General features: G+C 45.0%; 1 protein-coding gene, 1 long non-coding RNA gene, 1 other non-coding gene and 1 pseudogene across 4 annotated transcripts; 2 read left to right on the top strand and 2 right to left on the bottom strand.

Annotated features, from left to right (window-relative positions):
* Positions 1-38,677: 38,677 nt before the first annotated feature.
* Positions 38,678-41,750, bottom strand: LOC123101329 (uncharacterized; annotated as a pseudogene).
* Positions 41,751-46,595: 4,845 nt separating this feature from the next.
* Positions 46,596-51,724, top strand: LOC123103602 (FAD synthetase, chloroplastic). Of its 2 annotated transcripts, none has more exons than XM_044525242.1 (5): positions 46,596-47,023; positions 48,080-48,243; positions 50,200-50,335; positions 50,443-50,618; positions 50,699-51,724. In XM_044525242.1, exons 1-5 carry the CDS (start codon positions 46,866-46,868, stop codon positions 51,193-51,195), a joined length of 1,131 nt encoding a protein of 376 aa, XP_044381177.1. In that variant the 5' UTR covers positions 46,596-46,865; the 3' UTR covers positions 51,196-51,724. The 2 variants fall into 2 exon arrangements, with proteins under 2 accessions (XP_044381177.1, XP_044381178.1); XM_044525243.1 differs by having other exon boundaries at positions 46,597-47,023; positions 48,089-48,243.
* A 15,727-nt stretch (positions 51,725-67,451) lies between these two features.
* LOC123103601 (uncharacterized) lies at positions 67,452-70,185 on the bottom strand. Its single transcript, XR_006449869.1, has 2 exons — positions 69,620-70,185; positions 67,452-69,547 (listed from the first exon to the last, which is right to left on the bottom strand). It is a non-coding gene; the product is annotated as an uncharacterized lncRNA (long non-coding RNA).
* A 763-nt stretch (positions 70,186-70,948) lies between these two features.
* TRNAY-GUA (transfer RNA tyrosine (anticodon GUA)) lies at positions 70,949-71,033 on the top strand. The gene is given in 2 exon segments: positions 70,949-70,985; positions 70,998-71,033. It is a non-coding gene; the product is annotated as a tRNA-Tyr (tRNA).
* The last annotated feature ends 1,056 nt before the right edge of the window (positions 71,034-72,089 follow it).

Genomic DNA, 72,089 nt, shown 5'->3' with positions numbered 1-72,089 from the left:
AGGGCTTCGCCTAAGCACCACTACAATATTATCGAGGACTATGGTGGAAGGGGGCACCGCACATGGCTAAGAATATGATCACGTGGATCAACTTGTGTGTCTAGGGGTGCCCTCTGCCTCCGTATATAAAGGATCAAAGGGGGGGTGCGGCCGGCCAGGAGAGGGCGCGCCAGGAGGAGTCCTACTCCCTCCGGGAGTAGGATTCCCCCCCTTTCCTAGTTGGAATAGGATTCGGGAGGGGAGAAAGAGGAGAGAGAGAAGGAAGGGGGGCGCCGCCCCCCTCTCCTTGTCCTATTCGGACTAGGGGGGAGGGGCGCATGACCCAGCCCTGGCCACCTCTCCTCTCTTCCACTAAGGCCCACTAAGGCCCATATACCTCCCGGGGGGTTCCGGTAACCTCCCGGTACTCCGGTAAAATCCCGATTTCACCCGGAACACTTCCGATATCCAAATATAGGCTTCCAATATATCAATCTTTATTTCTCGACCATTTCGAGACTCCTCGTCATGTCCTCGATCCCATCCGGGACTCCGAACTCCTTCAGTACATCAAAACTCATAAACTCATAATATAACTATCATCGAAACCTTAAGCGTGCGGACCCTACGGGTTCGAGAACAATGTAGACATGACCGAGACACGTCTCCAGTCAATAACCAATAGCGGAACCTGGATGCTCATATTGGCTCCTACATATTCTATGAAGATTTTTATCGGTCAGACCGCATAACAACATACGTTGTTCCCTTTGTCATCGGTATGTTACTTTCCCGAGATTCGATCGTCGGTATCTTAATACCTAGTTCAATCTCGTTACTGGCAAGTCTCTTTACTCATTCCATAATACATCATCTCATAACTAACTCATTAGTTGCAATGCTTGCAAGGCTTATGTGATGTGTATTACTGAGAGGGCCCAGAGATACCTCTCCGACAATCAGAGTGACAAATCCTAATCTCGAAATACGCCAACCCAACATGTACCTTTGGAGACACCTGTAGAGCACCTTTATAATCACCCAGTTACGTTGTGACATTTGGTAGCACACAAAGTGTTCCTCCGGTAAATGGGAGTTGCATAATCTCATAGTCATAGGAACATGTATAAGTCATGAAGAAAGCAATAGCAACATACTAAACGATCGGGTGCTAAGCTAATGGAATGGGTCATGTCAATCAGATCATTCACCTAATGATGTGATCCCGTTAATCAAATAACAACTCTTTGTCCATGGTTAGGAAACATAACCATCTTTGATTAACGAGCTAGTCTAGTAGAGGCATACTAGTGACACTCTGTTTGTCTATGTATTCACACATGTATTATGTTTCCGGTTAATACAATTCTAGCATGAATAATAAACATTTATCATGATATAAGGAAATAAATAATAACTTTATTATTGCCTCTAGGGCATATTTCCTTCAAATATCCCTACTAGAAGAATAAGATGCGCATGCATCTTGAAGCCATTGATGTCGACCTATGGTATGTCATCAAGAATGGCGTTCCCAAGGCTGGTGAAGGTGTCACTGCTGCTGACGTCAAGAAGTTCGTTCAACTAGACTCCACTGCCAAGAACATCATCTATGGTCATCTGACCAAAGGACAGTATGGCCGTGTGAGTGCTTTGGAAACATCCAAGCTAGTCTGGGACTGACTCTCCAAGGTCAACGAAGGCGTCTCAACCCAGAGAGATCAGAGAATCAGTGTCCTTCGCAACCTCTTCAACCGCTTCAAGACAAATGACAATGAGAATGTCCAGCTCATGTTTGATCGACTCACTGACATCACAAATGAGCTTCAAGCCCTCGGCGCTACTAAGATCACCAAGCATGAAGTCGTCAAGACACTCCTGAGATCACTTGACAGCTCGTTTGACACCCTAGCCCTGATGATTCAAGAATGTCCTGACTTCAAGACACTCGATCCGTCTGACATACTTGAGAGGCTCAACACACATGAGTTTCAGCTTTCTGAGAAAAGAGACATCTACGGTCCCAACTATGGGCAAACTCGTGCCTTGAAGGTAAAAGCTATCTCCTCATCTGAAGAAGAATCTGACAGCAGTTCTAATGATCCTGAAGACATTGGAAAGGAGCTTGCTATGCTTGTGAAGAAGTTCCAAAAATTCACCAAGAAGAAACGCTTCAGAAAGTCTTCACGATCAAGCTCAAGGAATGATGAAGCTTCTGCTCATGACTACAAGAAGAGAACATGACACAAGTGCAAGAAACCTGGCCACTACATCTCTGAGTGTCCGCAGTGGGACAATGAGAACAAGAAGAAGAAGAAGAAGAAGAAGAAGAGCAAGGAGTATGATTCTGACGACAAGAAGAAGAAGAAATACTCAAAGTCTTCTTCCAAGTCTTCCTCAAAGTCTTCATCACACAAGAATAGCTCATCTACCAAGGCTCGTGCGTTTGTTGGCAAGGAAATGGATTCAGAGGAGGAGTCCACTTCTGAGGAGGCGGAGGTGGAGTCTGAGGAGGAGTCCGATTCTGGCGTTGCAAGTCTGGCTACAGCATACGTTGCCAAGTCCATCTTCAACACTAAAGACAATGACTTCATCACCAACACCGATGCAAATGACAAGGACTACTCCGCTCCCACCTACTGCTTCATGGCACGCGGTGCCAAGGTAAACACACGCACTACTCACTATCAAACATCCAGTGAAGATGACTCTGATTGTGGTTCCAAACCCAGCTACAAAACACTTGCTAAAATTGCAACTGGACAACAGAAAGCTATGGAACATATTAAAAAACTATTAGACAAAAGCGATGACCTGTTAGACGCTGAAATGACTCGATCTCAGTCCTTAATTGAAGACATAAAAAATCTTCATGTTAAGTATGAGGAACTTGAAAGTCGTCATGAAACGCTCTCAACAACTCATGAAAAGCTTTCCTCTGATTATCTTCAAAGGAAGCAAGATCTTGAGAAATTGAGAGCGGCTCATGAAGATCTTCAAAAGGAAAACGAGTCACTTCGCGCCAAACAGATCAGTTTTGCTCAGGAAGGATTTGAACCACCATGTCTTAAATGCATTGAGCGTGACAACGCTACTTCTATTGCTGGGTGTTCTACTGCTGCTACTATTGCAATATCTTCAACTGTCGATGTGGTAACTAACCCCTCTGCTGAGGATACCACTGCTATTGCTGATGAAAATGTAAGGTTGAAGACATTGCTTGAAACAGGGATGTACAAAAGTCTCAAAGGGCATCAGACACTATGTGATGTTCTCAAAAGGCAGATCCTGAACCGAAACCCTAGGAAAGAGGGTCTTGGGTTCGACAAGAAAATGAATGTTGATGGCTCTTACTGGAAACCTAAGCAGTACCCCAAAACCACATGGGTTGCTGCAAAGGAACCCTTAGTGGATCCATCCACCCTGTCAGGCTTCAATTGTGCTAATCCCATTGTTATTGATGAATCCTTTGATGCAAACTATAAACTGTTTAAGAATCAGAATGGTGAAGTGTTTGCCAGGTATATTGGTACTAACTGCAGGAATGGACCACCTATGAAGAAAGTCTGGGTGCCGAAAAGGTTGCTGGAGAATCTTCCTGTGAATGTCGTTATGACACCACAAGTGAAGAAGACAAACCCCAGACCACAGGCTTCATATGGTCCAAAGGCTTCATACAAACAAAGGACTCACCTGAGTCACACTAATGCAAATGTTTTGCAGGGAAGCCATACTCAGGCCTATGAATATGAGCGTGTTTCATCAAACTGCCATGTTCATAAGACCAAGAACTACTCTGCTTATTCTTATGAGTACTATTGTCCACTAGCAAGACTTTTTGCCAGGGCTCCAAAGCCAAAGTTCTCAGATGCTGCACTTAGACTCATTGCTTCGAAGCCACCCTTGAAGATGTGGGTGGCTAAGAAAGCTTAACTCTCTTTTGCAGGGAAAGGTCTCCAGCTGAGAATCAAATTCGTCTGAAGCTATTGCTGGGGACCTTAAAAATCTTGTAGGGCGCAAGATCAAATGCCCAAATGGTCTTATTATGTATTTTGTTCCTGAGTCGCTTGCTACTTGCCCTATTGTAAGTGCATCTAGTGCCACCCCTAGTTGATTTTGGAGTATTGACGATAAACCTAGTTGAGGGACTAATGTGTTTGTGAGAATTGCAGGATAACACAGGTAGAAGTCCCTCATTGATTCGGTTTTCCTACCAGAGACGACCCCTAAAAATGTATGAAGACATTGAAGTCAAAGGTGGTAAGTGAAGACATTCACCTTGAAGACTATGACAAGAGAAGACATCGCATGAAGACTATGGAGCGCGAAAACTTAGATCTTTCGTAGTTCCTTTTTCTTCTTTGTTGAGTCATAGGAACCACCGTGCTATTAAGTGGGGTCCAAGAAAACCAGTCAGAATGACTGAAGTGATGCTTAATCAAAATCCTATGTCTTCGAGTGAAGACTATGAGAGCTAATCTTGTTCAAAGTTGGACAAGTCAGCTTTTCTTGTAGCCCAAGTAAAGTTGCCGTGTGTGTTTGAAATCTGACCGTTGGAACACGTGTTAGTTCCTTAGTGACCCAGGGTCATTTCGGACAAATCAGGTCGGGTTGCCTAGTGGCTATAAATAGCCCAACCCCTACAACCAAAAACGGTTGGCTGCTCAGAGTTAAAGTACGGCTTTTGTCGTTTGAGAGCAACCCACCTCGAAGCCTTTGAGAGAGAATTCCTTGAGAGGATAAAGCCCTAACCACCCAGAGCCAAAGAGTGTTAGGCATCACTTACGTCTTCTTGTCTATGTGATCTGAAGACTTATTACACTTGAGGACTGTGAATCCTCCAGTCGGTTAGGTGTCGCATTCTGAGCATCCAAGAGTCATTGTGGATCACCGGTGAATGAAGTCTGTGAAGGTTTGGAAGTCTACCTTGAAGACTTACCAGAGTAATTGGGAGGGGACTGGGTGTCCTTAGCTCAAGGGGAATAAGGTGAAGACGAGGTCTTCTGAGTTGAATCTCAGCCTTCCTAACCAGACGTACAGTTGTCACAGCAACTGGAACTGGTCCAACAAATCATTGTCTTCAACGAGTCACTGGTTTCATCCTTCCCTTCCCTTTACTTACTGTTGGTTCTTGTGAAGTCATTGTACGATAGCATCACCATTCGACTTCACTAAGTGATTACGAGTATTGATTGGCTTCTCAACATCTTCCTACCTGATCCTTACTGCCTAGTTGCTATTTGTCATTGTGCTTTCACTTTATTGAATACATGACTATGGTTTGCCTAGTGTAGTCTACCTTCCGATGCATGATAATAGGTTTATTTCTATCATTTGTCTTCGAATTTACATGCTTTGAAGACTTTCATAAAAATCGCCTATTCACCCCCCCCCCCCCCCGCCCTCTAGTCGATCACTAGCACTTTCACCTATCAGTCCTAACCTCGATCTAAGCTTTCATAATCCACTTGCTCGTCAAATGTTTATGCTTCACAATTCTCTTCATGAAGCCTATCCCCCTGACTACACTGTAGGGTACGACACCAGCTGCTTCAGAATGGATTATTGATAGTGGGTGTACTAATCACATGACTGGCAAGCGAAATCTTCTCATGGACTCAACTTTACGTCCATCTGACAAAAGTCACATCACATTTGCTGACACTGGTAAAAGCAAGGTATTGGGTCTAGGTAGAGTTGCAATCTCAAGGGATCAACACACGGATAAAGTGATGCTTGTTGAATCCCTTGGTTTCAACTTAATGTCTATCTCAATGCTTTGCGATTTAAACATGATTGTGATATTTGGAAAATATCGTTGCCTTGTTCTAATGGAATCTGACAAGTCTCTAGTCTTTGAAGGGTATCGGAAAGATGATTTGCACGTGGTAGATTTCTCAGCAGGACCACAACTTGCCGTATGTCTTCTAGCAAAAGCTTCTGAATGCTGACTCTGCCATTAGAGGCTAGGGCATGCTGGCATGAGGAACCTGCACACTCTTGCAAGGAAGAAGCATGTCATAGGCATCGAGGGCGTCAAGTTCAAGCAAGATCACTTATGCGGTGCCTGTGAAGCAGGAAAGATGACGAGGGCCAAGCATCCCTCGAAGACAATCATGACAACGACTCAACCCTTCGAACTGTTCCACATGGACCTTTTCGGTCCCACTCATTACTCAACTCTTACTACTACTGCTTGTCTCTATGGCTTTGTCATTGTTGATGATTATTCAAGATATACTTGGGTGCATATAATCCTCTACATGACTGAAGTGCAGGATGTCTTCAGACGCTTCGCCAATCGAGCCATGAACAACTATGATGTCAAGATCAAGCACATCAGAAGTGACAATGGCACTGAATTCAAGAACACTGGCCTAGACACTTATCTTGATACTTTGGGCATCACACATGAATTCTCAGCTCCGTACATGCCGCAGTAGAATGGCATTGTGGAACGCAAGAACAAAACACTTATTGAGATGGCCCGGACGATGCTCGATGAATACAAGACTCCAAGAAAGTTCTGGCCTGAAGCCATTGATACTGCATTGTCATATCATCAACCGTGTTTATCTTCACAAGCTTCTGAACAAGACATCCTATGAGCTCCTTACTGGCAAGAAGCCAAATGTCAGTTACTTCAGAGTATTTGGTGCCAGGTGCTGGATCAAGGATCCACATCACACTTCAAAATTTGCACATAAAGCACATTAAAGTTTTATGCTTGGTATGGAAAGGATTCGCACTCCTACAGAGTCTTCAACCTCTTTCACTATAAAGTGGTTGAAACTATGGATGTGCGGTTCCATGAGACTAACGGCTCGCAAAGAGAGCACCTGCCAAATGTGCTAGATGAAGTTCCATCCAGTGAATCAATCAAACTTATGGGAACTGGAGAAATCATACCATCTGAAGCTCAGCCTGAAGAGGAACTTATCATCTCTGCACCTGATCATCCTAAAGACAATGCTCAGCCTGAAGACAATCCTTCTAACAATGACAATGATCAGCAAGAGCAAAATCTTCGTCTTGTTCATCCTCGTGTTGCAAATGAAGTAAAGATTGAGAGAATAATTGATAGCATCAATGCACCAGGTCCACTCACTTGTTCAAGGGCAACACAGCTAGCAAATTTCTATGGGCACTTCACATTCGTCTCAATATCTGAACCCAAGAAAGTTGATGAAGCCTTCATGGAACCTGAATGGATTCCAGCTATGTAAGAAGAGCTTCAACAGTTTGAGCTAAATAATATATGGGAACTGGTTAAGCGTCCTGATCCTCGTAAGCACAATATAATAGGCACTAAATGGATATATCGCAACAAGCAAGATGAGCATGGTCAAGTTGTCAAAAACAAAGCTCGTCTCGTTGCTCAAGGATATACTCAAGTTGAAGGGATTGACTTCGATGAAACATTTGCTCCTGTGGCTAGGCTTGAAGCTATACGCATACTACTGGCCTATGCAAATCATCATAACATTCTTCTGTATCAAATGGATGTGAAGAGCGCTTTTCTCAATGGCAAGATTGAAGAAGAAGTGTATGTTGCACAACCGCCTGGCTTTGAAGATCCAAAACATCCTGACATGGTGTACAAGCTCAACAAGGCATTGTATGGCCTCAAACAAGCCCCTCGGGCTTGGTATGACAGACTCAAAGACTTCCTGAAGAGCAAAGGCTTCAAACCTGGTTCCCTGGATCCTACTCTCTTCACGAAGACATATGATGGTGAACTGTTTGTGTGCCAAATATATGTGGATGACATTATCTTCGGTTGCACTAACCAGAAATACAGTGAAGAGTTTGGATATATGATGCAAGAGAAATATCAGATGTCCATGATGGGTGAGCTGAAGTTCTTCCTTGGTCTTCAAATACGTCAGCAATGCAACGGCATCTTCATATCTCAAGAGAAATACCTCAAAGATTTCCTGAAGAAATTTGGAATGCAAGACTGCAAAGGCTACATGACGCCAATGCTAGTCAAACACCATCTGGGTCCCGACGACAATGGTAAAGAGTTCGATCAAAAGGTATACCGCTCCATAATTGGTTCTTTGCTTTATTTATGTGCATCTAGGCCAGATATCATGCTTAGTGTTTGCATGTGTGCCCGGTTCCAAGCGGCACCAAAGGAATCGCATCACTTAGCTGTGAAGCGAATTCTTAGATATTTGGCTCATACCCCAACACTAGGATTATGGTATCCAAAGGGCTCAGAATTTGATCTAGTTGGATTCTCGGATGCTGATTATGTTGGTGACAAGGTGGATCGCAAGTCTACATCAGGCACATGTCATTTTCTGGGACGATCACTTGTATGTTGGTCTTCAAAGAAGCAGAACTTTGTATCTCTCTCCACTGCTGAATCTGAATACATTGCTGCTGGATCTTGCTGCGCTCAGCTTCTATGGATGAAACAAACACTCAAAGATTATGGCATCCATCTGAAGCAAGTGCCACTCTACTGCGACAACGAGAGCGCCATCAAGATTGCCAACAACCCAGTTCAGCACTCAAAGACAAAGCACATTGAAAATCGTCATCACTTTCTCAGAAATCATGTAATGAAGGAAGATATTGATATCATACATGTCAACACTAAAGAGCAATTGGCAGATATCTTCACCAAGCCCTTGGATGAGAAGAGGTTTTGCAAGTTACGGTGTGAGCTAAATATCTTGGAATCCTCAAATGTCCTGTGATCAGGCACACATCCTAACACTTAAGCATGTTGATGACTTAGATGTGCAACACACGAAGTATAGTATATCTTCAATCAATGAAGACTTACATTCTGAGTGTGAATATATTAACATGGAATTTGACTTCGGAGCGCCACGATAATTGTGCGCCGTGTCTGGGTCTAATATTTCCTATACGGTGGGTAACGCCACCACCAAAATTCTTCCCTTTGAAGTGTTTTTCTCATGGCATTACATTTGCAAAGTCTTCGCATTTTGTTTGTATTCAATGTTAACATGGCATCATGTTTATCTTCAATTTGGTTTCTGTCCTCTACAACATTCACTTATAGCTATGTCTTCACGTTGAATCTTTTGACCTAAGTGAATGTGATCGGACCCTAACCCCTCTATGCTTTTATCTTAAGTCTACCTATCCAAATCATATGCATTCAATTGACACTATCAAACTGTCTTCTCTGCGTCCTTGTCAGCAGAAGACACAGAGACAAACATTAATCTATTTTTCAATGCTAAATCCTTCAACCTGAAACCCGGAGAAGTGGGAATGACGACCCGACAATCCAGGCGTGCGTGGGAACATGGAACAACCTCCGATGTGTTGCATGATAGCCACGTGTCCTTCAGATGTGAATCGTCAGGGGCACCTGTGTAATATCACTGTGTCGTCCCTATCCCTATAAATACACGCCTCACCATAGTCATTATCCTTTCTTCCACTCTCGCACAAACCCTAGCGCCACTGCTAGCCCTCGACGACGCCGGCAACGAAGCGCTTAGCTGTCGCGACCTCACCGGCGCCGTCTTCACACCGGCCGCGGACATCATCTTCTGCACCGTCGCCGTAGGTGTCCTCCGTCGCCAAGTTAGGGCACGGAAGATTGAACTGCTCGGCCTCCTCTCCCACTCCGTCTAGCAGTTCTTCGTGTGGTAAATAAAACCTCCTTTTTACGGCCCCTTTGATCCTATAGATTCATCATTTTCTACCACAAGCAGTTTCTATTCACACAAGTTGAATCTATTTCATACTTCATCTCATAATATGCTTAGTATGTTCACTTATGCTTCACAAAGTAGTTAGATTCCTCACTTGTACTTATTCGTGGATTCGTACAAATCTAGAACCAACTCTCTATCTATGAGTGAATGTCTTCGCACTATGAGGTCAATGTCTTCTAAACTGATTTATCTTCAAAATCTTCTGAGAATGCATATGACCTCTTCTTGAAAGTGCTAGTGATCGACTAGAGGGGGGGTGAATAGGCGATTTTTATGAAAGTCTTCAAAACATATAAGTTTCGAAGACAAATGATAGAAATAAACCTCTTACCATGCAGCGGAGGGGAAACTACACTAGGCAAACCATAGTCAAGTATTCAATGAAGTGAAAGCACAATGACTAATAGCAGCTAGGCAGTAAGGATCAGGTAGGAAGATATTGTGAAGCCAATCAGAACAAGTAATCACTCAGTGAAGCCAAATGGTGATGCAATCGCACAATGACTTCACAAGGACCAACAGTAAGTAAAGGGAAGGGAAGGATGAAACCAGTGAATCGTTGAAGACAATGATTTGTTGGACCAGTTCCAGTTGCTGTGACAACTGTACGTCTGGTTAGGGAGGCTGAGATTCAACTCAGAAGACCCCGTCTTCACCTTATTCCCCTTGAGCTAAGGACACCCAGTCCTTGCCCAATCACTCTGGTAAGTCTTCAAGGTAGACTTCCAAACCTTCACAGACTTCGTTCACCGGTGATCCACAATGACTCTTGGATGCTTAGAACGCGACGCCTGACCGGCTGGAGGATTCATAGTCCTCAAGTGTAATAAGTCTTCAGATCACACAGACATGAAGACTTAAGTGATGCCTAACACTCTTTGGCTCTGGGTGTTTAGGGCTTTATCCTCGCAAGGAATTCTCTCTCAAAGGCTTCGAGGTGGGTTGCTCTCAAACGACAAAAGCCATACTCAAACTCTGAGCAGCCAACCGTTTATGGTTGTAGGGGGTGGGCTATTTATAGCCACTAGGCAACCCAACCTGATTTGTCTGAAATGACCCTGGGTCACTAAGGAACTGACACGTGTTCCAACGGTCAGATTTCAAACACACACGGCAACTTTACTTGGGCTACAAGCAAAGCTGACTTATCCACTCTGGACAAGATTTGCTCTCATAGTCTTCACTCGAAGACATAGGATTTTGGTTAAGCATCACTTCAGTCATTCTGACTGGTTCTCTTGGACCCCACTTAACAGTACGGTGGTTCCTATGACTCAACAAAGAAAAACACAGAACAACGAAACTGCTAAGTCTTCGTGCTCCATAGTCTTCACGCGATGTCTTCTCTTGTCATAGTCTTCAATGTGAATGTCTTCACATACCACCTTTGACTTCAATGTCTTCATACATTTTTAGGGGTCATTTCTGGTAGGAAAACCGAATCAATGAGGGACTTCTACCTGTGTTATCCTGCAATTCTCACAAACACATTAGTCCCTCAACTAGGTTTGTCGTCAATACTCCAAAACCAACTAGGGGTGGCACTAGATGCACTTACAATCTTCCCCTTTTTGGTGATTGATGACAAACTAGTTGAAGTTTTCAACGGGGAATAAAATATGTGAAATTGTAAAGGATAGGTCATTGTCTTCATAAGTGGCAAAGGCTCCCCCTGAAGATGTGCATATAAGTAATTTGCTTTTGGTATGCAAATGCACATGGCAGGTTGTACTTGTGGAGATCCTCTTCAACTTACGATGACAATTCATCATGCATGAAAAAGTATGTGAAGATAATGACATGCATAATGAAAAATGGACGTCTGCAAAATGATCTAAGTGCGGAATTTATCGTTGCACATGCGGAATTTATCATCGCATCACAGAATAGCAAATAAGTAGCAGACGACCATCGAGTTTTAAGTGTTACAACTCAAAGAACCAAATGTATCAAAACGAGAGTTGTAAACACTAGGCAAAATATAAAGCAACCGCTCATATGGACCCGCTTGAAGACTATCAAACTCATATGCTTCTCCCCCTTTTGTCAGTAAGGACCAAAAAGGTTTGAAGACATAGAGCGTCTACTCGTTCCCATGAGGAGTAGGTGAAGCAGCAAGGTCGTCGGTGTTGTTAGGCGGTGCAGACGAACTCGGGGTAGTGTCGATGCATGCAGAAGTGGGAGGCGGTGAAGTAGCATCGTCTTCGTCATCGATCACTCTGGCATTCGCTGTTGCCGCGGAGGAAGAGAACTCAGAGTCTTCAAGAGACGGAGTTCATCGCAGCACAGTCCTTCTTGGAGGTGTGGAGTCAAACTTGAAGCGTTCAGAGAAGCCATCCTCTTGAAGATCATCCTCAGAGCACATAAGCGTCAGTCCTTTCCATGTACGCCGACAGGTTTCATGGGCAACAAAGGCATTCTTGGTGGCAAGATTGCGAATCCTGTTTACGTCCACCAAGAGGCTTTGCATTTGGCGCTTCAGCCAGTCATGATGCCTATCCTGTTTCTGATGAAGGGCAACCAGAAGCTCTCGGTCGTTGAGAACACGAGATCGCTTCTTGGGCCATTGGGGAATGGTGCTTTCAGTGGCTTCAGTGAGGGCACGATGAGGTGCACGTGTAGTACCAGCCAGAGGATAAACACGAGTGACTGCTTCAACTCCTTCAATGTTTTGAGAGAAGCTTTGATGCTCAGCATTCTGAAGACTAAGAGGCTCCTTGGCATGCTCTGGATAGATGGCTTCAACGGACATATCAACGTCAGGCAGAAAGATCCGATGATTGCGAGCAGAGGGCTGATATGAGACAGCTGAGTGTAGTTTGATCAGCCGCATTATCCATAGAGCGTAAAACTTCAAGCCAAAAAGATCAGATCCTGATGCAGCAAGTTGGCGGATGAAGAAGTCTTGTGCATTGAAGCATTTGCCGTGAAGAATATAAAAGACCAAAGTCTTCATTGCACCTTCCAGCTTTGCATGTGGAGAATGTCCTTTGATGGGCCAGAGAGTTCGCCTTATAATGTGATAGATAGTGCGTGGCAGATACTCAAGGTCTTCAACAAGGAACTCCTTAGGATATGCAGCATCTGGAGGCAAAGGCTTCATCATGCTAAGCATTTGACTCATGTTTGGTTCAGGCTTCTAAAAGATGCTCTCCATAGCTACACTATGAAGCTGATAACCAGGTTCATAAAGATCTCCAGGAGTGGGCAGACCAGTGAGCTCAATGATATCAAAGGCTTTGGCTTCATGATGAACATTGCCAGTCATCCACTCAAGGACCCAAGTCTTCGGATCTCTGTTGTAGCCATGAATGTGAAGAGTGGCATAGAATTGGAGCAGCAATTCTTCGTTCCAGTGCTCTTTGTCGGTGACGAACGGCAACAATCCAGACTCTTTGAAGCAATCCAGAGCTTCTTCCAAGCAAGGCAGACCAGTTATGGCTTCAGTGTCAAGACGCATATGAGGGAAAATGCGACCTTGATTGTACAAAATGCATGAGTAATAACTTCGTTGCGGATAGCTCCAGAACTGATCAGAAGATATTCTTTCCCTTGAGTAGGGGTTCTTGGCGCTATTGAAGAAGGTGTTGTCTGCTTTGAAGCCGTTGACATTAAAAGATCCGGGTGCCGATGCAGGACCTGGAAACCTGGGCAACCTTGGCATTGGCTTCTGTACCTGAGGCCTGTGCTCAACGTGATAGTCAAACTGAGGACCAGCAGTAGGCGCAGGAACAGGAGCAGTTGCATCATTGGCTTCATTGACTTCTGGCACATTGGTTGGTGCAGGCTCCACATTTGCTTCAGCCATGACTATGTCATTGGCTTCATTTGTGTTGGTGGTGGCAGCCTCAAGATTCTCAACCTCCACTTGATGAGCTGGAGGGTCGGGCATAGACACGTTCTCCTCGAGAACAACTTCTTCAGTAATGGGGGAGTAGGGACACGTTCTTCTTCTTGTGTGTCGTCGGCTGATGCAGCCGGAATGTCTTCGGCAGCTTTAGCCTCAGACTCGGAGACATTCACAGTAGGAGTGGCATCTTGAAACACTTGACGTGCAACAGATTGGTGAGGCACTTCTCCTTCTGGAACGATCGAAAGAGAGACTTGAGGCCTTGGTCCTTTGCAAAGCCTGCGTAACGCTGGCGACGCCTTTGAAGATGGAGTTGGCTGGGCCTCAAGGTCATCTTCTTCTTCTTCTTGCCGGGGTGGTGTGACTTGTTGTTGTGGGTGATCAGCCCATGATGCATCCTGAGCAATTGGCGTCAGAGGACGACCAATGTTGATGAGTTCGCTGTGCGTAAGCACAGGCGATGATACCAGTTGGTGCTCGATCTGAGGAAGAACTACATCATCTTCAACATTGTCATGGTGACCAATGTCTTCAGTAGCGGTGGGATCAACTGCTGGAATGTCTTCAGCTTCATGAGCCTCTGTGGAAGCAGGCTCATGGACAATCAGTTGGCGCTCTTGATGTTCAGCTGCAGGGCGAACCATTGAGATAGGTTCAACAACTAAGGGCTCTGTGGGAGCAGCCCGATCCTTCTTGGTCTTGCGCTTCTTCTTGGAGGGCGCAGCATCAGAGGCTTCAGGATGTTTCCTCTTTCTCGCTTCAGCCTCAGCATTCCTCGTCTTCTTCAGTTCTGAAGCGGTTGACCTGACCTTTGGCTTCGAGCCAGTCATGCTGGCTGGGAAGACAATGGGATGTGCTTCCTGCCTTGGTGCTTCGGGTTCGGCCACAGCTGGCTTCTTCTTCTTCTTTGCAGCCATCCTGGGATCGATGCCAGGACGACCAAGAGCCTTGCGCTTCTCAGCCTCATTGTAGGCTTGCACACACTTGTCAGCCAGGCTCTTCATGCGCTCACGAGAACCTTGAGCTTCTTCACGCTTCTTGAGAAAGGCTTCTTTGAGCTCGTGCAGCATGATCTTGAAGTTTTTCACCTCTTGCACGCTGAGCTTGGCCATGTGCTTCTTGAACTGAGCTTTCTCATAGTCAATTTTGTGCTTCAGCTCAACTATGTACTGAACTAGAGCCAGCTCAGAAGCAATGGCACCAGAGAAGGCAACGCTGAGGCCAATGGGAAGTTGCAGATCCTCAAAGCTGAGATTGGGGGTTTCAAACCACTCATCAATGAAGTTGTGGATAATTGCCACATCAAAGAGAGGCAAATCATTGAAGATTTCTGCTTCTTCTTTGCTCTTGATAAGTTGCTCAAGAGCATCATCTGCAAGATCTTCATCGCTGGACAGATCAATGGCATCGTTGCGTAGAATAGCAGCAGCAGTCAGTTCTTGGCTGGTGTGTTCCAAGGGCATCTTTACTCTCGAGGGCTTGGAGATGCATGACAAATCTTCAGACTGCACACTGTCTTCAGGAGGTGCAGTAGCCAGTGGCTTCGCCCGTGCGATTCTTGGTGCTGAGGCAGGCTTTGAAGCTTTAGGCTTCTTTAGTTTCTTTGGCTTCGGCGGTGCAGGCGCTTCATCAGATTCAGCGTCATCCGCAGGCTCATCCACGGCTGTCCCTTGAACCATGATATGAGTGATGAGACCTTCCAGGTTGTAGAAGGGCCCAACAAGATTGGGTTCAACTTCGCGGGTGCCATCGGCACGGGGAGCAGAAGGACCAGGGTTGAAGTCTAGTCCCAATGACTTCTTGTTTTGCTTAGACGAATTCTTGGCAAACTGGAAGTTGCGTTTGAACAGATTGTTCTCACGACACCATAGCAATGACGATGGGTGTGCATCCGCAGGCTGTGGTCCACGGACCATGCAGGGATAGAAGCCTTGTTCAATGGCTTCATCTCTGGACCTGGGTTGAAGATTTCTGTATAGGATATCTCCCCATGGTCGCTTGATGGCATTTTTCTCAGCATATTCCTGGGTCACAAACCTGTACTTGAACCATTGTTCTGCCCAATATCTTCGAACCCATTGGATTCGGGTCTTGCGCTGATTGCAATCCTCTTCAGGATTTGTCTTGTAAAGCTCTGAGAGGTCATCAGACAAATCTCTTGACGTTCCCCCATGACGCTGTCTACCACCCTTCCTTACTGATTTCTCTATAGCCATGAACTTCAAACTGAATGGCTTCAACACGTTCAAAGGCTTCAAAGGCTTTCGCTTGCTGAACAAACAGGAACTGGCTTCGGGAGAATTTATATTATGCTGTAAGAATTCTGCAAATGAATGCAGACTATGAGAACCAAGGGATTCTCACACGGACATGTACCTGTGACAGCATTAAGGTGCGAGGGAAGGGGAAGAGGTCATATGCATTCTCAGAAGATTTTGAAGATAAATCAGTTTAGAGGACATTGACCTCATAGTGCGAAGACATTCACTCATAGATAGAGAGTTGGTTCCAGATTTGTACGAATCCACGAATAAGTACAAGTGAGGAATCTAACTACTTTGTGAAGCATAAGTGAACATACTAGGCATATTATGAGATGCAGTATGAAATAGATCCAACTTGTGTGAACAGAAACTGCTTGTGGTAGAAAGTGATGAATCTATAGGATCAAAGGGGCCGTAAAAAGGAAGTTTTATTTACCACACGAAGAACTGCTAGACGGAGAGGGAGATGAGGCCGAGCAGTTCGATCGTCCGTGCCCTAACTTGGCGACGGAGGACACCTACGGCGACGGCGGAGAGGACGATGTCCACGGCCGGCGTGAAGACGGCGTCGGAGAGGTCAAGGCAGCTAAGCGCTTCGTCGCTGGCGTCGTCGAGGGCTAGCGGTGGCGCTAGGGTTTGTGCGAGAGTGGAAGAAAGGATAATGACTGTGGTGAGGCATGTATTTATAGGGACAGGGACGGCACAGTATTATTACACAGGTGCCCCTGGCGATTCACATCTGAAGGACACGTGGCCATCATGCAACATATTGGAGGTTGTTCCACGTTCCCACGCACGCCTGGATTGTCGGGTGGTCGTTCCCACTTCTCCGAGTTTCAGGTGAAGGAATTAGCATTGAAAGCGGACTTAATGTTTGTCTCTGTATCTTCTGCTGACAAGGACGCAGAGAAGACATTTGACAGTTTCAAGAGAATGCATATGATTTGGAGAGATAGAGTTTGAGATAGAAAGCATAGAGAGGTTAGGGTCCGATCACATTCACTTAGTTCAAAAGATTCAACAAGAAGACATAGCTATAAGTGAGTGCTGTAGAGGACAGAACACTAGTATATATATATGTGAGAAAGACAATCAAACCAACATAGTGAAGATAATCACGAAGACAAGTTGAGAATGAAGACAAACAAAATGTGAAGACATAGCAAATGTAACGCATGGGTGAAACACTTCAAACAGAGGAATTTGGTGGTGGCGTTACCCACCGTATAGGAAGTATTAGACCCAGACACGGCGCACAATTATCGTGGCGCTCCGAAGTCAAATTTCACATTAATGTATTCACACTTAGAATGTATGTCTTCATTGATTGAAGATATACTTTACTTCGTGTGTTGCACATCTAAGTCATCAATATGTATAAGTGTTAGGATGTGTGCCTGATCACAGGACATTTGAGGATTCCAAGATATTTTGCTCACACCATAACTTGCAAAATCTCTTCTCATCCAAGGGCTTGGTGAAGATATCTGCCAATTGCTCTTCAGTGTTGACGTGTATGATATCAATATCTTCCTTCACAACATGATCTCTGAGAAAGTGATGATGAATTTCAATGTGCTCTGTCTTCGAGTGCTGAACTGGGTTGTTGGCAATCTTGATGGCGCTTTCGTTGTCGCAGTAGAGTGGCACTTGCTTCAGATGAATGCCATAGTCTTTGAGTGTTTGCTTCATCCATAGAAGCTGAGCGCAGCAAGATCCAGCAGCAATGTATTAAGATTCAGCAGTGGAGAGAGATACACAGATCTGTTTCTTTGAAGACCAACATACAAGTGATCGTCCCAGAAAATGACATGTGCCTGATGTAGACTTGTGATCCACCTTGTCACCAGCATAATCAGCATCCGAGAATCCAACAAGATCAAACTCTGAGCTCTTTGGATACCATAATCCTAATGTTGGGGTGTGAGCCAAATATCGAAGAATTCGCTTCACAGCTAAGTGATGCGATTCCTTTGGTGCCGCTTGGAATCGAGCACACATGCAAACACTAAGCATAATATCTGGCCTAGATGCACATAGATAAAGTAAAGAACCAATCATGGAGCGGTATACCTTTTGATCAAACTCTTTACCATTATCGTCGGGACCCAGATGATGTTTAAATTGCAAAGCATTGAAACAGACATTAAATTGAATCCAAGGGATTCAACAAGCATGACTTTATCCATGTGTTGATCCTTTGAGATTGCAACTCTACCTAGACCCAATACCTTGCTTTTACCAGTGTCAGCAAATGTGATGTGACTTTTGTCAGATGGACGTAGTGTTGAGTCCATAAGAAGGCTTCGCTTGCTAGTCATGTGATTGGTACACCCACTATCAATAATCCATTCTGAAGCAGCTGGTGTTGTACCCTACAATGCAGTTAGGGGGATAGGCTCCACGAAGAGAATTGTGAAGCAAAAACATTTGACGAACCAGTGGATTATGAAAGCTTAGATTGAGATTTCGACTGATAGGGCGAGTGGCAAGCGATTCAGGAACAAAGTACATAATAAGACCATTTGGGCATTTGATCTTGCGCCCTACAAGATGTTTAAGGTCCCCAGCAATAGTGTCAGACGATTTTGGTTTTCGGCTGGAGACCTTTCCCTGCAAAAGAGAGTTAAGCTTTCTTTTCCACCCACATCTTCAAGGGTGGCTTCGAAGCAATGAGTCTAAGTGCAGAATCTGAGAACTTTGGCTTTGGAGCCCTAGCAAAAAGTCTTGCAGGTGGACAATAGTACTCATAAGAATAAGCAGAATAGTTCTTGGTCTTATGAACATGGCGGTTTGATGAAACGCGCTCATATTCACAGGCCTGAGTATGGTTTCCCTGCAAAACATTTGCGTTAGTGCGACTCAGGTGAGTCCTCTGTCTGTATGAAGTCTTTGGACTGTATGAAGCCTGTGTTCTGGGGTTTGTATTCTTCACCTGTGGTGTCATGATGACATTCACAGGAAGATTCTCCAAACACCTTTTCGGCACCTAGATCTTCTTCATAGGCGGTCCATTCCTGCAGTTAGTACCAATATACCTGGCAAACACTTCACCATTCTGATTCTTAAACAGTTTATAGTTTGCATCAAAGGATTCATTAATAACAATGGGATTAGCACAAGTGAAGCCAGACAGGGTGGATGGATTCGCTGAAGATTCCTTTGCAGAAACCCATGTGGTTTTGGTGTACTGCTCAGGTTTCCAGTAAGAGCCATCAGCATTCATTTTCCTTTCTAACCCAACACCCTCTTTCCTAGGGTTTCCGTTCAGGATCTGCCTTTTGAGGACATCACATAGTGTCTGATGCCCTTTGAGACTTTTGTACATCCCTGTTTCAAGCAATGTCTTCAACCTAGCATTCTCATCAGCAATAGCAGTGGTATCCTCAGCAGAGGGGTTAGTTACCACATCAACAGTTGAAGATATTGCAACAGTAGCAGCAGTAGAACACTCGGCAATAGAAGTAGCGTTGTCATGCTCAATGCATTTAAGACATGGTGGTTCAAATCCTCCCTGAGCGGAGCTGATCTGTTCGGCGCGAAGTGACTCGTTTTCCTTTTGAAGATCTTCATGAGCCGCTCTCAATTTCTCAAGATCTTGCTTCCTTTGAAGACAATCATAGGAAAGCTTTTCATGAGTTGTTGAGAGCATTTCATGACGACTTTCAAGTTCCTCATACTTAACGTGAAGATTTTTTATGTCTTCAATTAAGGACTGAGATCGAGTCATTTCAGCGTCTAACAGATCATCGCTTTTGTCTAACAGTTTTTGAATATGTTCCATAGCTTTCTGTTGTTCAGTTGCAATTTTAGCAAGTGTTTTGTAGCTGGGTTTGGAACCACAATCAGAGTCATCTTCACTAGAAGTTTGATAGTGAGGAGTGCGTGTGTTTACCTTGGCACCGCGTGCCATGAAGCAGTAGGTAGGAGCGGAGTAGTCCTTGTCATTTGCATCGGTGTCGGTGATGAAATCATTGTCTTCAGTGTTGAAGATGGACTTGGCAACGTATGCTGTAGCCAGACTCGCAACGCCAGAATCGAACTCCTCCTCAGACTCCACCTCCGCCTCCTCAGAAGTGGACTCCTCCTCTGAATCCATTTCCTTGCCAACAAACGCACGTGCCTTGCCAGATGAGCTCTTCTTGTGTGATGAAGACTTTGAGGAAGACTTGGAAGAAGACTTTGAGTATTTCTTCTTCTTCTTGTCATCAGAGTCATATTCCTTGCTCTTCTTCTTGTTGTTGTTCTCATTGTCCCACTGCGGACACTCAGAGATGTAGTGGTCAGGTTTCTTGCACTTGTGGCGTGTTCTCTTCTTGTAGTCATGAGCAGAAGCTTCATCATTTCTTGAGCTTGATCGTGAAGACTTTCTGAAGCCTTTCTTCTTGGTGAATTTTTGGAACTTCTTCACAAGCATAGCAAGCTCCTTTCCAATGTCTTCAAGATCATCAGAACTGCTGTCAGATTCTTCTTCAGATGAGGAGACAGCTTTTGCCTTCAAGGCACGAGTTCGCCCATAGTTGGGACCGTAGATGTCTCTTTTCTCAGAAAGCTGAAACTCATGTGTGTTGAGCCTCTCAAGTATGTCAGACGGATCGAGTGTCTTGAAATCAGGACATTCTTGAATCATCAGGGCTAGGGTGTCAAACGAACTGTCAAGTGATCTCAGGAGTGTCTTGACGACTTCATGCTTGGTGATCTCAGTAGCGCCGAGGGCTTGAAGCTCATTTGTGATGTCAGTGAGTCGATCAAACGTGAGCTGGACATTCTCATTGTCATTTCTCTTGAAGCGGTTGAAGAGGTTGCGAAGGACACTGATTCTCTGATCTCTCTGGGTTGAGACGCCTTCGTTGACCTTGGAGAGCCAGTCCCAGACTAGCTTATATGTTTCCAAAGCACTCACGCAGCCATACTGTCCTTTGATCAGATGACCACAGATGATATTCTTGGCAGTAGAGTCCAGTTGAATGAACTTCTTGACATCAACAGAAGTGACACCTTCTCTAGCCTTGGAAACGCCATTCTTGACGACATACCATAGGTCGACATCAATGGCTTCAAGATGCATGCGCATCTTTTTCTTCCAGTAGGGATATTCAGTTCCATTGAAGACGGGGCACGCAGCGGGGACTTTAATTATCCCTGCAGTCGACATAGCTAAAATTCCAGGTGGTTAAACCGAATCACACACAACAAGGGAGTACTTTGCTCAGATACCAATTGAAAGTGCTAGTGACTGACTAGAGGGGGGTGAATAGGCGATTTTTGTGAAAGTCTTCAAAACATATAAGTTTCGAAGATAAATGATAGAAATAAACCTATTACCATGCAGCGGAAGGTAAACTACACTAGGCAAACCATAGTCAAGTATTCAATGAAGTGAAAGCACAATGACTAATAGCAGCTAGGCAGTAAGGATCAGGTAGGAAGATATTGTGAAGCCAATCAGAACAAGTAATCACTCAGTGAAGCCAAATGGTGATGCAATCGTACAATGACTTCACAAGGACCAACAGTAAGTAAAGGGAAGGGAAGGATGAAACTAGTGACTCGTTGAAGACAATGATTTGTTGGACCAGTTCTAGTTGCTGTGACAACTGTACGTCTGGTTAAGGAGGCTGAGATTCAACTCAGAAGACCCCGTCTTCACCTTATTCCCCTTGAGCTAAGGACACCCAGTCCTCGCCCAATCACTCTGGTAAGTCTTCAAGGTAGACTTCCAAACCTTCACAGACTTTGTTCACCGGCGATCCACAACGACTCTTGGATGCTCAGAACGCGACGCCTAACCGGCTGGAGGATTCATAGTCCTCAAGTGTAATAAGTCTTCAGATCACACAGACAGGAAGACTTAAGTGATGCCTAACACTCTTTGTCTCTGGGTGTTTAGGGCTTTATCCTCGCAAGGAATTCTCTCTCAAAGGCTTCGAGGTGGGTTGCTCTCAAACGACAAAAGCCGTACTCAAACTCTGAGCAGCCAACCGTTTATGGTTGTAGGGGGTGGGCTATTTATAGCCACTAGGCAACCCGACCTGATTTGTCCGAAATGACACTGGGTCACTAAGGAACTGACATGTGTTCCAACGGTCAGATTTCAAACACACACGACAACTTTACTTGGGCTACAAGCAAAGCTGACTTATCCACTCTAGACAAGATTTGCTCTCATAGTCTTCACTCGAAGACATAGGATTTTGGTTAAGCATCACTTCAGTCATTCTGACTAGTTCTCTTGGACCCCACTTAACAGTACGGTGGTTCCTATGACTCAACAAAGAAAAACACAGAACAACGAAACTGCTAAGTCTTCATGCTCCATAGTCTTCACGCGATGTCTTCTCTTGTCATAGTCTTCAATGTGAATGTCTTCACATACCACCTTTGACTTCAATGTCTTCATACATTTTTAGGGGTCATCTTTGGTAGGAAAACCAAATCAATGAGGGACTTCTACCTGTGTTTTCCTGCAATTCTCACAAACACATTAGTCCCTTAACTAGGTTTGTCATCAATACTCCAAAACCAACTAGGGGTGGCACTAGATGCACTTACACTTCTCCTTCCCTCGCACCTTAATGCTGTCACAGGTACATGTCCGTGGGAGAATCCCTTGGTTCTCATAGTCTGCATTCATTTGCAGAATTCTTACAGCATCATATAAATTCTCCTGAAGCCAGTTCCTGTCTGACCAGTAGACGGAAGACTTTGACAGTGTTGAAGCCTTTCAGTCTGAACTTCATGGCAAAAGAGAAATCGGCAAGAAATGGCGGCAGACAGCGCCGTGGGGGTACATCAACGGACCTGCCCGAAGATCTTTATGAACTGTACAAAACTGACCCCGAAGAAAGCTATGGTCAGCGCAAGACACGAATCCAATGGATTCGAAGATACTGGGCCGAGCAATGGTTCAAGTACAGGTTCGTGACCCAGGAATATGCTGAGAAGAATGCCATCAAGCGACCCTGGGGAGACATCTTGTACAAAAACCTTCAACCCAGGTCCAGAGCATAAGCCATTGAACAAGGCTTCTATCCTTGCATGGTCCGTGGACCACAGCCTGCTGATGCAGACCCATCTTCATTACTATGGTGTCATGACGATAATCTGTTCAAGCGCAACTTCCAGTTTGCCAAGAATTCAGCCAAAGAAAACAAGAAGCCGCGGGGATTAGACTTCAATCCAGGCCCCTCGCTCCTCGTGCCGATGGCACACGCGAAGCTGAACCCAATCTTGTTGGGCCCTTCTACAACCTAGAAGGTCTCATCACTCATATTATGGTTCAAGGGACAGCCGTGGATGGACCTGCAGATGACGCTGATTCTGACGAAGCGTCTGCACCACCGAAGCCAAAGAAGCTAAAGAAACCTACAGCTTCGAAGCCTTCCCCAGCACCAAAGGTCTCACGGGCGAAGCCTCTGGCCGCTACACCTCCTGAACACAGTGTGCAGTCTGAAGATTTGTCATGCATCTCCAAGCCCTCCAAAGTGAAGATGCCCTTGCAACCCACCAGCCAAGCACTGACCGCTGCTGCTGTTCTACGCAATGACGCCATTGATCTGTCCAGCGACGACGATCTTGGCGATGACGCTCTTGAGGAGTTGATCAAGAGCAAGCAAGAGGCAGAAATCTTCAATGACCTTCCTCTCTTTGATGTTGAAATCATCAACACATTCATTGATGAGTGGTTTGACAGCCCAAATGTCAGCTTTGATGATCTTCAGCTTCCCATTGGCCTCAGCGTCGCCTTCCATGGAGCCATTGCTGCTGAGCTGGCTCTAGCTCAGAAGATTGTTGAACTGAAGCATAAGATAGATTATGAAAAGGCTCAGTTCAAGAAGCACATGGCCAAGCTCAATGTCGAAGACATACAGAACTTCCAGACCATGATGCATGAGCTTAAGGAAGCATTCCGAACCAAACGCGAAGAAGCCAAAGGTTCTCGTGAGTGCATGAAGGATCTTGCTGCTAAATGTGTCCAAGGATACAATGAGGCTGAAAAGTGCAAGGCCTTGGGGCGACCAGGAATCGACCCCAGAATTGCGGCCAAGAAGAAGAAGAAGCCAGCTGTGGCAGAACCCGAAGCACCAAGGCAGGAAGTACATCCAATTGTCTTCCCATCGACTCGACTGCGGGATGTGAGCGACTGTCTTTTTTAGATGCCTATTCCGGGTACCATCAGATCCGTCTGTATGGGCCTGACGAGATCAAAACAGCTTTCATCACTCCATTCGGGTGCTTCTGTTATGTTACCATGCCATTTGGCCTCAAGAATGCCGGAGCCACATTCATGAGGATGATTCAGAAGTGTTTGATCACCCAAATCAGTCGGAATGTGGAGGCGTACATGGATGATATTGTGGTCAAGTCACGGAAGGGTTCCGACCTACTGACTGACCTTGCTGAAACCTTTACCAACCTTAGAAGGTTTGATATCAAGCTTAATCCATCAAAATGCACATTCAGGGTTCCTGGCGGAAAGTTACTCGGTTTTCTCATTTTTGAACGGGGAATCGACGCCAATCCAGAAAAATTCGGTACTATACTCCGAACGAAAAGTCATGTGCGAGTGCACGATGTTCAGAAGCTTACTGGTTGCTTGGCCGCCCTAAGTCGATTCATATCTCGTCTCGGTGAAAAGGCATTGCCTCTTTACCGATTGATGAAGAAGTCTGACAAGTTCGAGTGGACTCCTGAAGCTGACGCAGCGTTCGCAGAGCTCAAAGCTCTGCTCTCCACCCAGTCGGTGCTTGCTGCCCCAATCAGCAAGGAGCGATTGAACTCCTTCCTCTAGATATCAAGTTTGAGGCAAAGAAAGCTATCAAGTCCCAGGCAATCGCGGATTTCATCGCCGAGTGGATTGAACAGCAACTGCCGAATCAGGTTCACTCGGAGCATTGGACCATGTTCTTCGATGGTTCCAAGATGCTAAATGGTTCCGGCGCCGGAGTGGTGTTGGTCTCCCCCAGAGGAGATAAACTCAGATATGTTCTTCAAATCCACTTTGATTCCTCTAACAATGAGGCAGAATATGAAGCACTTTTATATGGGTTGCGCATGGCCATTTCACTCGGCGTCCGTCGCCTCATGGTCTATGGCGACTCAGATTTGGTGGTCAATCAAGTGATGAAGGAATGGGACGTCAGAAGTCCAGCCATGACTGGTTATTGCAATGCAGTGAGGAAGCTGGAGAAGAAATTCGAGGGGTTAGAGCTTCATCACATACCCCGACTGAAAAATCAAGCAGCTGATGATCTGGCAAAAATAGGTTCCAAAAGAGAAGCCATTCCCAGCAATGTGTTTTTGGAACACATCCACACACCATCAGTCCAGGAGGATCCCTTCACTGAAGAGGCCCCGCAGCCAAAAAGCGCCACGGATCCGACTGAAGTTGAAGTTCCAGCTGTGGTCGACCTGATCATGGAAGTCTTGGTTATCACTCCCGTCTGGACACAACCGTACATCGCGTACATCCTAAGGAAAGAACTCCCAGAAGACGAAGAAGAGGTTCGACAGATCGACCGTCGATCCAAGGCCTTTACAGTCATAAAGGGACAGTTATATAGAGAAAGCGTGACTGGGGTCGGCCAGAAGTGTGTTACACCAGAAGAAGGTTAGATGATCCTTAACGATATCCACTCGGGGACCTGTGGTCATCATGCGTCCTCTCGGACAATTGTGTCTAAAGCATACCGAGCGGGGTTCTACTGGCCAAGAGCCAATGAGATGGCAAAAGAGATAGTCGACAAATGTGAAGGATGTCAGTATTACTCCAATATGCCGCACAAGCCCGCGTCAGCCCTGAAAACCATTCCACTCGTCTGGCCCTTCGCTGTTTGGGGGCTGGACATGGTTGGACCACTGAGAACAGGCAGGAGCAGCTTCACTCATGTGCTGGTAGCAGTCGACGAGTTCACCAAATGGATTGAAGCCAAGCCTATCAAGAATCTTGATGCTTGCACCGCTATCAGTTTCATCAGAGAGTTGATATTCAGATATGGAGTTCCACAAAGCATCATCACCGACAACGGGTCAAACTTCGATTCCGACAAATTCAGGGCCTTTTGCACCTCTCAGGGCACTCGAGTCGACTATGCTTCGGTCGCTCACCCCCAGTCAAATGGGCAAGCAGAAAGGGCGAACGGCCTGATTCTCAAAGGACTGAAACCCCGATTGATGCGCAATCTCAAACACGCAGTAGGTGCATGGGTCGACGAGCTTCCATCAGTCCTTTGGGGATTAAGAACAACCCCAAGTCGATCGACCGGAAGAACCCCATTCTTTCTGGTCTACAGAGCCGAGGCAGTCTTACCGAGTGACCTGCTTCACAATGCTCCCCGAGTCGAGCTCTACTCTGAAGATGAAGCAGAACAAGCCCGGCAGGACGCAGTCGACCTCCTAGAAGAAGAAAGAGAAATGGCCTTGATTCAATCGACCATCTATCAGCAAGACTTGCGTCGATTCCATGCCAGAAACGTGAAGAGCCGAGCCTTCCAAGAAGGAGACTTAGTCCTCCGAGTGGATCAGCAGAAACCACACAAGCTCGCTCCTACTTGGGAAGGCCCCTTCATAGTCACCAGAGTCCTCCACAATGGAGCATACCACCTCTACAATGTCGATCGCTAGATTGATGAGCCACGAGCCTGGAATGCGGAGCTACTCTGCCCCTTTTATACTTGAGTTATCACTCAGATAAGATGTAATAAGAAAAACTCATGTAGTTTACTTATCAAAGACAAGAGCATTATAATTTTCCCAGTCATTATTATTGTTTTTATTTACGAAGAAATCCCCCAGTGGGTGGCTTAGCTGCGAATCCGCTTCGCCTAAGTTTATAAAAAAATCCTACCGAGTGGAGAGCAGCCCTCCCACTCGGGGGCTTAGCTGCAGTCCAGTACTCGCCTAAGTTCTCTCGCTTGAGGACTTAGCTGCAGTCAAGCACTGCCTAAGTTTGAAAAAATCCTACCGAGTGGAGAGCAGCCCTCCCACTCGGGGGATTAGCTGCAGTCTAGTACTCGCCTAAGTTCTCTCGCTTGAGGACTTAGCTGCAGTCAGGCACTCGCCTAAGTTTGAAAAAATCCTACCGAGTGGAGAGCAGCCCTCCCACTCGGGGGCTTAGCTGCAGTCCAGTACTCGCCTAAGTTCTCTCGCTTGAGGACTTAGCTGCAGTCATGCACTCGCCTAAGTTTGAAAAAATCCTACCGAGTGGAGAGCAGCCCTCCCACTCGGGGGCTTAGCTGCAGTCCAGTACTCGCCTAAGTTCTCTCGCTTGAGGACTTAGCTGCAGTCAGGCACTCGCCTAAGTTTGAAAAATTCCTACTGAGTGGAGAGCAGCCCTCCCACTCGGGGGCTTAGCTGCAGTCTAGTACCCGCCTAAGTTCTCTCGCTTGAGGACTTAGCTGCAGTCAGGCACTCGCCTAAGTTTGAAAAAATCCTACCGAGTGGAGAGCAGCCCTCCCACTCGGGGGCTTAGCTGCAGTCCAGTACTCGCCTAAGTTCTCTCGCTTGAGGACTTAGCTGCAGTCAGGCACTCGCCTAAGTTTGAAAAAATCCTACCGAGTGGAGAGCAGCCCTCCCACTCGGGGGCTTAGCTACAGTCTAGTACTCGCCTAAGTTCTCTCGCTTGAGGACTTAGCTGCAGTCAGGCACTCGCCTAAGTTTGAAAAAATCCTACCGAGTGGAGAGCTGCCCTCCCACTCGGGGGCTTAGCTGCAGTCCAGGACTCACCTAAGTTCTCTCGCTTGAGGACTTAGCTGCAGTCAGGCACTTGCCTAAGTTTGAAAAAATCCTACCGAGTGGAGAGCAGCCCTCCCACTCGGGGGCTTAGCTGCAGTCCAGTACTCGCCTAAGTTCTCTCTCTTGAGGACTTAGCTGCAGTCAGGCACTCGCCTAAGTTTGGAAAAATCCTACCGAGTGGAGAGCATCCCTCCCACTCGGGGGCTTAGCTGCAGTCCAGTACTCGCCTAAATTTGAAAAACAAAAAATCCTACCGAGTGGAGAGCAGCCCTCCCACTCGGAGGCTTAGCTGCAGTCCAGTGCTCGCCTAAGTTCTCTCGCTTGGGGACTTAGCTGCAGTCAGGCACTCGCCTAAGTTTGAAAAATCCTACCGAGTGGAGAGCGGTCCTCCCACTCGGGGGCTTAGCTGCAGTCCGATACTCGCCTAAGTTTTCTCGTTTGAAGACTTATCTGCGGTCAGGTACTCGCCTAAGTACGAAACACATCCCGCTCTGCAGTAACAAGTTGCAGATCGACGGCCACCTCCTCCTTGGAGAGCTTGGCCACAAATACAACGTGCACTCCATCCTTCTCTGCAGTAATGAGGTGCAGGTCGACTGCTACCTTCCCCTTCGGAGCAGCGCCACAAGTACAAAAAAGTTGTCTCGAAAGAAGAACTATTTCCACTCGACGGGGGATTCATAAAGATATTCAACGATAAACCGAGTTCGGATAAATCCTAAAGGGTTCGGACCACAGGTCAAAGTGCTCAGGCATTCAGCCCGAAAGAGTTTAACGGTTACAAAAACCACTCGGCATTCTGAGACAAATTTAAGGTGGGGCATAAAAGTTTGTTCACTCCGTAGGAGGAGGGCTGGCAGGCTCGACGAACTCGTCCAGGTCGACGCCATCGGCAATCCGAGTGGCGGCAGCAATGAAAGTCTCCATAAAAGTTCGGAAGTCATGCTTCTGGCTGTTGGCGACCTTGATTGCGGCCAGCTTATCTTGTCGCACCTCCTTGCAGTGGACACGAACCAAAGACAGAGCCACATCAGCGCCACACCGAGCAGAAGACTTCTTCCACTCCTGCACTCGGTCAGGGATTCCGTTAAGTCGAGTCATCAAAGACACAAGATCGTTTTGGAGTGTGGCCTCTAGCCAAAGTGCCGGGTCGATCCGTGACATGGCGACCTTCAGTCGAGCCAAGTAGTCCACGGCACCGTCGATGCGAGATTCTAGTCGGAGCAGATTCATGGCAGTTTCATCTTTCACGGGAGAGTTGATTGGATCCAAACCTGGTTTAATCCGCCCAGTCTCCTCTTCAAAATTCTATCAAAACTCTGCATTCACGATCCAAGGATAAGTCAATTTTCGTACACTGAGTCGACACAAAAAAAATCAGTCGGAACAGAATGTGCACCTTCAATCTTGATGAACAACTTCTTGGCAAGACTTCTCAGATAGCTCTCCAGATCATCCCTCCTGCGAGCAATGCTTTCCATTTTCTCTCCCTGGACGAGATTCGCCTTCTTCCAGCGCGAGCACTCCTTGTTGGAGTCATTCAGAGCAGACTTCAGCCTGGTATTCTCTTCTTCCAACTGGCCGACCGAAGCCAGCTTCTGTTCGGCCAAAGCGACCCTGTCATCAGCTTCCTTTCGGGCAGCAGCCAGATCCTGGTCATTCTTTGCCGGAGCTTCTCTCAGCTTTTCTGCAAAGAAATGGTGCTTCATTCAGAAAGAGCAGAAGGGTACTCAAGCCCAAGGCAAACCAGTTGACAAACTTGTCTTACCATTGGCACCATCCTTATCCTTTTGCAGCTCTGTCTTGGCCAGCTCCAAGTCAAGGTTCAGTTGGATCTACTGTTTCTCCAAATCAGCAAAGCGAGCTCCCAGATCACAAGATTTCTGCAATCAAAGAGGAGAAGTTATTTTACAGTGAAAAACAACAAAGGCAATAAATACTAAAACTACGCTCGACTGCCCGCAGTCCACCATAGTCTCGGGGACTACACCCAGTGGGTGCACTTTGCGTGCCCCCACCGGTTCTGATCCCACTCGACCGGCCAGCCGAAGTCGAGTCCAGGAAGTAAAAAAAAGGCAGAAAGAGAGAAAGTAGAACTCAGACTACAGTCGACTGCCATCAGTCCACCATAGTCTCGGGGACTACACCCAGTGGGTGCACTTTGCGTGCCCCCACCGGTTCTGATCCCACTCAACCAGACCGAGTGGAAGAGACAAACTACCGGTTTGGTTTATACATTTGAAAAAATACAACGACTACAGTCGACTGCCAGCAGTCCACCGTAGTCTCGGGGACTACACCCAGTGGGTGCACTCAGCGTGCCCCCACCGGTTCAAAATTTCAATCAACGCACCCAGTGGGTGTACAGATGCAAAGATTTTCGAAAAAGAGTCTTCAGATAACATATCCTAACAAAACAAGCAGTGACCAATTAACCTGAACATTGCTTTGGACGGCCGAGCTGGCGTCGTAGGCAGCCTGATTGGCGTCCCACACCATCCTCATCTTCTCCATCATGATGCCCGCCTGACGTATGGCTTCCTTGGCAGCATTCGCTTCGTCCTCCGGGACATGATGGGTCGCAAAAACTGAAGGTGGGTTGACGGGAGCCTGAGCAGTCAACGAAGAGGGCAAGGCACTCGACAGTGGCACAGCAAAGGTAACAGAACCCCGATTGGCGTCGCCAGTGTCCTGAACGACTGGTTCCGTCCTTGGCGTCGACTGTGGCGCCTCGCTTGTAGGAGCCTACCTATTTTTCCTCATCAAAGGCCTCTCGGGCTCTTCATCATCATCAGGGAGGTCAATAACGTTGGGAGCTACGCAAAGTTCAATCGTCAAAATCACATCACCCAATGGTACACGTTGCAGTTGAATCGACCAAAATAAAGACAGTATGGCAGGAGTCATACCCAGTTTTGACGTGATCGCATCCTCCATCACCTCATCATCATCCCTGTAAGCTGAGGTCCTAGAAGTGGCAGCGCTGGCAGTTCCAAAGTTCGTCCGGTTAAAACAAGAAAAACAAACGGCGCTGAGCGTCGAGTGTATACAAAGGAACACACTTACGCAGAAGCGACGGGGATGTCAATCTTAATCTTCGGCAACGCCTTCCGGATTTTCGGCTCCGCAACTTTGGGGTGCTTGGACGCTTTCTCGGTCGGGGTTGGTGAAGAGATCCGAGGACGCTTCAAAGATTGACCAGCTTGAGCAGTCGCCTTTTCACGGACGCTCGGTCGTTCTTGGGCAAGTTTGGATCGCCTCTCCCTGCGAAGAGGCGACTCGACTTCTTCTTCGTCGCTTGAGTCTTCGCTTTCTCCATCCTCTTCACCATCAAAAGTCCACTCGCCACTGTTGCCGCCACTCGCCTTGCCTTCCATGTCTTGCCCTTGCTCTCCATTGGGCATCGAGTACATTTCAATGAGGGCCTGAAAAAATAACAATCAAAAGACATTCAGTCGACCGCAAACGGGACATCACATGGAGAGTCGGAAAGTTACTTACAGAAACATACCTGCTCCGGCTGACGCGAGTTGTCGAATGGAGTCACCCTCCTGGATCCCCGAGGGTTGTCTTTGTTGCCAGTGATTCCTCGCAACCAGCTCTCCAAGGTGTCCTCACTAACCTCCTCCGGGTGGATCCGAGTGGTATCTTCGAGCCCAGAATACATCCACATCGGATGATCGCGCGCCTGAAGGGGTTGGATGCGTCGACCGAGAAAGACCTCCAGCAGATCCATCCCGGTCACTCCGTCGCGGACGAGCTGTACGACCCGTTTGACCAGCTCCTTGACCTGCGCCTTCTCTTCTGGAACTATCTTCAGGGGAGCAGGCTTCTCCACTCGAGCCAAGGAGAAAGGAGGAAGCCCAGTCAACTGGCCAAGGGTCGGCTGATCCTTGCAGTAAAACCAAGTCGACTGCCAGCCCCGGACTGAGTCAGGAAGGATCATCACTGGGAAAGTACTTTTGCTCCTCATCTGGATCCCTAGACCACCGCACATCTGGATCACCCGAGTCCTCTTGTCACTCGACTTGGTCTTTTTGACCGACTGGGAACGGCAAGTGAAGATATGTTTGAAGAGCCCCCAGTGCGGTCGACAGCCCAAGAAGTTTTCGCACATAGACACGAAAGCGGCCAGATAGACTATGGTATTCGGAGTAAAATGGTGGAGCTGAGCCCCAAAGAAGTTCAAAAAACCCCGAAAGAAATGGTGGGGAGGCAGCGAGAACCCACGATCTATGTGAGTTGCTAAGAGGACGCACTCACCCTCTCTGGGTTGCGGCTCAGTTTCATCCCCCGGGAGCCGAGCCGACTTGTGGGGGATAAATCCCCCTTCCACCAGGTCGTCGAGGTCGTCCTGCGTGATTGCCGAGCGGATCCAGTCGCCCTGGATCCAGCCCGCCAACAGGCCGGACCTCGACGAGGATCCGCCCCGGTTGGTCCGCTTGCCCTTCACCTTCGCGGTTGCCTTCTTCGCGCGTTCCAGCGTCGCCATCTTGTCCTTCCCCATGGTGGTAGTTCGAGCTCGAGCGGAGATCCGACGACAAGACGGGAGCAAGGGTGGCGGAGAAATCGGGAGAAAACAGAGAGAGAATGGTGGCGTGCGAAACAGAGCCCCGGCCCAACGCCTTATATGAGGCTGCTTCCGAGTGGCTGACTGGTAGGCCCGGACGGCACTGCCAAATCCCATGGCGATCGCGCGCCCGATACGTGGCGAAAAAGGTGGCACGGGGATCGAGGCGGCTCCGCGCTATCCCATTCATTTACTGCGGCCTCTCCCGTCCCGCGCGCTTCCCGAAATTTGGATCCCACGAAATCCGCGGGCAGCAGAACAACTCGTCGGACCGAAGATCTCCTCCGCACCGTCACTCAGAACTCTTCAAGTATAAGAACTCACTCGACAAAACCTAAGAATGGATCAAGGCGACTGGAAAGAAAGTTGTTGTCATCACTCTGGTCCATTGATCCGAAACAAGGTATGCTCACGACATGAAAAATGAGTCGGAGATGTGCTCAAACCCTTTCCCACTCAAACCTCGATCCATTCGGGGGCTAATGATGAAGCTATGTACCTAGGGTAGGGTCGTGGACCTGTCCAAACTGACCTACCCAAGGACACCTCCAGAAGAAATCACATTTCAATCGACTTGGCGGTGTTTCACTCGACGGACTTGAAGACACTCGACCAAGAAGCAACCACTCGACCAAGATCCAAGCACCCGACGGCCAGGAGACCTAAAGTCACTCCGCACGCTAACGGTCGGTCATTAAGTAGCTTTTATGGTCATCATAGCACTTTATTAGGGGCGTTACCAGTAACGCCCGACCTTAATGTACTTAAAACCATGCATAACTGAGGGCCGGAGGGGTCTGGCGGACTCTATATAAGCCACCCCCTCCTCAGTGTAAAGGGTTCGCACCCCTGTAATTCATACTCTCATAATCCAGTCGACCGCCTTCGGGCTCCGAGACGTAGGGCTATTACTTCCTCCGAGAAGGGCCTGAACTCGTAAACCTTGCGTTCTTGCAACTTCTCCATAGCTAAGATCTTGCATCTCCATACTTACCCCCCTACACTACTGTCAGACTTGGAACCACGACAGCTGGAGACCAACTCGCCCCCAGGCCCATTTTTTGCGTCGGCTCACCCCCAGGTGGCAATTTTAGGCTCCCCCTGGGGGGGGGGCAACAACTGGAGATGCTCTAATCAATGGGCTATGGAGATGCCCACCAATTGATGTTAATGCAAGGAGTAGGGATTGCCATGCAACGGATTCACTAGAGCTATAAATGTATGAAAGCTCAACAAAAGAAACTAGTGGGTGTGCATCCAACTTGCTTGCTCACGAAGACCTAGGGCACTTGAGGAGGCCCATTGTTGGAATATACAAGCCAAGTTTTATAATGAAAACTTCCCACTAGTATATGAAAGTGATAACATGAGAGACTCTCTACTATGAAGATCATGGTGCTACTTTGAAGCACAAGTGTGGTAAAAGGATAGTAACATTGTCCCTTCTCTCTTTTTCTCTCATTTTTTTGGGGGCCTTCTCTTTTTTTATGGTCTTTCTCTCTTTTGGGGGCCTTCTCTTTTTTATGGACTTTTTTTTATTCCTCACTTGGGACAATGCTCTAATAATGATGATCATCACACTACTATTTATTTACAACTCAATGATTACAACTCGATACTAGAACAAAGATGACTCTATGTGAATGCCTCCGGCGGTGTACCGGGATATGCAATGAACCAAGAGTGACATGTATGAAAGAATTATGAACGGTGGCTTTGCCACAAATACTATGTCAACTACATGATCATGCTAAGCAATATGACAATGATGAATGTGTCATGATGAACGGAATGATGGAAAGTTGCATGGCAATATATCTCGGAATGGCTATGGAAATGCCATAATAGGTAGGTATGGTGGCTGTTTTGAGGAAGATATAAGGAGGTTTATGTGTGAAAGAGTGTATCATATCACGGGGTTTGGATGCACCGGCGAAGTTTGCGCCAACTCTCAATGTGAGAAAGGGCAATGCACGGTACCGAAGAGGCTAGCAATGGTGGAAGGGTGAGAGTGCGTATAATCCATGGACTCAACATTAGTCATAAAGAACTCACATACTTATTGCAAAAATCTACAAGTCATCAAAAACCTCGGCACTACGCGCATGCTCCTGGGGGGATAGATTGGTAGGAAAAGACCATCGCTCGTCCCCGACCGCCACTCATAAGGAAGACAATCAAATAACACCTCATGTTTCAAATTTGTTGCATAACGTTTACCATACGTGCATGCTACGGGACTTGCAAACCTCAACACAAGTATTTCTCAATTTCACAACTACTCAACTAGCATGACTTTGATATTATTACCTCCATATCTCAAAACAATCATCAAGCATCAAACTTTTCTTAGTATTCAACACACTCATAAGAAAGTTTTATTATTAATCTTGCATACCAAGCATATTAGGATTTTAAGCAAATTACCATGCTATTAAGACTCTCAAAATAATCTAAGTGAAGCATGAGAGAACAATAGTTTCTATAAAACAAATCCACCACCGTGCTCTAAAAGATATAAGTGAAGCACATAGAGTATTCTATCAAATTCCAAATAATGTATGGCTCTCTCAAAAGGTTTGTACATCAAGGATGATTGTGGTAAACTAATAAGCAAAGACTCAAATCATAAAATACGCTCCAAGCAAAACACATATCATGTGGTGAATAAAAATATAGCTCCAAGTAAAGTTACCGATAGAAGTAGACGAAAGAGGGGATGCCTTCCGGGGCATCCCCAAGCTTTGGCTTTTAGATGTCCTTAGATTATCTTGGGGGTGCCATGGGCATCCCCAAGCTTAGGCTCTTGCCACTCCTTGTTCCATAATCCATCAAATCTTTACCCAAAACTTGAAAACTTCACAACACAAAACTTAAAGTAGAAAATCTTGTGAGCTCAGTTAGTGAAAGAAAACAAAAGACCACTTCAAGGTACTGTAATTAACTCATTATTTATTTATATTGGTGTTATACCTACTGTATTGCAACTTCTCTATGGATTATAAACTATTTTACTAGCCATAGATTCATCAAAATAAGCAAACAACACACGAAAAACAGAATCTGTCAAAAACAGAACAGTATGTAGTAATCTGTAGCTAGAGCAAGATCTGGAACCCCAAAAATTCTAAAATAAATTGCTGGACATGAGGAATTTATCTATTAATCATATTCAAAAAGAATTAACTAAATATCACTTTACAAATAAAAATGACAGCAATTCTCGTGAGCGCTAAAGTTTCTGTTTTTTACAGCAAGTTCAATCAAGACTTTCCCCAAGTCTTCCCAACGGTTCTACTTATTTATTACTAAACAGGATAAAAATCAAAGAACAAAAATAAAATTGGGTTGCCTCCCAACAAGCGCTATCGTTTAACGCCCCTAGCTAGGCATAACAAGCAAGAATAGATCTAGGTATTGCCATAATAGTAAGATAGATTGTTAAAACTCATTTCATATTGTCTATGTTCCGCAGCAAGTTTTCTTTGATGCAAGCAAAAGTAATCAAAAGGGCTAAATTTGTTGGGACAAAAGTCTCCAAGATCAACCTTGGGAGGTATAGGTTCCTCCTTTGGTCCTTCATATTGCACAACCAATTCATCATTATAAGCATTCTTTTGACAGAACTTTGTGAGCCTATATTCAAGAGAATATACCAATTCATTATCTTGAATAGCTAAATCATCATTAAGTTCAGAAATTCTATAAACTAAAACATTGGTAGGAACCCTTTTTCTAAGTTTTTCATTGAAAGCAACATAGTCTAGAGATTGAAAATGCATTATTTCTTCTTGGTCAAAGAGGATAGTCTCTATGGGAGGACGGCAAGCATCCACCCTATAATGCGCAAAGATTTCTTTGGCCTCTTTAATTATGAATCGAAACTCATGAGCCAAAAAGATAGTAACGGCATGCTTAACAGAAGAATGCTCAATTTTAGAAAATTCTAGGAAAATCCTTTGTATAGAAGGATGCAAGTGCATGAATTGCCTCTCAAGTTCAACTACAAGCATGGCAATAGCGTCCGCAAGACTACTAGTTCTATGAAGAATAGAACTACCCATAGAAGGTAAAGCACCGGCACAAGTAAAGAAATCTTGAATAACTCCTTTTCCAGTAATATTACCGCTACCAACACGAAATCTTTTTATATGTGAGATAGTGGGTTCTTTAGTAGGAGCATCAAAATTATTATCGACAATGGTATCCCCAATTTCAAACATAGAGGCAGAAGGTAAAGAACTAGCCATAACGACAAGCAAGCAAACTAACACACGAGCAAACAAGAGCAAACAGGCAACAGAGGCAAATAGAGAGGGAGGATAGAGAGAGAGGGCGAATAAAACGGCAAGGGTGAAATGGGGGAGAGGAAAACGAGAGGCAAATGACAAATAATGTAATGCGGGAGATAGCGATTGTGATGGGTACTTGGTATGTTGACTTTTGTGCAGATTCCCCGGCAACGGCGCCAGAAATGGTTCGTTGTCGGGAGTCAAATCTTAACTTGCGCGAAGCTCCCCTGCAACAGCGCCAGAAATTCTTCTTGCTACCTCTTGAGCACTGCGTTGGATTTCCCCGAAGAGGAAGGGATGATGCAGCAAAGTAGCGTAAGTATTTCCCTCAGTTTTTCAGAACCAAGGTATCAATCCAGTAGGAGGCTACGCTCGAGTCCCTCATACCTACACAAAAACAATAGCTCAACGCAACCAACACGCTTAGGGTTGTCAATCCCTTCACGGTCACTTACGAAAGTGAGATCTGATAGAGATGATAAATAATATATTTTTTGGTATTTTTGGTATAGAGATGCAAAGTAAATAAAGTAAAAGCAAAGTAAAAGCAAAGCAATAGTAAAGTGATGGAGATTGATATGATGAGAAAGAGACCCCGGGGCCATAGGTTTCACTAGTGGCTTCTCTCAAGAGCATAAGTATTCTACGGTGGGTGAACAAATTACTGTTGAGCAATTGACAGAATTGAGCATAGTTATGAGAATATCTAGGTATGAACATGTATATAGGAATCACGTCCGAGACAAGTAGACCGAAACGATTCTGCATCTACTACTATTACTCCATTCATCGACCGCTATCCAGCATGCATCTAGAGTATTAAGTTAAAAACAGAGTAATGTCTTAAGCAAGATGACATGATGTAGAGGGATAGTTTCATGCAATATGATAAAAACCCAATCTTGTTATCCTCGATGGCAACAATACAATACATGCCTTGCTGCCCCTTCTGTCACTGGGAAAGGACACTACAAGATTGAACCCAAAGCTAAGCACTTCTCCCATGGCAAGAACAACCAGTCTAGTAGGCCAAACCAAACTGATAATTCAAAGAGACTTGCAAAGATAACCAATCATACATAAAAGAATTCAGAGAAGATTCAAATATTATTCATAGATAGACTTGATCATAAACCCACAATTCATCGGTCTCAACAAACACACTGCAAAAAGAAGATTACATCGAATAGATCTCCACGAGAGAGGGGGAGAACATTGTATTGAGATCCAAAAAGAGAGAAGAAGCCATCTAGCTACTAGCTATGGACCCGTAGGTCTAAAGTAAACTACTCACACTTCATCGGAGGGGCTTGGATGATGATGTACAAGCCCTCCGTGATCGATGCCTCCTCCGGCGGAGCTCCGGAATAGGCCCCAAGATGGGATCTCGTGGATACAGAAAGTTGCGGTGGTGGAATTAGGTTTTTGGCTCCGTACCCGATCATTTGGGGGTACGTGGATATATATAGGAGGAAGAAGTACGTCGGTGGAGCTTCAAGGGGCCCACGAGGCAGGGGGCGCGCCCTAGGGGAGGGGGCGCGCCCCTACCCTCGTGAGCACCTCGTGGCTTTCTTGACAGAGGGTCCAAGTCTCTTGGATCTTATCTGATGAGAAAATCACATTTCCAAAGGTTTCATTCCGTTTGGACTCCGTTTGATATTCCTTTTCTTCGAAACCCTAAAACAGGAAAAAAACATCAATTCTGGGCTGGGCCTCCGGTTAATAGGTTAGTCACAAAAATAATATAAAAGTGGAAAATAAAGCCCAATAATGTCTAAAATAGTAGATAATATAGCATGGAGCAATCAAAAATTATAGATACGTTGGAGACGTATCAGCGCCAGGAGCTGCACATTAGGCTCGTCATCAGAGGAGTCGGAGGAGAGTACGACGACCTCGTCCACCTCGTCATCAGAGGAGTAGTCGCCAGAATCGTCAGAGTAGTAGTCGTCAGAGGACTCGGCGTCAGAGTCCTTGTCTGGCCCGAGGACCCATGGATTGCGCCTCTCCCAGTAGGCGTTGTTGATGGGGGCTGGGAGAGCAAGGATGGCATCGGTGATTTCATCTGCGGCGGCCGCCGGCGTGGTGGATGAGCGGTACATACACCAACGGGCGCGCTGCCTGGGGTCGGGGGAGCGCTGCACCTCGTGCATTGCCAACAGGAGAATGGTCGCCGGCGGGACGGTGCGGCCGGCAGGGAAAGCACGCTGCCTTTCGGCATGTGTCATCACCTTCACCAGGCCGCAGGCATGGTTCCTCAGCATCGCCAGACCGGGGAATCAGCGCGCGATCTCCTTGTACTGCGCGCGCAGCTCCTGGTTGTTGTCGGCGAGCTCTTCGATGGCCAGCTGCCAGTCCATGGCGACGGCGGTGGGGGTGGCTGTCGGCGGTGGTTTCGACGGGAGAGAGGGGGAAGTGGAGTGGGCGGTGCGGGCGGCGAGTGGGCGAGTGATCGGAGAGAGCGGTGGGTGGACACATATTAAAGGCTGAGAAACCGAAACGACGAGTTATACTAAACGCACGTTCACCATGCTGCCGACCGCAACGCACTCTCAACACAGTACGTGCCTAACTAAATATAAGTAAAATTGCGGATGCTACTCAAACAAGACCACTAGCACTATCCCATTGGCATTGAACGCATGGTTACTACCCACTGGTCCTGGGTTCGAGCCTCGGGCCAAACTATTTTTGTGCAATTTTTTTTGTCGATGTCGAGGCACCCTAAATGCCCAAGTGATCACCATCATAACAACACCATGAAAACTAAGATCATCATCATATCAACTATGAAAACTATGATCACCAACATATCAATTATGATCATCAACATATCAACTATGAAAACTAAGATCATCATCATATCAACTATTAAAACTATGATCACCAACATATCAACACCATGAAAACTAAGATCATCATCATATCAACTATGAAAACTATGATCATCATCACAACAACAGAATGAAAACTTCTTGAAAACATCATAACTAATAAGTTCATCATCATATCATCATAACCAGAGTATGATAGTGCATCACAACCATTAGGTACATTACATAGTCCGCCACTTGGACTTGAACTAACTGGTTTCAACATGAAATTCTTAATATTCTTCATCACAAACTAGCCAAAACAGGCCGAATTAAACATGTTTCAACATGACATCACTTCTTGCTGCCTTGAGAACAATTGAACCAGTCAGACATCTTGTATGATGGCTTTCTCACTCTTCCAGTACCTGACACTCTTGGTGGTATGAATGTTCTCTTTGCCCTTGTCCTAGCAGCACTAGCAGAAGATGAACTAGGCCTATCAGCAGCAGCAGAAGATGAACTTGGTCTTGTTGGAGTAGGAGCAGAAGGAGCTGCCCTAGGTGCAGCCCTAGTTGCAGCTGGAGCTGATGGAGCTGTCCTTGGTGTTGCACTGGTTGCAGCAGGAGCTCTTGCCCTTGCTGCTGGTGGAGCAGATGGAGCTGCCATTGGTGCATCAACTCTCCTGTTTTCCTGCAGTGACAACATATAGACAGATTAGAACTTAGTATTAAATATACACAAGATTTAACCTGCAGTGACAACATATATACACAAGATTCAACCTGGTGTTGGTTCCTTCTCATTGCTAGGGCTGGCTTCAGATTTTTGTGGCAGCTAGTGTACCTATGACCTGTCAAGTTGCAATTGTTGCAGGTTATTGTTGCCATCCTTGAAGTATCTTTGGGAGCTGGCTTATCAAACTGATTCCTTCTCCTCTTAGTCTGCTTCTTTCCTGGTTTGTCTCTGAAAACTGGTGGTTCTATGTTAGGGTCCCAGTATTTGGCCATAGATCAGGCCCAGACACATGATACACAATTGGATTGTAGGCTGCTTGGTACATTGGTTTCTTGAAGAAATCACTAACAAAATCTTCTGGATGAAGTTTTGCCTTATTAATTGCAGAAACACCATGCTTGCAAGGAACACCAGTCATGTCCCATTTACTACACCCGCATGTGTGCACTTGCAGATTTACTGCATGTGTGCTTTCTCCACTGCTAACCTGGTATAGATTTGGTCCTGCTTTGATGGACTGGCAATATCTAGCATGGTGTTTTGCTTCTTCTAGTTTTTCAGCATATGTTGGGCATATTTGCCACTTGGTTGTCCCAGTCTTGGTCTTGTTTGCATTGAACTTAACTAGCAATTTAGTTCTGATGCCATCAACCATGGTTTTAATTGGTTTACCTCTCACATCAAGTATCATTTTGTTGAAAACTTCACTAATATTGTTAACAACCAAATCAGTTTTACAATTTTTATCCATGGCATGTCTAGCCCATGTATGCTTGGGTATCTTTCTAAGCCATTTCCAAGCTGCCTCACACTCTCTTTTCATGCCTTCCATTGCTTGATCAAAACCATGCTCAGTATATGAATAACTAGCCTGATCCATATACTTCTTTAACTCTTCACCTCTAAAGCCAGCTGTTTGAAAGTTCTGATAAATATGTCTAAGGCAGTATCTTTGAGGGCAATTTGGGAAGACATTGTTTATGGCTTTAAGAAGGCACTGTTTAAATAACTAGTGTTCGAAATATAGTATAACAACAAACAATTTGACAGTACTAAGCATGGTAAAACTTCAGTAAATATAAGAATGATGATGTGCGAGGTACCTTTTGTCTATCAGATATGATAGTGTAGTTGCCATAGTTCCCTGACTCACCACCAAGAGCATACTTGAGCTGGGTTAGAAACCAGGACCAGCTGACAGTGTCTTCCTTGTCAACAATTGCAAATGCAATGGGAAAGATGTTGTTATTACTATCTCTTCCAGTTGCAGCCAATATTTGTTGCCCTATTGTCAACTTAAAAAAGCAACCATCAACACCTAAAACCAAACAGAACACATTAGTACCAAACATAACCAAATGCAATGGGAAAGATGTTGGGAAAATAATTATGCAAGTACCTATGAAGGGTCTGCAACCATTTATGAAGCCCTCTTTGCAAGCATTGAGGCACATGAACAAGCCATGAAATCTAGGGTTTTTGCTAGGACAAGTCTTTAAATGCTTTGTTGTAACAATGCATCTACTTCCAGGATTGGTATCCAACACAACTTGGAGGTAATCCCTTATCCTAGTGTATTGTGCGCTCTGATCTCCTTGGACAACTTCCTTAGTTGCTTTCCTTGCCCTGTAGACCATGTGAATGGACACTTCAATTCCATGTTTTTCTTCAAATTATCCATTATTGCCTGGACTAGTGTGTTTATGTTAGACCTTAACTGTTGCTCACACTCATGTGCCAACCACCTAGCAGTCACTTTGGTGCTCTCTCCAACAGCAGGACAATTGTGGTACAAGTTCATTTTATTTATGCAAAATTTCTTCTCATGTGCAATTTTGGAAGCAGCAATGAAAAAGGACAGTCATCTGTACTACAAACTACAATAATTCTATCTGAGCAATTCCTATGAAATGAGTAGTTCCTGTTTTGTGAGATGTAAAATGTAAGCAGTGCCCTTCTGAACTGCTGCACATCTAGGAAACAAAGTTTCTTGACAAATTGTTCTTGTGGGTTTTCCCTCTTCTCATCATACCAAACCCTAACTTTATTCTTTTTGGCCCTGCTCTTCCTACCATTTGATGGCTTAAATGGTGGAAGCTGAGCCCAATCATTCTCTTCCTGACTTAAGTCACCTGGGTTGCTCTCCTCATCAGATGAAGGTGCCCAGTCTTGCTCTATGATTTGATCCAAACTTGCATGGGATCTTGTTGTCGTCCCCTTCCCCCTCCTTACTTCCTCCTATGCTGCTGCTACCTCCTGCACTGCTTCCTCCTACACTGCTTCCTCCTCTCAAGCCCTCATCTAGTGGCTCCTCTTGTCCTTCCTCTTCATCTCTTCCTTCATTCTCCTCCTCCTCCTCATCTGGTCCATATAGCTCTTCTACATCAGTGTCTCCTTCAAAGTGATATAGTGGATCATCCCTATGCCTCTTCATTGCCTCCAACCTAGCCAATATGTTCTCATCTTCTAGATCTTCATCCTCACTTTCACTATCAGTGAACTCCTCAGCAAGCAGCTGTGGGAGTTTTCTTTTTGCTGCCTTGTACTTCTCTCTTTGTATCTTATTACTCCTGTACCTCTGAATTTCTTCATTTCTTTTCTGCTCCGTCATCTGCTCAATGTGCTCTTGCTCTTGGTCTGTCTCCATGAAATACTCATGCCTCTCATTACCATTATCCAAAGCAAACTCGGGTTCACTTGGGCCCTTTTGCTTCAACAAACAAGAGCTCTCTTGTGTGTTCATTACTTGGACTGGCTGTGGTTGGGGTTTCACTGGGCTGGGGAAAAGAACTCCTGAATTGTCTACCTCATAGACAACTGGTACACCTATTTCTGACAAAGGAACCTGCTCTTCATAAACATGAACAATGTTCAAATCAACTGGTCTAGGTGGATCACTTCTCATAACTGTAATGTTAACAACATTCTTTCCTTTACTAGCTATGTGATCCAACATTTCTTCCACCTTGTCATCATCAGTTAATTCTTCCATTCCTGACAGCCGAACTCCTGGATCTCTAACATAATACATAAAATCCCTTCAACTATAGCCTTCTACCTCTATTAGGGCAATGAGATTCCAGAAGGTTATGTATGATAAACAGATTGTTCTTTCCAAGTTATCTCTGTCTAGGAAATAGAACCTCACTTCCCATTATTCATCATCCAAGCTACAAATTCAGATAAAGTTCATTTAATTTTACTGTTAAGTAGGTCAGTTAACAGGTATAAGAATAAGATGAAATAATTCATTTAACAATGTTAAAATTATTGTTAAGAGGTCAGATTGGTGTTAAATGGGTCAGTTCATAGCCCTATTAATAAGTTGAAAAAATCTAGTTAACAGTGTTAAAATTGGTGGCAACAGAAATTTCTGATTCAATTTACAATACTAAAGTTGGTGAAGACCAGTATTTGATCAAACAACAAACAAAGAGGATTTCTGTCAAATTACTCATGTTAAAATTAATTTCTATGACACCAACAATCATGTGACAGAGAGGATATCATATAACACTAACCCTAATGCTAGAACCCTAACCCTAGAACATAAACTGTACTACACTTACCCAAGAACACTAACCATAGAACCCTAACCCTAGAATGCCAATCGGGGAAATGACAAAGAAGGAGGAGGATGACTTACTCCACACCGCCGAAGGAGGAGGCAAAATGTTGGCTGCCCGTCATACTGGCCTTCACCGCCTGGGATAACGCAATAGCCGCCATGTATTCCAATGACTTCGGCGGCGACGACGGTTGGGGAAGAGACAGCACGCTCGAGGGATTGGAGCTCCCGCAGAACTCCGGTGGATCTCCAGGACCGCCGCCCGGAGCATCCCCACTGGCAGCAACTCTGCCGCCGCCGTCCACGCCGCCAGGCTTCGTCATCGCCATGGATTGGAGCTGGAGGGAGAGGTCTGGTCTGGTCGGGTGCGGGCGGTCGGTCTGTCCGGCGCGACCAAACCGTGTCGGTCTTAACCAAACGGCGCCGTCCGCGCGTCCGTTAGGCCACGTCACCCAAATTGGGCCCCACCTGTCAGAAACGCCCTCAACCGCGCCAAATGACATGTTCAGTGCACTCTGCAAAACTTTTACTGAATGCGCGGTTGCAAAAGATTAGCGACCAAGTTGTTTTCTGCAAGAGAAGCACCAAATGTGGTGGTTTCTTGCAATTCACTCGAATTAAAGACAACATAACCTACCGGTAGCAGTGACCAAACCACCATTGAGTCATTGGATACACGCATGTGAACAGACACTGGTTGATATAGATGCTGCGGAATCATAGGAACATAAGTTTTGTTTTTCTCCGCTATATGCCACAGATGAGGAGCATCGGGATTATTTCTAGCAAAATTCCTTGCTTCCCATATGTGCCACAGAGTCTCTGTTAGAACAATACAGTCAAGTCCAACAACCAAAATTTGGGAGAAATAAAATCACACCGCTTGGACTTAATAACATATGCTTTTTTTATCAGTTTTCAAATCTTGTGGACAGAACAACAAAGCATGCTCTACAGATTCATACGGCCCATAGAAAATGCATAGCTCGGAAGTTGGTACCTGGCAACGTAAAAGTTGAGTCCCAGTTGGTAAGCAATCTTGAGCAAATCTCCAAAAGACCACCTTCATCTTATTAGGAGCCTTAACAACCCAAAGAGCTTTCCACTGTTTTTCTTGGATGGATCGGTCCAAGATCTAGCCCTGGCCCTTCCTGCATTGGCACACCAAAAACTTATTCGTACGAGCCAAATCGTATGCTGATCAGACCGAGAACTCACCAAACCTTGTTAAGGGCCACCTGGCAAGATCCTCCCACCGGCGGTTGATGGGGATGTGTAGTATAGCTGAGGCAACATCAGGTGTGAAGAAGGCTCGCACCGTTTCCTCATTCCATGTTCCACCGTCCTCATCCAGCAAACAATGGACCTTAGAAAATACAGGAATGGGGAAGATAAGCTGAAGAATATCCGAAGTTATGGTGGGGATCCAATGATCATAAATGATATGAACTTGTTTTCCATCATCAATCCCCCATTGTGCACCACATTTCAGCAGATGACGACCAGGAAGAATGTTGCGCCACGTAGCCGAGGCCGACCTTGGTTGCTGCATTCCAGAAGCCAGAGTGAGGGTAATACCGACCCTTAATCACGCGAGCACACAAAGACTTCGGTTCGGTGATCAAGTGACAGCCTTGTTTGGCAAGCATTGCCAAATTGAAGAACCTCATATCATGGGCTGGGAACCAATACCAAGATCTCCAATGAAGCTTCTTTTTGCCATCCTCTCTGCCCCACCACTTGTCGGCAATAATCTTCCTAAATTTGTCACAGACCCCCTTTGGAAGTTCAAAGCAACTCATGATAAAAGTCAGAATCACCTATATGATTGATTTCAACAAAATTTCTTTTCCAGCACGAGAGACAGGACTATCAGACCATCCATAAATGCACTTCCAACCTCGACCAGGCAAGAATTTGAAGGTACTAGTAGGAGATTTGGCCACCTCCGTAGGCATGACCAAATAAGTGGTAGTGAAAGCTTCACAAGAAATTCCCAAATCTAGACTTCAGTCTCTGTTTAACATTTTTCGGGCAGTGACGACCAAAGAATAGAGAGGATTTATCCTTGTTAATCAACTGACCCGACCGAGAACAATAATGATCCAGAGTAGACTCCATAGCATCCACCCTGCGCATGTCGCTTCTTGCAAAAAGGAGATGTGAGATAGGTGAAACAGAGTGACAGTTCATAATACCATGCGGCTCACCATAATTCCCCTTGTGAAGTAACAGGCTTGACAATCCTTCAGTGCATAAAAATAAACAGTCATGGCTGATAGGATCACTCTGACAGATTCCTCTCAAAGGCACCACGTGCTCAGTAAGCTCTCCGTTGACCCTGATAGCATAACAGAGATTTGTGACACTCTTCATCACCGAATTGATCCATGCAGGGGCAAAACCAAGCTTGGAGAGACAACCATGAAGCTAACTCCATTCAACACAATCGTAAGCTTTTATCATGTCAATCTTCATGGCAAAGAAGGGCTGTTTAGCACGTTGTTTTCTAATTGTGTGCAAAGGTTCATAAGCAATAAGAGTATTGTCGGTAATTAATCTGCGAGGGATAAACACACTCTGAAACTCGAAAATGACAACAGATAAGAATACCTTTAAACGGTTAGGCAAAACTTTGGAGGCAATTTTATACAACACATTGCATAGACTGATAGGACGAAAGTTCTTGAGTTGCTTGGGTCTTGCGACTTCGAGAATCAGAACAATCACCGAGTCACATAAACCATTCGACATAGCCTTCCCTTCCAAGAAACTCCTGATAAATTTTCTCACCCAAGAAGTCCCAGTGGGTCCGATGGAAAAGAGCCGAAAAACCATTTGAATCGGAAACTTTCATAGGCCCCATCTGAAAAAGGGCAGCCTTGATTTCCTCGTTAGTGTATGGCTCACAAAGAACATCATTCATCTCATCGGAAATCTTGTGAGGAATAGCATCAAAGCGAGAGAGCAAGAGATTGAGAATTTCGTGTGCTGCTTTTTTTTTTGCTTCACTATTTTTTGGCAGCTATAGTAGTCGTGACTCTGTAAAAAATCCGAGCAGACTGCCGGACACATACATTCGAGATAGAAAAAACCTGCCGGACACACACATGTCCGACCGTGGTCCGGCGGAACCTGCTCGCGCCTCCACCTCCATTCCGACCCGAACCTAAGAGGAAGGTGCGAACCGGACCTCATCCGACGACGGGCAAAGGGCGGAGACGCGAAACAAGCAGCGAGCCAACGAAGCAGCCTCGGCACAGCACAGCACAGGCGGCGAACCTGCGAAGGAACACAGGACAGGAGTGGGCCGCATCGCATCGCACCGCACCGCACCCGCGTGGTGGGATGGAGCGGGGCGGCACCGCCGCGCTCGCCTGCACCTTCCGCTCCTCCTCCTCCCCCTCTCCGGTTTCCCACTGCTCGCCTCTCCTCCGCCCCCGTAGACGCCCGCCCGCGGCCGCCGGGGCTCCTCACTTCCTCCCGCCAGCCGGCCGGCGCTTCAGGTAACGAGACAGCCGTCTCCTATCCTCTCCGCGCTTGCTTGCCTTTTCCATCCTCAGCCGAGGAGGTCTCGCTTCCCCTGCGTCCGCGCCTGCGCGCGCAAGCTGTTCGACAGAACGCTTGAACTGTCGGGCGTTGGTGACAGGTGGACCTGCACCGTTGGAGCAGAATTTAGAATTATAACTGTTTAGCATAGTTTTTATATATTTATTAGGTTACAGGATCGGCAGCCCGGGGTCTTTAAACGCCTTCCCAAACCGTGGACTTGTGAGATTTGGACTTTGTAGCCTTGGGGGTGCTGCTAGATTTTGCTGTGGTTATGTTGGTTTGGAGAATTTAACTCCTTGGACAGTTATTTATGGCTGGGTTGTCGACTTACTAGCTTACCCACGTTCATGATGATCCATAACCAAGCCCTACAAAGGTGAAGAATCTCTATGCCTGGAATTCTAGTAGTTGATGAGCGAGAACAAGAATGTTGGGTAAGATTTAGCGAGTGTGAGTTGAAGTTAGCTAGCTTCTTTCATTTACAACTTCATATCGTGAACACTTGTTTTCAAGTTATTAATATAGTAAGCGACGCGTTCAAGCTAGATTTTCGCCACTGCAGCCAAGCTAGGTTGTTTGGCTGGTGTGGTCAACCAACGGGGATGGAGGTAAAGGGGATTGAAATTTCAAAATGTGCATATCTAGAATAGAACAAACAAGTATGACATGCTCTCGACATAAATGCTTATTAATCCCTTAATTCTTGCTGATGCTGTGATGCAAATAAGCCATAAGTGAGCGCTTATTTTGTTTTCATGTCCTATAAGAATATGATGTATAACTGAAAATCAGATTATTAAAAGAGATAAGGAACCTATCGATTATTCAAATTGATTAATCCTAGGAAAGAGGTGCAAATATTGAGATTATCCTGCTAGAAGATCAGGATTTCTATTGCCCTATTGGGTACCACATGGGTCATTTTCCTTGCAAATATATAGCATAATTTCGGCCTGGCTGTTTAGCCTTTTTGTTTTTGAATTTTTGTTAACTTGATTATGCACTGCTAGCTACTGCAGTCAAAATAGGTTTTTAGACACAAGCAAGGGGCTTAAGCGGCACCCATTGACGACATTCAGCCCATTTGGGCGTCCATCGGTTAGTCTGAACGATGCAGATTTAGTAAAAGATAAGATGCTAATTGATTGTGGAGAAGAGCAAGACTGTGTGCTTGGTAAGTTCTGTATGCCCTTTCTTCCTCTCGCATTAACAAATTCCAAAATCATGCTGTTAATATGTGCGTAAAACCAGTACCTTAAACCATTGTGTGCTTGTAATTTCTGTTGCCTGCAAAATTTTATTGTGGCAGCTCAGAAACTTCCTATTCCATAATTACTGGCATGTTTTAGTAATTTCTGAGAAACACTGTTCACATACTCCCTCCGTCTGGGTGCATAGGGCATGCACGTGTTTCTAGGTCGTCAATTTAACCAACCAAATATATGCTACATTTCACCAAAATCATATCATTGGATTTGTCTATGGATGAAGTTTCTAAACATATAATTTTTGTCACATATAATACATATTTGGTTAGTCAAATTGTCACCTAGAAACACACGCACGCCCTTTGCACCCAGACGGATGGAGTGCTATTTATGAAGGCAGTGTGGTGCACTGTTTTTGAGTCGAACGACTAGTCACGACTAATCATCGAGTTGCAACTGGCAGGTCGACTCGACTAGTTGGCTGAGTAGAGCGACTCGATCGACTAGTCTCGACTAGTCGTGGTTTTTGAGTCGAACGAGCTAAATTGGCCCCACCTGCCATACTTCTTTCTATTTGATTGCCCAATCCCCCCTGGAAACCTAGATCGCCCAGTTTTCCCCCCGACCCAAACCTCTCCTGCGACCTTCTCCCTTGGTCACTGCCGCCGCCCCACAATCCTGCCGGACGGCGCTGGCGCAAGCTGGTCTGCTCCTCCCCTGGTTGCCGCCGACTGCTTCTGGTCTGCTCCTCCCGTGGTAACTCATGTCAACTAGTCGACCATGCGTCTTGACTAGTCACGACGAGTCAAGAGTCGCTACCCCAGAACGACTCGTTGACTCGAAAACCTTGGTGTGGTGGCAGTTCACTTGCGTGGAAGTTAGCTATCCACGTGCCAGAACCATGACTTGGTTTCAAGGTCTTATGGGTTTCAACTCTAGGCTACCCCAACTTGTTTGGGACTGAAAGCTTTATTGTTGTTGTGTGGAAGCAGTTCAGAGATTGCAGGCTCAAGAGAAGAAATGTGCAATATAAAATCCATACTCAGCCTGAGTCCATTTCTGTGACTCCACTTCATGTTCCTATTACCTATTCATGAACTGTATATTTTTCATTTCCGTCGTAGGTTTGGTTTGCCAATCACCACCGTTTTTGTGAGCCAGTAGTCTCCTCTAGAGCACTTGTGTATCATGTGAATTGTTCCTCATTGTACATGACGTCTTTGTGCAGTGCCATGCACTGCACCCTTGCTTGGCATGGCACTCTGTTGGGGACATAGCGATGTTGAAGCATCTTGCAATGTGATAAATGTTGGATCTGAGTCAATTTGAATTGTTACAGTCCCAGTCCATAGAACATTGACTTGCATGCATACCCCTAATAAAAATAATTAACAAAGTTGCTTTTATATCTGGCAAATTTCCCTGGAAAAGCACTGAAGCACTGCTCAGTTCAGGAAGTTATTCGTTTTCTATGCACCACTATTTGGTGTTTCGTTAGCTTTCCACTTGATTCTTGATTGGTTTGGTTGAATCTCGGTGCTTGCCAGTTTCACATCCAACCACCCTAGTTAACGAAATATGCATATTTTTTCAAGTCATGTTGTGCACAAATAACATGCTTTGACCCCCTCTGATAGAAGCCATGTTAAGACCATTAAGTGGCCCATGCTTTATCTTTACTCCTTTCCAGAAATTATATGTACATCAGAAAATACAGCACAATTATGGCAGACATCGCGAACACTAAAAAGGAAATTTGCTACCACATATTCAAAATCCTACTTTCCTCAAATAAATATTCCAAGTTCTACACTAGAAATTGCTCGCCGATTTTCACTCTCCTTATGACCTCTTGTCGCACTAACTTCACAGATATTCATTTCATCTGTACAGTTTCACTGAATTTTCAGTGCACATTTCAGATGGGATAGTTGCCTTGGGAAAATTTGATGCCCTTCACATTGGCCACCGGGAACTAGCCATGCATGCTTCTAAATCAGGAAATCCTTTTCTTCTTTCTTTTGTTGGAATGGCTGAAGTTCTTGGCTGGGAGTATAGGTGGGCCTCTTAGAAATTTTCAGTAACTTACTTGGTAAATTTAGCCCAATATTAAGGAGGACATAGTGAAGTCCTTAACAAATCATTACTGTTTTCCTTTTGTACAGGCCTCCCATAGTTGCTCATTGTGATCGGAAGCGTGTCCTTTTGTCTTGGGCTCCATATTGTAGAAATGTGGTGCCTCTTGAATATCAAGTTGAGTTTGCAAAGGTCAGGTACCTAACTCCACGCCAGTTTGTTGAGAGGTTATCAACGGATCTTAGAATAAAAGGTGTTGTAGCAGGTACAAACATGTTGGTTTACCTTACAAGGCTCGGTCTTGTGCTGCACTACCCTACCTAATATTTTTCTTCATGTGCACAGGTGAAAACTACAGATTCGGGTACAAAGCATCTGGTGATGCAGCTGAGTTAGTGAAACTGTGTGAGGAATTCGGTTTAAGTGCATTTATTGTACGGTCTGTCATGGACACCGCAAAGGGATCTTATAATGGAGCAACACCTGCCGTAAATTCAAGCGATAAAGGACAGGTGTCTTCTAGTCGTGTTCGCAAAGCTTTGTCGGTTGGTGACATTGAATACGTCTCCAAGTTACTTGGGAGGAAACACCGCCTTGTGCTAACTGTGACCGAATGCCCCGTTAAGGAACGGAAAAACATTATAGTCCCGAAATCTTGCATGGTTAACATGCCACCAGCCGATGGATTCTACGAGAACTGTGAGCTCTTCAATGGAGGGTATCTTGGACTATGCAGGGTGGCCATTAACGCAGAGACCATTGATATCGAGATGAAAGATGAGAGCAGTTTGTCACCAGACAATTTTCAAGAAGTTAAACAACTAGGTATTGAGTTTGGGTGATGTTGCAGCTCCTTTCGTGATCAGCGGCTGGTCTTAGTTTGTATACCCGGTCACCTTTTGGACAATTTTGAGTCAAAGCCTTAGGTGGGAGTTTTTTGTTCCCAAGATGGAGGATATATGACGGAAATGATCAGAGGTATGTATTCAGCCTCATCAAGGTTCATCAATCCGGAAGTCCAATTCACAGTTTGATGGAAAGATTATCCTGAAGAAGATTAGACATTGGTGCACACAGCAAGAGAAGCACGGGCACGAAGGCGGCATTCTTTCCTGTGGACTGGCAAATAAAGAGTTTACTGGCTTCAAGCGGCTGTATGTATTGAAACCAAAGAAGAGACTCTTCTTGCAGCATGTCTTAGTCCTAGTACATTGTAGTCTGTACATTTTCAAGGGGTTTTTCAGAGCCAGCCCGTTTTCTATTGCTATAGTTCGCAAGCATGCTCTGTTGCATCAAACAGTGAAGATGATACTTGTTTGTTAGTACTTACTAAATTGCTTAACGATTAAGCAGGATTTCATTACAACAAAAGACTTGTGTCTACCCAGGCTTCTCAAAGAACTTGTGAGCAGCTGGAAACTTACTTTACCATCTGATATGTTAGTTGTAAGCAGAAAGATGGGAGTCTAAGATTTGTTGTACGCTACAGACGTAGGGAGTGGATGAACCAAATTACTGTTGCCGTGTTTCCGCGTTCGTTTCTGCTGTAGTCGCTGACGCTGTCAAGGGTGTAGGTGCTTGTTACCGTGCCATCGAGGGTGGTCGAGCTGTGGATGCGGCGGGACGGCAAAGCTGAGGTTTAGGATTTGAGTTTTTCCTTGCCAAAGTAGCGTGCGACAATGATGTGTGCCATTTGGATGGAGACAGAGTAGCGTGCGCGTGCAGAAGCCGGCAACAAATGGCATCCGGTCACCTGCCTGACCGTATAGTTGCCACGAACATCTTAGTTGTGAAGAAGGTTTATTTATAGATAGATACACGTGTATGCGCAAAAGATTGGAATTTCAGGTGCGCAACTGCTCATATCCAGCAAAAGAGAACAATTTTCGCGTTGCGCTCCAATCAGATGGTTCCTTCTTCCTTGCATTGTTCTCTGAATCACATCGCCAGTGCTCCGACAGCTCTCGGCTTCTTTGATTCAAAGGAATTTTATAGGATTTCTGGAGGATTGAAATCCTTAGGATTTTTTCCTATGTTGGTCCTTTGATTCATAGGATTGGATCCCATAGGAATTTTTCCTATGGAATCTTCTTATTACATTTCATAGGAAATTTAACATTTACTCAAACCTCTTTTTACAATTCCTTTGTTTTTTTCGTAGCATCAAACAATCATTGCTAATTCTATAGGATTCAAATAGGCATGCCACTCCAACCCTACACTTTTCCTATTCCTATGTTTTTAAAATCCTACGAATCAAAGAGGCCCTTAGTTTGTACGTTCAGGCTGTACCTCTAGATCGGATTCATGGCCCGCTTCCGCTTGCCAGAGGATTCACGAATCCTATAGTAGCCTTTTTTTTAAGGCGTACGCCCGTAGGCATACGTTACTTGCATTCATACGAGCAAGGAAAAAGTACAGATACACATACAAGAACGGAAATATAAGAAGGATACAGGCAGTGGCACCATCGCACCCAAACCACAAAGAAGCCCATCACAGAATTGAAATCACAGAAAAGCCCTTGGCCCTTGGTGAACTTGAGAAGGCAAGATTATATTCCATCTTCCGAGGGTGCGTTGGGGGATGCACAATTACACATGGTTTGTTAGTTTTGTTTGATTGTGCGTATAAGAAGGCTCCATTCCACGGCTGCATTGAGACGGTGAAGGCCGGCACTCTCTAGTAGCATCATCGATTTTCTAATGATGAGAAGCTTGGGTTCCTTGGGAAGTAGAGTAAGATATACACCTAAGTAGCTAGAAAAATGGATTTAAAAGAAAAGCTAGCTAGACAATGCCTGGATTTCTTTTCAGGAGTTGTTGTTATTGTTTGGATTTACACGAGGCCGATAAGCATGACCAAAAAAAAAAACAATACACTGCAGGATAAGATTCAATCCAAATCGTCTGCTAGTTGATCCTTCGCATGTGTACGTCGTTTTATAGTGCAAAGACTAGTCTAGTTGTTTATCTAGGGATTCTTAAGATATGGCTGACATGTCATTTGCTTATTTATACATTTTGCATCCCTTGATTTCCTCGAAGGATCGCTCTCATGAATAATCAATAGGCCACAAAGCATTTCTTTCAAATGAGCAACTCTAAAAATTCCCTAAATTTTGCCTCCCTAGTGGCTCTTCGGTTTGGAGGAATTTTGTAGGATACCAATTAATACAATTTTTATATGAAGATCATTTGGTTCAAGAAATTAACCGTGTAAAATTCCTACAGATTGCTTTCCTACACCACAATTTTATAGGAATTGTAAAAAGAATGAGATCTCTTGGAATTTTTTCTTTGTGTCTATGACAACTATGTCATGCATCTATAAATTTCATGTAGTAGAGCCAAACAACTCCTAATACTAATTTCCTTGTTCCAGTAGAAATTCGACATGGTATCACATTATGTTCCTACGATTTTTCCTGTATTCAAATATCTAAGAACCAGATAGGCTCTATATGACTTGGGGACCCCCCCCCCCCTTATTATTTCCCTTCTGCTTTCACATTTAAAAAACAAAAAATAGTGGTTGATGAGCTCTGTGTGTCTCCGGTAAGCAGCAACTGCCTATTGTCCTTAGTGACGACCCCTCTCCAGTTGTTGCAGCCACCGGCCCACATGTCATGGTTCGTAAGCCACCTCTCTTCCGCATCTATATCTTTTGTTGGAATTGTGGTGTTCCTAAGTGGATCCGAAGCAAGAGGTGGAAAATGTGAACGGCGGCGATAATATGATGGTCTTTGTTATTGAGAAAACGCAAAAGTCTTGCGTTTCGATTCGTTGATAGAAGAAGAGTTTGTACAAGCTCACCTACGAGCACACTTGATGTTACACCACAACGTCACTAAACACTAGCTGTATCAGGAGCCGCGAGCAACGCAGCTAGGCCGCTCGCGCCCGCAGTCGCCCAATGCTTGACTTCCGTCCTAATCGTTTCAAGGAGGCTGGATAGGCTGAGTTGTGCACCGTCAAAGGTGGTCGCATTGCGGTGCTGTTTGATTTGAACCAATGTTCAGCCTACCAAATATTTGGCTAGCTAGAACTTTGGTCAAGGTTTGGCTTGGCTTGCCTATGATTTGGCTGATATTGTCACAAAGACGAATTAGACATGATAAGTCTGCATGGATACATGCCAAAATTTTGACAATCATCCAAACAAGTACTAAAATTTTGGCTATGACCATTTTTTTTTCGAACCATGCAACAGAACTGCATGTGACAATATAGAAGAAAAGAGATACAAAGTCTTAGAGTACAATGACGACCCAACAACAACAAGAAAAAGGCAAAAAAACTAAGATACAAGCGATCGTAGGTGAAGAACGACCTCAGGTATTTAGCGCCCACTTTAGACCAGTTGAGTGCGTCGCCTTTGATTTTGTCCAAGATACGATCAATTGAGCTTTACCAAATATTCTATTGTTGCGCTCATTCCAAATTGTCCAAACCACTATGACATTTTTTTTGATAGAGTGGACTCCCTTGAGTCATTCACCAATGGGGCGTGATTTTTTTAAAAGATCAGCCAGATCGCAAGCCGTCAGATCTGCCGCATAGAGCGGCCGAGCGCGCCTTGATCATTGCAACACATGCATTATTGCAGAATTATTTCTGCAACACAAGTCTTGTTGCAGATTTTTCTTGAACTACTCTTTCATTGCAATTTTTTTTCAACTCGGGTTTTGTTGACTTTTTTTGCAACTATGGTCTTATTGTAGAAAATTTCTGCAACAGAGGTTTTGTTGCAAAACATAAACCCATTGTAGACCATTGCAATATTGCATATGTTTCAGAAGCATAGTCCCTGTTTCAAAAACATAGCCCTGTTGCAGATATGCGTTCGATGAAGGATGGTATGCGGTCTTTCATTTAGACGTGTGTCATGCAGGGAAGGTGATGAACGTGGCCAGTGTGATCCGTCGGATGATGGTAGGTGTTTCCCTTCACCAATTAGCGCACCTCACAATTATTGTATTTTCTAACAGAACACAATTGCAGATGTTTACACATATGCATTTACATTTATACGATGTACACTTATTTTTATGAGTATCTTTGAAATATTGAGCCGGCACAACATTGGAATTGACGAAGTAACGACATGCGTCTCGTAGTGGATAGGGCGTTGTATGTTCACTCTAGTACTCTACAAGTTACATTATACGTTGATTTGACAAATATAATGCCAACTTTTGCATGTACAACAACTTACAATCAAGTCGAGCAGTACATAGTATCCGAGCCTACACCAAATAAACATGCATACACAAGTTTTAACGCCCCAGACTGGGGTATGTCACCGTCAAAGAATCAATGAAACCACAGCCAGACTGGGGTATGTTCACTCTGTTAAAGTCTACTCTAGAACCGGCGGCCGCTGCACCTGCTGCCATTCTGCCGCCGTTCGGACCTCGCCCGCAGCACGGACAGCTGCGCCTCCCACACGTCCCTCGCGAACCCATCTGCCGGCGGCCTCGCCGACGCCCGGCCCGTCCTGAGCTGAGCGTCGTACTGCACCCTCGTGGCAGGGTCGGACAGCGTCTCGTAGGCGCGCTGGAGCTCGACGAAGAGCTCCGTGGACTCGGCCCGGCGCGACGGCGGGCACACGTCCGGGTGGTACTGCAGCGCCAGCCGGCGGTACGCGCGCTTGACCTCCTCCGCGCCCACGTCCGCCGAGTGCTCCAGGGACAGCACCTTGTAGTAGTCGCCTCTGCTCGGCGAGCGGACACCCGCGCTCGCGGCCGCCGCCGCCTTCACCCTGCAGTTGCAGTGTCCGCTCCTCCGGCCAAAGCCGGCGCCGAAGCCAGCAGGCTTGCCCGCGCACCTCAGCGCGGCGGAACTGGAGCTGGCGGTGTTCATGGATGGCTAGCCGGTGAAACAGAGGAGAAGGAAGAAGAAGAAATGTCTTGCTGGTCAGGTGATCTTGATCAGGGCGAGCTGCGCTGTGGCGGATGGTGATGTTGGAGAATGAACGGAGATACCGATAATATATAGGCGAGTGGAAGCCGATCGCGGATGAGACAAACGAGGCGTGCCGTTGGTTGCTGTGCGCGTGCGTTTGTTGCACGGGCGCCCGCGGTTATTAACGTCGCCGTCGCCGGCGATGGAGCCGCAGTGCAACTTGCAAGGTGGTGGTGGACCGGTGAAATGGCGCCTTGCGGGGCCGGGGGACATGCTGGGCCGGGCGGTAAGGTTTAAACGTTAATTCTTTTTTCAGGCCGCTGTTTAAGCGTCAGTTTCTTCGGGAAAGTTCGACGAAGGTGCGCGCCATCAGTTTGTATGCATGGTGTCATGGTGACGATCGAAGAAGCGCCCGGCCGTGTGCACTGTGCACCAGCCATAATTTAAGGTGGGCTGAGGCGAGGCTGCCCCTGCCTGACTTTCCTACCTTCGCCTCGATGGTTCACCCCCAACCTCCGCTTCGCGGCCGGCCGGAGCCGGCCGCCGCCTGATTTTTCATCGTCGCCGTATGGATCTTGGGGACCAATGCAACAAATGATAAAACTACTGGCTGTGAGATGGCGGTATAAGTTGAACGGTCGGCCAATGTCTTATCTTGTGAAATTCACATGACACATGGCGCGGTGAACATGACTTCAGTCGACCGTTTTCAGAAGAAAAAAAATGTATTTAGTCGACCTACACGGCTACAGCTAACCAGAATTAGGTCACCCAGGTTCAAAACAAAGGTCACCCCAAGGCGAATTACCAGCCACAAAACTCGTATTCTAGAAGATAAAAATGATTGCTTAACTTATAGTATAATGCTGAAAAAGAGTTAGTCAAGGCGAACTAAGCAGTTGGTTTCTACACCAAGGTGCATGTCCTATAGCATTAAACTCACCTAGCTAGCGAGAGAGAGGATTTGTGGCACGCAGGTCTCACATCACACAATCCTCGGGCGTGCTTTTATTTTTGGCTTCTGATTTTCAAACTTTTTTTATCTTTTAAATGAAAAGTCCAAATTAAGTTATGCTTTCATATTCATGTTGCCCGTGACGAGTGCGTTCAAATTAAGTTATGCAGTTGGGCAGGGCTTGGCAGGTGCGTGCCCCTGCACCCGCGTGTCCCTGTGAATTTGCGCTAACTAATGGATGCATGGCCAATTCGTCGGTGGGTATCAACAACTCTTTTGATGACTACCATTTCTGTTTGCTATTTGGCACAACATGCGATTTTTTTTCCGAAACAAGGCAAAAAGGTTGCCATTTTCATTAAATAAGGAAAATGATTTGTAACAAAGCCCAACAGAAGGGCAAGAAGAAAAGGTCATCACTCTCGTAGCATTACAAAACCCAAGTGCTTAGCGTGCACGAGCGCCCACAATCTAATTTGCTCTTTGATGTTGTGCATGAGGACCGTGGAGGGAGACGCGGTGTTGCAGAAGACCCTCGCACTGCGCTCCTTTCAGAACTCCTAGGATATCAACATTAGCATGAAGGACATGGACTTTCTCGAATGGCCTCTAGCTTGGGCGACTCCCCACTGTTGTAATCTATAGATCGTGTAGGCTAGGGATACGGGATAGATCGATCTGTACATACACTTCTCCTTGGCTCGAGGAGGCCGCCGTGTCGGTCATGGTGGCGAGTGGGCGGCGGCAGTGAGGAGGCAGTGGCGGCGGCGGAGCTTCCCATCGCTTCAGTGCCTCCCTCTGGATCGGATAGGGTTAGGAGTGGGGAACAGTGGCGGTGACGAACCTCGTGTCCTGTGCCCCTGATCCCCACCTCCTCTTTATAGCACTGCACGACAGGGGCCCACCAGCCTTCCTTGGGCTGGACGCCCCCGATCAGGGCGTGGGTCAAGAGCCCAATGAGCCGTTGGGCCCATTGGTGGAGAGATCAATCTAACATTCTCTCCTTTGATCCCATCATATACTTTTAACTTTTATACTTTGAAATAACTCTTTTCAAAGTACTCGTTCCATCACTGATTTGCATGTAGAGCATGTCTCATCATCACAGTTCATTCCCGATAGAATCAACACCTACAACGCACTCCTCTGTTTTGAAATAGATTCTTTAACCTTGGGCCCTTTTATTGTCCAGAAATATTAGACTATACCATAAAACCCATGTCGACTGTGTGTTCTCCGAACACACTGGCCGGTAAGCCTTTAATAAGCAGATCTGCAAATACTTGTCTGTTGCTTTCATGCTCCAAGTATTTCAACATAATTCCGGACTTTCTCCTTAACAACGTATAACTTTGTGTCAATGTGTTTGGCATCAACACTTGACTCGTTGTCATAGGAGCGAAAGACTTAAAATAGTTATCGTTGTTGTCAACCATTATCAACTCCGGGTACAGGTCTCCTTAACCATTTTGCCTGTCCCTCAGCCTCATATCAAGCTATAAAATATCTTTGCATCACATTGATGATAATTGTTTCATTCTTTGGAGCTTTTCCACAAAAAAACCTCCAAGTATGAAAGTTAGCGACAATTGTGGATTTCGCTATACATTTCACAAGTCATGTCTTTGTACTAACAATCTTTTGAGAGCACTTATTTCTTTCAGCATGAGGCCGATATCTTTGACTCCATTCCAGTGATCTATATATGGACTAGACATTGCCAAAACAACCCGGATACGTGGACTGTCTCAGGGTAATGTATTGAGCTTCCAACAGCTAAAGCATACGGCACCATATCCATTTTCAATCTTTTCTCATCAACTTTTGGAACACCATAGTTTCCAGTTCTGTTACCCTTGACTATAAGAACATGCGTAGGTTTTCTCGCATGCATACTTTAGAGACCTTTCTAAGCATGTCCATGCGACATTACTAATACCCCTTTTTATTCTTTTTTTGGTGAATCTCGATAATTATAACGAGAGACACTCTACTGAGAACATTCGTTTGAACTTTGAGAACAAAAACTTCTTTTCTTCTCCTGCAGTAGATTGACATGACCACTAGCAAGCAGGACGTCATCCACATGCACAGGATTATGAAATGAATTTCCCATTCTATAACTTTATACAAACACAATTGTCCTCACATTTCTTTAACCCAAAACAACATTTGATTGCTTTAGTCCATAAAAGACTTCTTCAGGCAGTATCCCCTGTGTTCTTTACTTTCATCTAATGTAACTCAGATCATAATATCTTTCATCTGATGTAACTCAGATCATGATGTGCTACCAACACTCATTGTAATCTATTCAGTGCAAAAAACGCACAAAAACCTTTTGATTTAAGTCGTGTTTTACATTTTTACGTATTTCCTTTGGAGTCAGATTGTGCTTGTAGACTCTTTACAGCCTACTGTTTTGGCTCCATTGGAAATTACTCATCAGTCCCATACATCGTCGGGATTCACTAATTTCATTTCATCTCACATAGTCTCTTATCATTTAGATAAGCAGACACTTCTCAAAACTTGAATGAGCACTTTAAATGAGGTGGGATCAACCTCCATTTGAATTTCACTAACATAGACTTTATAGTAATCAGAAGTATCTGATTTTCTCATTCCTTGAGACCATCAGTGTCTCAGGTACTGGCACTTCTTTCATATGGGGCTGTTGTTGCTCTGTCATTGCCAAGAGGAAAATTAATTATATAGTCTTTCATTTCCAAGAGGCAACAAGTTTTACAGGTACCTGTGTCACAAGATCCATGTGTACTCATTCATCCTTTATAGAGCTAACATCAGGTTTTGTATAGGTCATACAACATGCTCCCCCTGATTACTCCATCTTCACTAAAAATGAAGTATCTTTAAACTTTATTATTTGGGTTTATTCTGCTAAAACTTTCTTCTTTATGGTACTTTTAAGCACCATCTTAGTATTCCTTAGTCTGCTTTCGAAATTGTAAAATATCCAGGAATACAATTATTTCTTTTCTTTAGGGGTATTAATATGACCGTCATACTCCCCTAGACGATCACATTCTTCATCACATTATCTAAAGTATAGGGGAGTTTCATCATTCTTAATTTATCTCATATATCTTTCTCCCCCTCGAAATCTGGCAAGAACTTTTCTACCACAATTTCGAAAAAACCATTCATAACTCTTGTGAATGAGGAAACTTCGATTATCTACTTCATTTATCAGGAGTACTTTTTCCTCATTCCATTTCAGAAACTCAACACAGTTCTTTATCATTAGTACTTTTGCAAGTCACACTTGCACATCATTCTTATCTTTAGGTTCGTCTGTAACTTTTATTCTCTTTGAATTTATTGAGTGCTTAATGACCGTTACACATAAGATGTACGGTCGATACTAGGAAAGCATAATAGCTACTCCATACTTTTCTCCCAGAGTGGGACATATTAAAAGCACATGCGTCATCATGTCTTTCTCCTGTCATACAGGATAAGTCTGAGAAAATTTCTGCCACCATATGGGTTACGCAGGGAATTTTCCCACACTTTTCCTGCCATGCGGGTTTTATCATAATCATCTTTTCCCACCATGCGGGTAATTCCAAGGGACATACATGCCAGAATTGACTCTTTTGACTGCATATTCAATCATCAAATTCAAAAATAAATCTGAATGCTCTTTGACACACATGTTTGATCCGACGTTGGTCAAATTAAACACGCATGTTGCTTGTTTCATTTCAAATCATGTTATCTGAAAAACCTTCTTCATAGAGAGTACATGAAAGACATTCGTCAACCAAGACTCTCAATGATCTATCTCTTTTCTTTTGAAGCCATTCTTTAGAGAGAACATACTCCCTCACGTTATGACCTTTCTTGGTCATCTTTCAGGTCACAAGTAACCAACCATTCGCTTTCACGAATGAAAGCATGAAAAACTTTTAGTCTGAGAAAACTTAGCAAATAATCAACAATAATGAGCATAAAAATAACCCTACGTTGGCCTGGTTAAAAAATATGCACATTAAACTTTTGCAAAACTTCCTTTTTATACTCTAAATCATCGTTGTGGTAAAATTAGAATAAAACTCATTCTTCTACATTAATTCCATATCACCGTTGGGCGGAAATGGAAATAATGCATATAACTCATAAACAATGTGATGATAGTATTTCTATTAAACTACTTTGCTCGGAAATAATCATCATCATCAACTTTATTGCAGCAGAAGCAAGAAATATACATTTCTCTAGTTCAAGAGCATTTCTTTATCCTTAACTGTTCTTTGAAAATTGATCACTATGATACAGAATTTATCAGAGATTTAAGCTTTGAACATAAGACTCATAGAATTATAGTATTGTTATCAACAACGTTGGTCAGAAAATAACAATACCATATTTTAACGTAAAAACATATCTTTCTTTTGTCATAGCAGAGACTATCTGCATCTGATTTCACCCACAGGGGAAAAACAATGCTAAGATCAATTCTTCCAACTAAATTTTCCCGTTGGTTCCAATTTAATTGGAGGATAAAACTTTTACTTTGCAGCGAAAAACATGAATAAAAAATTCATGAACTTTTATTCTTTTCGGAAGAATTTTCTTTTTCCTTTTAAAATGTTAAAACTTTCATTTATTTGCAGCGGAAAACATGAATTAAAAAATTCATGAACTTTTTGCTTTTCAGAAGCATTACTTTTACTTTTCTATTTTCTAAACAAAATATTTCTCGAAATAATTTGAATAAAAAAACTGTATTATATATGCCCAAAAAAATGGACAGAAAAAAACAAATAAAACCGGCAACTCAGCGTGGCCTCGGCCTAGCGCAAGCCGCTGCTGGCTTCGGCCCAGCGCGTCGCTGTGGCTAGGGCCAAGCGAGACGCAGGCGAGGCGCAGCGCACGCGGCCAGCCAACGGCCCGCGCGGACAACCTGCGGCCTGCCCAGCGAGCGCGATGCGGGGTGGCGCTGCCTCTCCCTTTCGGCCCAATGGCCCGCTCCGCTCTAGGGTTTTGATCTGGTCCGTCCGTGGGGATCCTACAGCCACGCGCGACTTTCGGTTGGTCAAAACCAGTCCGCAGACGCCTCTCTGCCGAAACCCTAGCCACGCTGTTCTCTCGTCGGGATCTCGCGGGCGACGCAGAGAGGGGTTCTGCCCCGGCCGCTAGCAACGGCGGCGGATGCCAGTGCGCCCGCGAGCCTCTCCTTCCTCTCCCTCTGCTTTTCTCCCTCTTCTCTCTCCTGTGGCAGAGAGAGAGCAGCGAGGTCGAGCCCTCCTGTGATCCACTTCGCACCCGCGATCCTCTCTAGCCGTCCGGCATCCGCACGAGGCACCTTGCCGGCCGCCGGCGACGGCTTACACCACCGCGCCGCGCGAGACCCGGCCACTTTCTCTTCTTTTTTCCTTCGGTTCCTGTCCATGTCCTGCGGCAGAGCGAGGGAAAGAGGGATGCAGATGCGCCCTCCTCTGTTCCCCTGTGCGCCCGCGGCAGGCGGCCTGCCGGCAACGGCGGGACCCCACAACAGCGAGCCTTCCCCCTCCCTTCTTTCTTTTCCACGAGAGAGAGACAGAGAGGCGTAGTGACTTCCCCTCCTTTTACTTTTCTAGCGAGATAAAACGGAAGTGGAGCGCGACCACTTTGCGCCGTGGTCATCCTCCTCGTCGGTCGCGCGTCCTCCCTTGCGGCGAGCGCGCCGCCGTCGAGGGATTTGGTCGCGGTGCTTACCCCCTCCCCTTTTTTTGTTGTCTTCTTTTCTTTCTTTTCCGGCGAGCATTTGATAGCTCCGGTGGTTCTTCTTCCGGACGCCTCGGCTTGCCGATGCACGTCCGAATCGAGAGGAACGGCGCGGCCTTGCGGCGGCGTGATTACTTTGCCCTTTTGCCCCTCTTGTTCTTTTAGGGTTAGGGTTCATGGGAGAGGGAAAACTTTTTGTGATTTCTGTGTATTTGCTTTTAATTTGATCTCTACCCGAAAACCGATGCCTTCTCCTTGCATCTGATACCATTGTTGTAATCTATAGATCGTGTAGGCTAGGGATACGGGATAGATCGATCTGTACATACACTTCTCCTTGGCTCGAGGAGGCCGCCGTGTCGGTCATGGTGGCGAGTGGGCGGCGGCGGCGGTGAGGAGGCAGTGGCGGCGGCGGAGCTTCCCATCGCTTCAGTGCCTCCCTCTGGATCGGATAGAGTTAGGAGTGGGGAACAGTGGCGGTGACGAACCTCGTGTCCTGTGCCCCTGATCCCCACCTCCTCTTTATAAAACTGCGCGACAGGGGCCCACCAGCCTTCCTTGGCTGGATGCCCCCGATCAGGGCGTGGGTCAAGAGCCCAATGAGCCGTTGGGCCCATTGGTGGAGAGATCAATCTAACACCCACCACTCGTTGACGCTACCTATCGAGCTCCGTTCCTGGGATTTGATATCCAGAAGGCCAAGCCAGTCAATAATGTCACACCAAACTCTCACCGAGAAGCGGCCGTGGCAGAGAGAGATGAGTCGAAGTTTCTTGGATTTGCTTACAAAGAGGACACGGCCTGGGAAAAGCACTTTGAACTTTGCTCGAATGACAAATTAACAATGAATAATGTTGATTCATCTTCTGCATATTCTATGAGATTCGGTGGCTGCATTTAGATAGTGAAGGCCGGCAATCTTCATTAGTCAGTCACGGGTTCAGGTTTGCTTGCCGACCCTCTAACTAGAAATATGCGGCTTCCTATGTATAGTAGAATATCTACCTTGCTAGCTTACCTAAAGCTTGGCCAATATGTAAGACAAGAGTGACGATAAGATGCAAACCAGATCGTATCCGCATACGTTGCATTTGCAAAATTAAAAAAAAATGATAATCCTAGTGCATGAATGATGTGTACCATGGATGCGATCCAGCCAGATACAGGCCTCCTCACCAAAAGCTCAGTCTTGTCGTGTCCCGCCGCAAATCGACATGCTCGACGTGATCAAGAGCTTATATTGACTATTTCCCTCCGGAAAACGAGAGAGCTTAATTGACTATTTGTATCCCTCATGCGTAGGTTATAGTGTTTATGCGCACACTGGTTTCATACTTGGACTTAGCCTTCAACCTAGAAGAGTTGGTGTTGACGGTATTCCGGCATCTTGAGCCTCAGTGGCATTGTGGTTCTTTTTATATTTTATATCTTTAGTACCATTGTGCTTGTGTCATGGTGGTTTTCTGCATTTGCAGTATAGTTTACAGACCGGAAGCCGATCTCTTTTGTGGTTGTATCATTTGAATACTAAGCGAAAATCAATAAAAGATTATATTTATAAGGAAAAACTTGTCTATGACTTGAAAATAATTTGCTTCCGAAAAGGAGAATAATCTCCGGCCTCTGCATCAATCGACGCATGCATACAACTGACTTGAAAATAACTGGGGAGCAATAGTCTTGTTATGCGCTTGGTGAAAATGAAATGCAATGGAGATGCCACGTACTGCATCGAAAATTCAACCATGTTCATCCACGTACGTTCATACATCATTATCGGAAAATAAACAACGCTTATATATCAACCGATGCAGAGACATGGTGCTATCCTTTTAAAAAAGTCCTTAAACTAACTGTGAAACTGAAATAGCCGGCTCACCGAGTCCTTAACTAGACTCCTAGCCATGTTCTATATCTGAGCAGAAGGGTAGGCATTAATCTTCGATGCCCTAGGAAAAGCCGGTCTGGTTCCGCAAATAATGGTGCTTGTTCCCCTTCCATTCCATGCAGGCCAAGCCTTTGTTATATAGTCCATGGTTAACCTTCAGAAATGAAGAAATGGGTGGGTATTTTGAGAGAGTAGCTTTCAGGGCAGCTGCACCTCTCCTTGTTGTGGATTTCTAGAACTCTATCAAATAGAGAACCTGAAGCTTCATTTCCTTGCTTGCCTGAGCCCTTGACCATCAACCATAAAGGCACACATTTTTAGAAGGGATGAGAATTGCTTACGTGCTTGTTAGGCTGTTTTAACTTGCTTGGCCATGTCAATCCAGACTGAAGTTAAATATGTTTCTTATCCCAGCAAAAAGAAAAATGGGGGTGCGACGAAGCAATGTTTATCGGACACGAGTATCTGATTGCTAGTACAATGGGACCTCTTATCTGAACACCGATTATAACAAGGAAAGGAAGATAATGTTTGCAGCGCTGCACTTGCCCGCGTCGGACGAGGGCTACGGACAACCAGGGAAAGAACGATAATCTTCACCCGTCATGGTCGATCCAGATCGTGTAAATTAAACCAGCAGCAACACATTTTCGCGATCAAGGCCATTCAGATTCGCCTCCTTTGGTTTAGAGGAATTTCATAGGAACTCTAGAGGATAGAATTTTTATAGGATTTTTTCCTTTAGAGCCCTTTGGTTCATAGGAATGAATTCCTATTCCTACATAGGATTGGTTCCTATCCTTCAGATTTTATAGGAAAATAAAAAAGAGCCTAGACTCAATGAAAAAATTCCTTTGGTGTCAATCAAATGACATCTTGTTTCCTATTCTTACTCATAGGATTTGAGATACATGTCATCTTATTTCTTACAAGATTCCTATTCCTATGATAATCCTATCCTATGAACCAAAAGAAGCCCACCCGCACATGGGAGCATATACTAGTATTTGGTGGCTGCAGACATTCATTCATTGAAAAAACACAGTTGACACTTGACAGTGAAGGGCCGGCAACCTCCATACCTGCATGAACACGCATTTGCTAGCTAGTTTTCCCGTCAGTTTACTTCGTCTCCGTGAATTACGCGTTAGCTGCATACTCCTCGCTGAAGTCTACTCAACGTACTCTGAACCAGTACGTCCGTCCGTCTCCGTCCAGTGCATAAGACAAAGTGCACGGCCAGTCGACCAGATTCACACACACCGGACATATTTTACTTGCAACAACTGACGCACGAATGCTCCATTGACCGACCGATCGATCGGTAGGTATATTTTGTTTTGTACGAGACTCTATAAAAGATAATTGCTTGAAAGTTTCACGAACCGGTAGGTGTGGCCTGCGTGTTTTAAGTTTTGCTTGTGCAGCTGACCAGATCAAATGCTCCTACTACCAGGAAGGCCGTGTCATGTGAGAAGGGGCAGGTACGGATAAATAGACCCTGACAAATGTGTGTTCAAAGGTAGATAGCACAATGCAAATCAAGGACTGCCAAAAGGTTCGGTCTTTTGACTCTTTTCTGCCGTGATCGATCAAGTCTAATTCAATTGCTTAGAGCTACAAAAAGAGAAATCTAATATGCTTGTGAAGACTAAAACCTTGCTGGTTTCCCGCCGGACTCCTTGGAATCTGAATGTTCCCTGTTGATCTAAAGTGGCTGAATGTTAATTCTCACTTTTATCTTCTTCTTTTTTTGCGGGAATCATAGGGTGTTTATTCCAAGGTTATAGAATTACAATCTTCAACGACTAACTCACTAACACACGGAGGGGGATGGTTTAGCCAGCAGTGCTATCCCCGTTCCGTACAAATGTCTCTAAACAATGTGCAACTCTATTCTAAAAGCGAGAAATTTTTACCGGAACAACTACCCTATCATTTATGGAACGTTTAATCTCAGTAATCAAATGACCATATGCCGATCTGTCCAGAGAATCATACATGAGCACTTTAAGAGCAACTGTGCAATCGGATTGAAGTTGTATAGGTAAGCTTGATCTTTCAAGTTCCAAGAAGAGCCCTTCTATCATTGCTTGGATTTCCGTTTTTAAGGCATCATTGCAATGGAAGAGTCTTTTATATGCTGCAAAGATCATCTTGCCGTTATTATCTCGTAAAATCATCCCTGTGCCAGCCTTACCATCATGTGCGTAGTAAGAACCATCGACCGAAAAGGCGACCCAACCCTGAGTTTGGTTCGGCCATGGTGTGTTTGCGGGAGTAGCAGCCTCAGACGCCAGATTATTCGTCACCACGTCTAGGGCCATTGAAGATTTTTCCTTTGATAATTTCTTCTACACTGAATGAAATTTGGCAATACGAATTATAGTAGCTACTCAGAAAAGAGCATGACACCTCCACACCTGGTATAGATTTGCCAATGTGAAAGTTCACTAGCGGTTGGGGCGCCACCTGGTGGCGCCTCTTGAGGCAAAATTGTGCGCACCAGTCAAGCTTTCGTATTTGTTAATGTCTTATGACAACATGTGTAATTCAGCAAAAAAAAAAAGTCATCCAGATGAGCATAGCGCTTCAAATATAAGACACGGTAAAAACTGCAGGAGATAAGTGTTCATTCATAAAGCAGAGCAAGCGTACTAGTTTCATAGATACTAAAAGGTGTTGTTTCATATATACAAACAGGTTTATTTAACAGAGAAGATTGTGAAGCAAAACAAGAATTGTAAAACGGCAAGACATTTCAATTCCGGGATTCAATTGACAGTGACCGACCAACTACGCATTGCAGTTTAGTGACTTGAGGGGAAAACCGATGTATTTTAGCCACAGAGAGACATTTCCTTGGAAGTTCCGACACGTTCGATGATCACCAATTGACTGCTTCCCAACCTGAAGCAAGAAAGAGAAGTACGACGAGTTTAGATAAGATGTTCATCATTATGAGTTTGATATCGGATGAGATAAAATACACACAAATCCATATCATAAAACAAAACAATTCCTAACAACAACAAAAAACGAACATGCATTGTAATTTTCCCTGCATAAATAAAATAACTATCCGAGCGTTAACCCAAAGTTCTGTATTGAAGCAGGTAGTCTAAAAATTTCGAGGCTATTTCCTGTAACATCATCAATTTCTGGATACAAGTTGTAGAAGGAAAAAAAAAGAAAATGAAGCAGATCTGCTGCTTCATTTATAAGTTTAAATAGTATGCATCATACCATTTCTATTTTTAATAGAATGTAGACCTTTCCCAAAATTGCATATTTGGTACAGTCTAGATGACAGCAAAACAATTATAAGACTACAGTCTATGCACATTTTAGTTTCTATTCATGAACACAGGTGAAATGTGTAACAATAACATATGGTTTCCTTCAACAGCTGATCTAAGTGTAACTCCTTCAGCTGCATACCACTAATCCATGTTTTGGGATCCTTATAGGAAAGAGCTGATGGTGTGGGAGATATACCACGCCGTTGAAGTATCAAGTACCAACATAATATGCGCAAACTAAGCATAGATGATGTTTATGATACAACAAATAAAAGACATAGATAAAGCCCTTGCATCCTGGGTTGTGGTAGACACATGATATATTGCTGAAACCAGCAATCATATATTTAGAAAATACACAACTTTATGAAAACAGAGAGAAACAATTGCAGAATTGAAACTCCTAATGTAGAGAAGGAAACTGTAAGCAAAGGCTATAATTAAATTACCCTGTGAAATCCCATTCTCCTGCCTTAGTTCCCTAGATTTCATTGTGACAATTAAACTCTCAGCTTGACATAAAAAGGACATGCCTCTCAGTTAGCTCGCAGATAAAGAATATTAACATTGATTTCTACTGTTTGATGCACACAAATAGGAAAAGGGGCATAGAAATGTGTAAAACTGCACATTTCAATGGAAAAAGAAACTTTAAATAAGTACTACCTTTAATTCTTAGTTCATCTGCATGCACATGTTAGAAAGTTAAAACAGAAACTCAATCCAACTAAATTGAATCTTTGAAAACAATGTCAATATTCCAATAAAAGAAACAGGGACCATTATATGAACTTTGCAGCAGTTATCTCTATATGATAGTAGCACTGAGGCCCATGAGCATTATACCTTCCCATCTTTTACCTTCATGCTGACAAATCACATTTTCTATCAGCTATAATTAGTATGAATGTACCATAAAACAGAAGCAAGCTACCTTCAGTTAATTCAAAATGTTCTTAGCACTTAAGTAGTAAAAGTATGCTAGTAAGTACCAGATACCAAGTGAGTCAATGACAATCTGCCCATGGAAGTTGTCTGGGAAAACTTATCTGTTATCAAACAACATTATAAAATTCACAAGCTGAGATGAACAACCTGAGACAAACAACATTAGAAAATTCCAGCAGTGTGAACAACAAACACATGAAACAGATATGATCAGACATAGCTCCTACTAACTTTTGTTTTTCATTTAGGAAACAATATACCTGAAAGCACACGATGACACGGATAACCAAAATAAACTAAAAATCGAGGGAAACATGTGATCATCAGTAGTGATAGAGAGGGAGAAAGGGAGAAGGAATCCCATTTTCTCAAAGTCCTCGCTTGATTTTCTGATGAACTATCTTCATTCTTGTTTTTTTTTTTTTGCGGGAACTATCTTCATTCTTGCTATAGATGAACATTCTGCTAGTGAAGAACAAAATAACATAAGCACATTTGCAGGGAGGAGAAGAAAAGAAGTGTATAGCCAAGCACCTATTGTGGGCTCCAACATCCATGGCCTCCAACCTCTTAATCCCTCCTCTTTGTCCATGCGCAAGCCGGCGACTGCACGAAGTGCGCTTCCAGTAGTCCTCCATGGTCTGCTACACCACGGCAGAAACAGAGGAGAATAAGCAAAGGAAGAGAAATACAAGGGATGAGAAAGGAAAGGAGCTCCCTGCACGCAAGGTTAGTGGTGGCGGATCTTGTCGTGCTCCGATCTGGTCTAGGTAGCAATGACCAACAATTACGGGAACTCGTCGCCGGGCACACCAGCCGACGTTGGTTCGTCCACCCAGTCGAGGTTGTCGACGAGGCCACCCCCGTGAGGCCACCGTCACCGTCCCCATGGGTTGCAGGGCCTCCATCGCTGACGGGAGGGGGATGTCGCGGCGTGGGGCAACGGAGAAAGGGGAGAGCGAGCGAGACGAGGAGGTTGCGTGGGATCAAGGAGAAAAAGGGGCTCGCGTTCTAGGGGAGGTAGTATTTTCTATTTTTTTAGATAGAGGGGAGGTTGTATCTGGGCAAAGGCCTACTGTACGTTGACATCACATCCCACCCATCGCCATCTCCGACGCCCCACGGGTCAGTGAACCGCACTGCTGCACACGCACACAAGCGCGGTAACCGGCGCTGACACCGCTGAGGACGAGGTCGAGGTTAATATTACAAGCACAACAAAGCAAACACACAAAGAAATTGACAATGGGCCCGGAGAAAAACAAGGGACCACCTGTAGCTACTGAACTCGGGTGCGCACGAGGTGACGCGAACCGGCGGCTTCGCACGCCCCAAGCGCAGAGCGAACCAGCGCCTTCCAACTGGCCACGCACCACACCAGGAATTGCTCCGCGCAAAGCTCTGTCGCGATTGGCCGCCATTTATGCAATGTTCGTGCCGGCAGCGTTTTTGTCCCTAGCTAGTCTAACGTGGACACACCCAATGAGCGACCTTGATGCACACCTTATTGTTTTGCATTACTTCTCGACCATTACTTGTCGCCGCACGCCCCTTCATGGCTAACTGAATATGGCTGCTAGGAGGAATAATGCGTTCGCTCAAGAAGTTAAGATTGATGAGCTAGAGGCAGACTCCCATATGCTGTCGGAGATAAGAGATTAAATAAAAATGGTGAATTCGTTTTAATTCCACGAGGCTCGGTAGTTTTGGGAGTGCTTTCCAGATTTGTTGGACCACATGGCCAGCGCCATGCCTATTGACCTGTTTATATCCTCGCAAAAAACAAATATCTGTTGGTACGTTCGGAACGATTCTACACCGGTCAATATATAAGTAGGGTGTGTTTGGCCTTCCAATCACAAGCCGACTTTAGCTCAGTTGGTAGAGCGGAGGACTGTAGTGTTGCAGATAAATCCTTAGGTCGCTGGTTCGAATCCGGCAAGTCGGACTTTTTTTTCTTCTGAACAAATATTTTCTTTTTTAAATCACATTGCTAAAGGTCGACTTTTTCTATCCATATATGCTTGTGGGAAGAATCTACTTGAAAAGATTCGTATACATTTTTGTGTTCATCTTCTGCTTAAGCAGTGTATCATGATCAGCTAAAAAAAACGATGTTCCTGTGCGTCTTCAAGAAAAATACAAACATATGCATGCATTAGAGCATTTCTAACTAACTAGTTAGAGAAGGATAAATCCGGTTTTTCTTCTCTAACCAAAAACTAACTGAACCTCAAAAAATGTTAGGGGAGTAGGAGCAAGTCCAATAGCCCCCCTAAAAACTTTTCGTAAAAGTCATTTTACAGAATGACTGTATCATTTACCGGAAGTTTTCAAACGGCCACTTCTCTCAGTCCCGTTAACATTGTCCCATATTTTTTTTTCTATTTTTAATTAAAAAAAAACTAGCTAATAGCTCAGGCCCGCAAGTTAGTGATAGGGCCACAGGGGCTAGGAGGGGCGCGTGCATGGCGGGCGGTGCGGCAGCACGCCCGTGAAGCTTTAGGCGGTTATCCATCCGCAAGACAGAGAACGTGATTATGCGGGATTGCATAAAAAATCGGGTTTACGGGGCTGTTGGAGGCTTTTTTGCCCCAACTTCTCGTAAAGGATGGTTTTTTAGGATACGAGAGCTGCTGGAGTTGCTATAAAAAATTTACTCCCAACCACTCACGGTTCTTAAATTTACTTGTCCTCGCGACCACCGAGTAAAAAATCAACAAGTCACTTCTCCTTGCCTCCCCAATCCTCGTTGGCGTGCCCCCAACCTCACCTAGACCCACTCCGACGTCGGTGCCCGCCGATAATGTTTGGGAAGAATCTACTTGAAAAGAATCTACATTGGTAAAGGTCGACTTTTTCTATCCATATATGCTTGTGGGAAGAATCTACTTGAAAAGATTTGTATACATTTTTGTGTTCATCTTCTGCTTAAGCAGTGTATCATGATCAGCTAAAAAAACGATGTTTCTGTGCGTCTTCAAGAAAAATACAAACATATGCA

This window comes from Triticum aestivum, chromosome 5A (genome assembly GCF_018294505.1).
Source record: "Triticum aestivum cultivar Chinese Spring chromosome 5A, IWGSC CS RefSeq v2.1, whole genome shotgun sequence".
Lineage (NCBI taxonomy): Eukaryota > Viridiplantae > Streptophyta > Magnoliopsida > Poales > Poaceae > Triticum > Triticum aestivum.
This window is presented reverse-complemented; position numbering and strand designations above follow the sequence as displayed.

Bases quoted from the DNA above. Each gene is read 5' to 3' on its own strand.
- LOC123103602 (XM_044525242.1), top strand. From the start codon at position 46,866: ATGGAGCGGGGCGGCACCGCCGCGCTCGCCTGCACCTTCCGCTCCTCC. The intron at 47,024-48,079 runs GTAACGAGACAG...ATGCACTGCTAG, and splicing joins CCAGCCGGCCGGCGCTTCAG to CTACTGCAGTCAAAATAGGT. The intron at 50,336-50,442 runs GTGGGCCTCTTA...CCTTTTGTACAG, and splicing joins GTTCTTGGCTGGGAGTATAG to GCCTCCCATAGTTGCTCATT.